At 42.3% G+C, this 72,043-nt stretch overlaps 2 protein-coding genes across 2 annotated transcripts; both read right to left on the reverse strand.

Annotated features, from left to right (window-relative positions):
- Positions 1-11,575: 11,575 nt before the first annotated feature.
- Positions 11,576-42,706, reverse strand: ADHFE1 (alcohol dehydrogenase iron containing 1). Its single transcript, XM_065399605.1, has 14 exons — positions 42,651-42,706; positions 40,616-40,653; positions 36,976-37,019; positions 36,746-36,799; positions 33,939-34,093; positions 33,248-33,444; positions 31,830-31,907; positions 28,921-29,026; positions 27,623-27,775; positions 25,917-26,015; positions 24,623-24,701; positions 24,376-24,472; positions 18,975-19,132; positions 11,576-11,659 (listed from the first exon to the last, which is right to left on the reverse strand). Exons 1-14 carry the CDS (start codon positions 42,704-42,706, stop codon positions 11,576-11,578), a joined length of 1,398 nt encoding a protein of 465 aa, XP_065255677.1.
- A 5,857-nt stretch (positions 42,707-48,563) lies between these two features.
- On the reverse strand, positions 48,564-49,899 carry RRS1 (ribosome biogenesis regulator 1 homolog). The gene has a single exon (XM_065399883.1). The coding sequence runs from the start codon at positions 49,897-49,899 to the stop codon at positions 48,847-48,849; it is 1,053 nt and encodes a 350-aa protein (XP_065255955.1). The 3' UTR covers positions 48,564-48,846.
- Between the last annotated feature and the right edge of the window lie 22,144 nt (positions 49,900-72,043).

Here is a 72,043-nt window from a genome sequence, read left to right on the forward strand (position 1 = left end):
TTGCATCATTGTATATAGCCTTGTTAATTACATCACAAGGGTAGAGCTTATACTTTAAATATAAAAGGAGTGCTTATGAAATGTGCCAGATTGACAGCACCAGAAAGTGACCTTGGGGGGCAAGTCTAAGGTGGTGGAATGAGCTCTCACATGATCTAAGAACTGCCTTAAACGCACCACTTTCCATTCCAAACGCAAGGCCATTTCTTTGACCTTGCCTTCAAAACATCAACACACACACAGCACAGGCCAGAGAAAATAGTTGTTCAAAAAAAATATTTACTAAATTTTCCCTTTGGAGAGAAAAAGGGAGACATGAGAGAAAGAAATGCTAGTCAGCTTACTTCGTGCATTTCTGGAAGGTGCCCAGCTACTAGGATGTTGAGGATGTTAAAAGAACTGAATAGAAATTTCTCTGTTTATCCATAGAACAAACACCGATTTATACTCATGCTTCAATCACACTATGGAAGGACCTGTTGTTTTAATTTAGCTGGAATAAAGTCACACAGAAAGTCAAATGTGTTAATGAGACACTGTCACTGTCCTATATCAAACAGTGACAAACAAGGTTTGGTATACAGAGACATCAGTCTGCATAGTACCATGGCAAACACATTAGAAATTCATGTCAAAGGTTAGAAATGTATTGATTGAAACACACAAAAGGAGAGGAATCAAAATGAGGCAAAGAGCATTGAAGCTGAAATTGAGTGATTATGCAAAACGATTAATCAATACCTAACAAAGTCCCTTTTTGGAGATGGTGAATATTTGTTATAGTCTCTTATTCAGTCAAACAGTCTTTGGTGAGGAAAAAAGGGTTAGTTCTGTTGTTCAATTCCGAGTCATTTTCCTGACTGGAACAAATTGATAAATTAAACAGTAATAAGTCACTAGGACCAGATGGTATTTACCCAAGAGTTCTGAAGAAACTCAGATGTGAAATTGCAAAACTACTAACTGTAGTCTATAACCTATCATTTAAATCAGTTTCTGTACCAGATGACTGGAGGACAGCTAATGTGACGCCAATTTTTTTAAAAGGCTCCAGAGGCGATCCTGGCAATTACAGGCCGGTAAACCTACCTTCAGTACCAGGAAAATTATTTGAAACTATAGTAAAGAACAGAATTATCAGACACCTAGATGACCACGATTTGTTGGGGAAGAGTCAACATGGTTCTTGTAATGGGAAATCATGCCTCACCAATCTACTAGAATTCTTTGAGAGGGTCAACAAGCATGTGGATATAGTGTACTTAGATTTTCAGAAAGCCTTTGACAAGGTCCCTCGCCAAAGGCTCTTAAGCAAAGTAAGCTGTCATGGGATAAGAGGGAAGGTCTTCTCATAGCTCAGTAACTGGTTAAAAGATAGGAAACAAAGGGTAGGAATAAATGGTCGGTTTTCAGAATGGAGAGAGAGGGAGTTAAATAGTGGTGTCCCTCAGGGGTCAGTACAGGGACCAGTACTGTTTAACATAGAATCATAGAAGCATAGGACTGGAAGGGACCTTGAGAGGTCATCTAGTCCAGTCCCTTGCACTCATGGCAGGATTATGTATAATCTAGATCATTCCTGACAGGTGTTTGTCTAACCTGCTCTTAAAAATCTCCAATTATGGAGATTCCACAACTTCCTTAGGCAATTTATTCCAGTGCTTAGCTACCCTGACAGTTAGGAAATTTTTCCTAATGTCCAACTGAAACCTCGCTTGCTGCAATTTAAGCCCATTGCTTTGCATATTCAGAAATGATCTGGAAAATGGGGTAAACAGTGAGGTGGCAAAATATGCAGATGATACAAAATTAGTTAACTCCAAAGCAGACTGCAAAGAGTTACAAAGGGATTTCACAAAACTGGGTGACTGGGCAACAAAATGGCAGATGAAATTCAATGTTGATAAATGCAAAGTAATACACCTTGAAAACATAATCCCAACTATACATATACAATAATGGGGTCTAAATTAGCTGTTACCTTTTCAAGAAAGAGATCTTGAAGTCATTGTGGATAGTTCTCTGAAAACATCCACTCAATGTGCAGTGACAGTCAAAAAAGCTAACAGAATGTTGGGAATCATTAGGAAAGGGATAGACAATAAGACAGAAAATATCATATTGCCTCTATATAAATCCATGGTACACCCACATCTTGAACACTGCATGCAGATCTGGTCACCCCATCTGAAAAAAGATATTGGAATTGGAAAAGGTACAGAAAAGGGCAACAAAAATGATTAGGGGTATGGAACAGCTTTTATATGAGGAGAGATTAAAAATACAGACTTTTCAGCTTGGAAAAGAGATGACTAAGTGGGGATATGATAGAGGTCTATAAATTCATGACTGGAGTGGAGAAAGTAAATAAGGAAGTGTTATTTACTCCTTCTCATAACACAAGAACTAGGAGTTACCAAATAAAATCCCTAGCAGGTTTAAAACAAACAAAAGGAAGTATTTCTTCTCATAACACACAGCCAACCTGTGGAATTCCTTGCCAGAGGATGTTGCGAAGGCCAAGACTATGACAGGGTTCAAAAAGGAACTAGATAAATTCATGGAGGATAGGTCCATCAATGGCTATTAGCCAGAATGGGCAGGAATGGTGTCCCTATTCTATGTTTGCCAGAAGCTGGCAATGGGCGACAGGGGATGGATCAGTTGATAATTACCTGTTCTGTTCATTCCCTCTGAAGCACAGGGCATTGGCCACTGTCGGAAGAGAGGGTACTGGGCTAGATGGACCTCTGGTCTGACCCAATATGGCCGTTCTTATGTTCTGATGTTCCTGCTTTAGATAAAACAGACAGAAAGAAGGGAGATAAGAGATATGATAGTAAAGATGGAGAAAATCCAGCTTTTGCTGGGGTGGCTGGTCAGTCACAGACAGAGGTTTTAGGCTGGCAGAAGAGCCATGAGAGCTGTTTTTCTGGTTGGTTTGGTCAGGTCCCTCTCCTTCAGTCGTCCTGCTCAGGCTGAGCAGAGCTGGACAGCCTGTCTCATCTCACCATGCTGGTGCTGTGCAGCACAAAAGCCAAGAAAGAGAGATTGGACAGGAGGCAGTTAGTGGGGGAATGGAAAAGAGCACACAAGGGAGGGGAAGACAGAGCAGGATCCCTTATGTGTCTGGCTGGGGTTCTTGCTGGTGCAGTGATGATGTCCAAGCATCCCCATGGGAGTAGCAAGGTCTGGTATCATGGTAACAATTCTTCCTGCAGTGATGGTAAAAAGGTTTTTTTGTCTTTTCCAAAGTCTCTTCCATCAGGGTCCCCAAAAAGGCAATGTGTGGAATGGTCCATCCTCTCATTATTTTGCTCACCAATTAGGCCTAATTTCTGAAGCACCAATTTTGGTCCATTAATTTCTGGTCCTCTACTCCTCTGGTTTACCAGTCATAATCTTAAAACAATCCTTGAGTGGTATTAATAAACCCTTTAAACGAGTTCAGTCTTCTTACATCTTTTCTTTACACAATTTTATAATACAGTTCATTGTGACCATTCATAAACCTTTACCCACCTTTCACCGGTTAGGCTAACAATTAAAGTAGGCCTGCTAGGCTCCATTTATTACAACAGACTACCTCAAAGAGAGAGTGACCCTGCTTCCATTGAAGTCAATGGCATAATTCCATTGGTTTTAATGATGTAGAAGGAAGGAAGTTCAGTCTCTGTACCCATTTATTCCTTGGCCTCTCTCCTGAGACTAGCCATAAGGGCACCAAATGTGGCGACCGTGTTTATGATACAGAGACCTGTCTACTGGGAACTGGACTAAGATCACCAACCCACTGCACATAGGCTACTCAGCAGCCATGATGGTCATTGGAGACCTAGATAGGATCTGTGCTAGTGACCTAGGGGTGAAAAACAGCTTTGTTTATCGTTCCCAGTGGCATCCAGTTCCTTTCTAATTTTAGTATATGTGCTGCCGAAGCAATATAAACAACCATTAATCTTTCTTAAGGTGAAAAAGGTCAGAAAAGCAAAATTTGCTATACGTTGTCATTTTGTTTTTATGGAAGAGGAAAGCAGTTTTTTGCCCAATATCTATTTAAAACATACATCCATATTTTCAGTGATGATTTATTCTTTGTCTAACTTTCATTTGAGAAGAGATTAAACTCTACACAAAGAGTAAACCCCCTACAGCTGCGTCCACAGCAACATTAACAATGCCACACAATGGCGTCCTTTAATCGCATAGAAGCAAGTGACACCACCACATAATGAGGCAGCAATGTATTGGCGCCTTTGACAATCAATCTTTAAAATGTGTTATCCATTTGATTACAGATGTAAATCAGCATCTCAATGTTACATAGCTAATTTTAAGCTTTATGGTCAAATATTTACATAAAGCATCCTACTAAAAGCACAAAACTACAACTGATGCATCATGGAGGTGGCTAAATTAAAATTACCAAAGGTCAGAGTGTAAAAGTTAAGGTTCCAATCTGTACTGCATATTCTGTTTATATTCTGATATATATTTTATGACACAAAAATATTGTATTAAGCTAAACCTTTAACCAGAAAACAGGAACAGAACTATGACATAGGCCTGATACACTGGTGTAACTCTGTTGATTTCAATGGAGGTTAATGCAAGGCGTTACTACATTTGCACCAGTGTAGCTGAGAGTAGAATCAGGTGCTATGTCTTTACAATGTACCCACATTAACCTGGCTCTCGGAACTTTAACTTTTGCACTTACCGATTTTTTTTTCAATTTATTTTTAACTGTGCAACCTTAATGTTGCATGAACAGTTTTTGCCTTTAATTTAGAGAAAGGAGGGGAAAAACTTGCAACTATCTAATATTACCTTTAGAGCTGGTCAGAAAATAAGTATATTTTGAGATTCTTAAAAAAAAATTCCAATTTTTTGAGAAAACAAAACCAATTTTTTTCAGCTTCCATTTTTGAAAACAATTTTTTCATTTCCCCCCTCCAAAAATATAGAAAATTTTGATGCTCCCCCCTCAGATTTCTATGAAAATTGAAAAAGGTAATTTTTCTCAAAAAGTTTTGAACAATATTTTTTGACGTGCTCTCCTATTAGCCTGAAAATGGTTCCATTTAGACTTTGAAATTAACACTGCATTGAGATGAATGGGATTATGGAAGATTGGTTCTTAGCTTTTCTAATTTGGCTGTAATTTTTTTTTTTTTAAACCAGTCTATATTGTGATGGCCATTACAACAGGAATTTTTTTTTTAATGGAAGTTTAGAATGTACAGAATACAGAAATTTGTCAGGAAATGTTCATTTCCAGCCAACTGCAGTTTTTCTCCTGTTATTGCGGTTTTTTTTAAAGTTGTTTTGTGTTTCATTGGGACATTTAGGACAAAGTTTTCAAACCGTGGCTTCTGCTTTGTCACATGCACAACTGCGTAAGGGGATCCACTGTGCACCCTAGCACATAAGTGATAGAATATGCACGGGCAAACTTTTATTTGAGCAAAGTGAGTCTAAATGAATTACTGTACAACATATGCATTCTAAGGGAATAGTCTACAAAAATTGCATGTGCAAATTGAGACCAGATTGTCTGGAGCCAAATATTCAGAGTGTCAATCTCATTCCCACTAAGTGTCCCAGCTACAGCAGCCCCTGTTCCTGCCAGTGGAGTTAGTTTATTCGCAAGAGCATGTGCAGTGATATGGCAAAGGGGCAGAGTCTCATCTGCCTTTCCTAAAAATCACAAAAGCTCATAAGTGATTTCATAATGTTTTTCATTTTATTTTTAAATCTTTTTACCAAAACCAAGTGACAGGCTTTGCTCAGGGCTAGTTCAATGTCCTTGCTTAATTACATCTTTCAGAAATTTTGGTTATACCTCTCTTTTTAAAATAGTGTTGTTAATATTACCCATATATTTATTATGGGATAACTGCATTTGTTCTCTGCCCCATGATTCAAAAATTGTAGAATGGACTCTGCTCAATCTTAATTAAAAAAAAAAAAAAAAAAGCACCTCTGCCAGCCACTTCACTTTGAAAGTGTCCAGCCTCAGACAGAGTGATTTTGGAAAATAATGAGCAGGGGAGGGGGAAGGGGAGATGTGATAATGGAAACCATCAAGTGCTCCCTGATTCAGGTTTGATACTTTTAGCTTAATAGAATCTGCTCCTTAAAAATGTATGGTCCTGAGTCAGGAAAGCCTCTAGGCATTTTCTTAAGTACATCCCCATTCAGGACAGCACTTCTTTGCTTAACTGTAAGCACATGCTTAAATGCAGCCCCAAACAGGTCCTGACTATTGGCCAGTGTTACCGCAGACACAATTCATTTGTAAGTCCAACATTAGGATTTTTGACTAGTATTGCTTTGTACTGAATGGGGCTTAGATGCTTTGAGAGAGGTACCATACAAATAGGTTAACTAAATACATCATAAAAATATAAGATGGCTTAGAAAATGTCAGCTTTAATAAAAGCTCTGTTTCACAGAAAAGATAGTAACCTGCAGACCACAGCCAACGTTAGTTATAATCGCATTTTACAAAGTTAAAATGAGTGTTAAGATTGCAAAATCAAGCATTCAAGTGGGTACATAGTGCCTATGAAGTATACAATATCTATTTGCACCTATCTATATTTTATAGGTTGTACTAAGGGATGTTTCAAATGCATCTGTCCTGTACAAGAATCTGGGCATGCAGCAGAAAGGGTAGAGGACACATACTGCTCCCTCCGCACACTGTCAGCGGAGATGTCATGGCAGAAAGGGGCCCATCTCCTCTTGAAATGCTGCCAGAGCCTGTCAGTGCTTGAGGAGATAAGGAGCTTGATTTGATTTTCTTTTATTCATTCAATAGTGTTTGTAAGTTTATGTTTTTGCCATTTGTTTTCTGCCTTGGTTTGCTTTGTTTTGTAGTTGACCTAAGTTTCCTTCCCTCTGTGAGCCAGGAATGGGCTGAGCCCATTGGGAAGACATACCTTTTGGTCCTTCAGTATCCTGCAGCAAGTTCTTCCTGCCCCCTGCCCCACCTAATTAAGTGAGGCCCCAGGGGTTTTATTGCTCCTTGGGCAGGAGATACAAGGGTGGTGGGAATGATATACATGAGTGCGGGAGCACCATAGTAATATACAGAGATTTAGTTGGGGGAGTAGTTACTTAGCCTTGTTATATGTCTTTTAATTAACATCTCCCCTTTCCTTTGTTTTTCAGATCTGCGGAATGTGAGAAATGTTGCTGACTCAGCACCTGGCCAGATGCTCACAGCCCTGGCAGCCCCATTAAAGTAAATATGTTGTGATGACTAAGCGCAGGTCTCCACTACCACTTAAGTCGATTTAACTTACATTGTTTAGGGGTGTGAAAAAAAACCCTCCCCCAAGTGACGCAAGTTTTGCGCCGTCTACACCAGCACTATGTCAATGGGAGATGCTCTCCCGTCGACATAGCTTACGCTTCTCACCGAGGTGGAGTAATTATTCTGACGGGAGAGTGCTCTCCATCGGCATAGCATGTCTTCACCAGACGTGCTACAGCTAGGCAGCTGCGCCAATGAAGCGCTATAGTGTAGACTTGCCCTAAGTGCATGTGGTAACTGACCTTAGATTTTGCCCTGTGTTTTCCAGAGCTACTCACATAAGTTAAGTGTTTTTAAATAAAAGTATTTTTCAATCTATTTTTGTCTCCTTTGCTGCTCTGGGTATTGGACTTGTTTTTAAAATAAAGATCCTCAATATACTCTGCATCTGATGAAGTGGGTTCTAGCCCACGAAAGCTTACGCCCAAATAAATTTGTTAGTCTCTAAGGTGCCACAAGGAGTCCTCATTGTTTTTGTGATTTAAATGTAAACTATCCATAAGAAAGTCCTTGAATCCATGTAAACATCAATCAAGCTCTACTGCTAACAATATGACATTCAAAATATGCTGGTCTTGTAACCATTTATAATAGGACTTAAACACTATATATTGAATATTCAGTGTCCAAGGCCTGGTCTACACTGGGGGGCGGGGGAAATCGATCTAAGTTACTCAACTTCAGCTACGTGAACAACATAGCTGAAGTCGACATACTTAGATCTACTCACTGCGGTAAGTCGACGGCTGACGATCTCCCGTTGACTCCGTCTCTCGCCCTGGTGGAATACTGGAGTCGACGGGAGAGTGCTCGGCGATCGATAAATCAACCCCCGGTGGATCGACCGCTGCCCGTTGATCCAGCGGTTAATGTAGACAAGCCCCAAATAAGTGTTCAGACAGAGAGAGTACAGTAGATAGGATGCTCTTTATTTTTGGAAATTGGACATTCTTTTCAATTATTCACAATGCAATGGTTTGTCAACATACTGTCAGCTCATTAAGCATCTAATCAGGAATAATCATACTGCCCAGCGAAGCTAATGAAAGCTTATTTCCTCTGAATGGTTTGGATTCACAGGTACATTTCAAGATTCAAGTTAACATGACAGTTAAAATACAGTTCTCAAACATTTTCACATGCTTATATTTGTAGGAAATACATCATTACTTATTTGTATTGCAATAGCTCCCAAAGGCACCATTCAAACTATACAAGATACATTATGGAAGGCTTTAGAGTTTGAGGCATTAACATTTTTATAAATCAGATGAAGAACAAGTGGCTCAGATTTTCTACACGTGCCCAACCAATGGGTGTTCACGAGTTGTAACCACACATGCACAAGTCCCATATTCATGAGTGCAAACTGGACCTGCACAAAGATATGTGCACACGTTTGAAAATGTGGACCTTCAGGTACGGAATAGTATATTTTATTACATTAAAAACCTCTAACTCAGTGGCAAATAAAACTGCCAATAAACTGTACTCGTATCCTGGATCCTGTTCTGGATTTAACACCACGAGCACTGTCAAACTGTTATTATTTGAATGGGATGGATTCATCTCTTGATTCTTCTCACACAGTTTTCAGCACTGGCTAATAATTAGTAGTAGAAGGATGGTCTTATGGATATGCGTAAGACTAGGTGTCAGGAGACTTGGGTTCTATTTCTGACTCTGCCACAAGCTTCCTGTGTGACCATAGATAAGTCACTTAATTGCTCCATTCCTCAGTCTCCTCATCTATACAATAGGGGTAATAATACTAGCTTACCTCGCAGGGTGTTGTGAGGCTTAATTCACGAATGTTAGTAAATTGCTTTGAGTTCCTTCAATTAAAGGGGTTATATGTAAGTGTAAAGTACTATTAGTAGTGAAGCCATTCTACTAATTACTCACATACCAATATAAATGGTAAATAAGAACCATGATAGAATGAAAGACCCACTTTCCTTCTTACCCATCAAAACACTCAGGAGAAATAACATACCTAACAAACTCATCCGCTGTTCAATTGGAAGAAGCTACATCCCCTCCAATTCCAAAATGTCTGGCTAGAAGATAGATTCCCACAAAAATTGTCTCCTCAGTGCACTGTACCATTTCTATTGCACAAAGATGAAACTTCACAGAGAGGGAGAACAGAAATTATATATAAAAGATGCAACAAAAAGGTAAAGCGCAGGGTGAGTCTTTGTTGAGATAACAATGTAATATAGAAAATAAAATCCACACATTGTGAAACCAGCTTTCACAATTGAGGCTCTTGTTGGCATTTTCACTAGAATGAGCAAGGAGGTAATGGATATGGAGTGACAGGGAAAATGAATTAGCTTCTCAGAATAGGCTGAGGGATATTGGCAGAGCTGTCTGTATAACCACTGTCCATGCTTTACCCATTCAGTGGATAGACAGAGGACCTTCAGTCTCCATCGCTATCCATCCAACCTTGTACCGAGCACTAAAGGGACCTAAAAACCACACATCTAATATATTTACATCATAAGGTCCTAACATGTGGTTGGAAGGCACCAGTCTTATTGAGCCAAGATTAATAGTCATAAATGTACAAGACATCCTTCCTCTACTTCAGTGGAAGAGCTGCATGTGGGGTGGCTGCAGAACAGAATCATAATGAGGCAAAGAGTAAAAGTAACTGAGTAAAGGAACTAACTAGCATGTTATGCTTTTCCTACACCGAGCTTGTGCTATGGCAACTGCATGAAATTAGTGCCTGAACAGAATTTAAAAGACATCAGAATTTGTTTTACATGAATACAGTCTGAGTATTGTATATACTGCTGCCGGTGTTGCAGTACAATGCCAATGAAATCTGTGCCTAATAGAAATAATTTTCAATTAAAAAAACCCCTTCTCTCTCTTCTGTTCTGTGATATAGACATGTGCCAACTTCCAGAATTTGCTGAAGCAAACTGGGACTATGACTGACATTAAAGCCCTGTCTAGTACAGAGAAAACATCTTATAATGGTTGATATTTTTTGCTTAAGAAATTTTTGAAAACTGATCTTTTTTGGAAAACTTTCTGACAAATTTGTCAACATTATCAAAATTTTCTATTTTGTGTGAAAAAAACTTTCTGCAACATTTTTAATTGCTATTTTTATCAAAATTGTTTTCAAAATTATTGATATTTTTCTTTTACAGAAAACCCAGTTTTCAGTAAGACAACATGGCTTTCAATAAATAAAAAATTGGTAAAAAGTTTGATAAAATATTGATTAAAATAGCAATACTAAAAGTCACAGAGTTTTTGTGAAAACCAGTAAATGGGTTCATTTAAAACTCCACAAAACAGAAATAACTTTAAAAATCTCTTCAAAATAATTTTCCTGTTTTCCAATATTCTCTGTATAAGACTGCTGTGTGAGGCAGCAAATACTATGCTACGCTACGCAGGCAGCAAATCTCACTATCCCAAAGGGGCTCAACAGAGGGTGAAAAATCCAGGAAAGTTTTAAAAGATTTTAATACTTACATTTGAATTTTATCCCCCTTCTGCCAGTTTGCTTTTTCAGTTGACAGGTAATCAGTTAGCCTGTCGGAACAAGCAAACTTATTCCCACGCATAACTTCTGAAGGAAAAGACAAAAATGCCCAGCAAGCCACTTTAAAAATAAATACTGTGAAACAAAAGTTTTGTGAAGCCTTTTCCAGACTTGTTAAAAAGTTATGTATTTTTTTTACCCATGATGTTAACCATCTTTATATCAGGCCCCAAATTGAATGAGACAGTAGAAAAATCATAAGGTGAACCTTCTGAATTGAGCAGGTTCAAATTTTGTGTTTGAGACTATTGCCTGAGGAGGAGTGGCCTGTTTTTCCTACACAGTTTATAGTTTGGGTTTTTTTTTAAAGACAAAAATAGTCATAGAAAATTATAATACAAGATAAAATTCACCCCCTGAACATTTTAAAAAAATTTTCCAGGACAAATTATCTCCATTTTTTGTCCAGCTCTCAAGCAAGAGAAAGTCCTCTGCAAAGCTTAAGATCTGAGCCAACAACCTTTACATGAGTAGTCAATTTGATTACACAATCAGCCCCTAAATCACAAAACCAGTGTTGAACTGAACATGAATTACCTGACCTTTTGGCAGTGGATAGTAAAATACAAGCATCAGAGTTCCATGTTCCTTCATTATCTGAACTGGTTTAGACCATGTCTGTGGAAAATTACCTCCATGTTAGTTTTTATTATTAAAGAACATGCAATATATTTAAACTAATAAAGTTTCATAGATGCCTCAAACAGGGCAGATAGCTCTTCTTCGGTCTGGGGACGAGGTGATAGTTTAGTCACTCTTTCCTGAAAGATTAAAGTAAAATTGGATTACATAAGGCTTTTTGCAAAATAAACAGTGTTGAATATACTGTAGAATGTCACACATTACTCAGCATTAATGACTGAAATCCACACTATATATTGCACAGAATTTTGCAAACCAGCAAAGCATTTAATAAAAGAAACAAGGCTAATGCATCACCAACTGTACTTTAATCAGTTATTTTAACAAAGTGTATTTTAGTTTACTTTACACTCTCTCCCTCTAAAAGAACATTAAGGTTGTAAAGTCAAACACTCAAAAGCTAGGAAATGCCAGAAATAAGGTTGCCTTTCTAACCTTCTTCCACATATGATTAATAGATTCCAAGGCCAGAAGGGACCATTGTGATAATCCAGTCTGACCTTCTGTATAACACAGACCAGAGAACTTCCCCATAATAATTCTTTTTGAACTAGAACATATCTTTTTAAAAATAATCCAATCTTGATTTAAAAATTGCCAGATCCACCAGAAACCTTGGTAATTGTTCCAATGGTTAACTACCCTCACTGTTAAAATTTTACTCCTTATTTCTAGTCTGAATTTGTCTAGCTTCAACTTCCAGACACTGGATTTTGTTAAGCCTTTGTCCGCTACATTGAACAGTCCTTTATTAAATATTTGTTCCTCATGTAGGCTATTTACAAACTAATCAAGTCACTGCTTAACCTTCTCTTTGTTAAGCAAACTAGATGAGCTCCTTGAGTCTATTGCTAAGACATGTTTTCTAATGCTTTAAATCGTTCTTGTGGCTCTTCTTTGAACTCTCTCCAATTTATCAATAACCTTCTTGAATTGTGGACACCAGAACTGGGGATGTCAAAAGGCAAATACAACAAGGAGTCTGGTGGCACCTTAAAGACTAACAGATTTATTTGGGCATAAGCTTTCGTGGGTAAAAACCTCACTTCTTCAGAAGTTTTTACCCACGAAACCTTATGCCCAAATAAATCTGTTAGTCTTTAAGGTGCCACCAGACTCCTTGTTGTTTTTGTAGATACAGACTAACACGGCTACCCCCTGATAAAAGGCAAATATCTGTCATGAAGGCCACCTGCCTGCCAGATTTCAAGCCTCTGCTCCAAAGTACAAAGAAACTAGAGCTTTCCAGAGAAAAGGTTGACAGAATTTACATGGACAAGGCCAACATATTTTCCCCTTGCTTTGTTCTTGGAAATGGCTGGATCATTTTAGGTAATATTTTCCAAAAACCTTCACCTGAAGCATAACCCCAGGAAGAAAAAATTCAGCTCAAAAGTTATCCAAATTATAGGTAGAGCTGTGTGTTCAGTAACAAACCAAAAAACTAAAACCAAAAAAATAATTTAAAAAAATTGCTTCAGGTCAAAAAAGTGTTTCATTTGTGTTTTTTGTTTAAATAAAATTCAAGTAAAATTTGAAATGAAAAGCTTTCAAACCAAAATGCTTCATTTCAAAAACGTTGAAACAAAACATTTCAATTTTTGAAGAATTTTTTTGAGTTTTCTTTTCCCAACTAAAACAATCTGGCAAGTTTGACATGAATTTGCAATATGTTTCAGTCAACCCAAATCTATATTTTTCAGTGAGAGAAAGTTCCATCTGAAACTGAAAAATTTTGCCCAGCACTATTTATAAGCAACCGAGAACATGATCTTACAATGGGAAGTGCTGGGCACCCTTAATAATAGGCGGTGCTACCTGCTGCGTGTATAATATTTAGGTATATTTTAGCATGCTGTACTATAGAGCACAAAAAACTTATTAAGTCCTATAATACAAAACGCCACTAGAGCATCATGCTGTTAAATATTTGCTAAGAAGGGGAGATGAGATTGCTGGTTATGTGTGGGAATTTTTAGAGAATCAGACAGGTTTTACTGTAATTTTCATAAACATTGACAACAACATTTTCAAAGTTGGATGTCTGAAGTTCAACTCCTAAATAGAAGTGACCTAATTTTAAAGTGGCCGAGCACCTGGCCTCTCAGTAACTTCAGTGGGGTTTTTTGGTGTTTGGCACTTTTGAAATTTTTTTTTTAATGCAGGCTGTTAAATACAGAATTAGGAACTTAATTTTAGGCACCCAACTTTGAAAATTGTGGCTTCAATCCACACAACGGACGGATCAAAGTCTATGAGATACTGAGTGCCCCTAACTCCCACTGAAACCAAAGGAAGTGGATTAACTCTTAGCAGAATTAGACTCTGAAAGAACGAGGATTAATTTAAATATGCACAGTGTACAGGTATGGAAGGACCAAGTAGTGAGGTTGTTTAATGAACTAACTTTCTGAAATCACATTACAAAATAGATGTTCAGAAAGAATGTCTTCCTGGATCCAGGATTCAGCAGAGCACTTAAGCATGTGCTTAAGTCCTGCTGACTTAAATGAAATTAAAAAACACATGCTTTGTGCTTTGCTGACTTGGGGCTCTAAGCCCTATAATTGGTCTTGAAAGTTCCTAGGCTATTTGAAACTATTAGCTTGTTAACTTGGGAGTTGTCCAGTACTGGAACAGTGGTGTTGCAAGAGAGGACGTTGCTTTGTCGTCAGAGGCCAATGGGAAAAACAAAGTTTCTGTCATTACGCTAGCTCATTACAATCAATATTTCTACTCTCTCACATTCAACAGCTTCATGAGATTTCCTCCCAGGTTATGCAGAGAAAGGTACAGTATGGCGCAGGGGTCTCAAACACGCGGGTTCCTGTGGCTCGCAACGACACCCAGAATTTGTAAAATAATTAATCATGCAAATAGGGCTCGATACCGTACACGAATGTCATACGTCACTGATCATTCTAAAAATAGAACAGATAAGCTTTCAGACAGCCAGGGACCGATTCTTAGCAAAAAATACTGTGAACAATGGCTTGTAACAACGAATTTATGCACATAACATTAACTGAAAATGATGTTCCAGGTGCAAAACTGACATTCTTTAATGGAAAAGCACTTTAAAATCCAGCTGAAAAAATGGTTACATTGTCGGGAATTGAAGCATATTGGGAATAAGAAGGAACTTGTTGAAAGGTAATGTACATCGGCATCATTGTTGTTTACATAATGTCGAGATTGTTGAATGGGGAAAAAATCAATGAGGATTATTGTTTATGATGGAATTTATTTACTGCTAATATTTGTTATTAAAAATATTCATTGTCGAGTGCGATTCTTGTATAATATTATACAAGTACAGTGAAAAGGCCACTGCACTACAAGAATTGTTGTCCGAAAAACATGGCGGACAGCACGTTGCATCATGGTCACAATTTACCTGTAAATCTATATACCTCTACCCCGATATAACGCGACCCAATATAACATGAATTCGGATATAACGCGATAAAGCAGCGCTCCGGTGGGGGGGGGGGGTGGCGGGGCTGCGCGCTCCGGTGGATCAAAGCAAGTTCGATATAACGCTGTTTCACCTATAATGCGGTAAGATTTTTTTGGCTCCCGAGGACAGCGTTATATAGGGGTAGAGGTGTATTTAGAACAGTCCAGGTACGATATCAAGCCCTATTTTTAAGTGTGTTTACTTACTTACTCTTTGTCTTTCTGATGATACCGCCATCTTGAACGGAAGTAATTCTAAAAGTAAATGCGTGTTTTGTCGTTTGAGTGAGGTGCATTACTGAGTGTTTATATTTTATTAAAACCCCTCTGAAATTACTTCAGTGTCAAAAAAAACACTCATGGAAGAAAAAGTTTTCCAAGACAAATGGGAGAATTCTTATTTTTTCACAGAGATAAAAGATAAAATTCAATGCCTTATTTATCAGCAAACGATTGCTGTTCCCAAGGAGTATAACGTGTGTCGGCACTACGACACGATGCACCGTGAAAAATATGATGCATTCACCGGAAAAATCCGAGAGGAAAAAGTTCGGCAACTTAAAGCAGCATTTGCCAAGCAAAGAAATTTCTTTTCGGAGATTAACAAGTCTAGCGAAGATTCATTAAAAACAAGTTTTGTGATAAGCGAAATAACTAAATCATCGCGACCTTTTACAGAAGGCCTATTCTTAAAAGAATGTCTTGTGAAGGCCAGTGAAATTTTATGTCGTGATAGGAAGAAAGTTTTTCAAGGCATAAGCTTGTCTGCCAATACAGTTGCCTGCAGGATAACGGATTTAGCAGATAATGCGCAGAAACAATGGATTCAAATGGCAAAAGACTTCGAAGCATTTTCAATTGCTCTTGATGAGAGTACAGATGCATCAGATACTGCACTGTGTGCAGTGTTCATTAGAGGTGTAGATTGTAATTTGAATATAACTGAAGAATTGCTAGACTTAACGCCACTGAAGGGTATCACAACGGGACGTGACATATTTCAAGGACTGGAAGAGTGCATTGAAAAAGCTGCGCTGCCATGGAACAAACTCGTATCTTTGGCTATGGATGGTGCACCATCAATGTGCTCTGAAAATGTTAGTGTGGTTGGATTATTGAAGACCAAACTGAACAGTCTCAATATACCAGGAATTAGCTTCACCAGTATACATTGCATTTTGCACCAAGAAGCTCTGTGTAGTAAAAGTCTACAAATGAAGGAAGTTATGGATGTAGTTGTTAAAACCGTTAATTTTATACGTGCATGAGGGCTGAATCACAGACAGTTCACTTCTTTTCTAGCAAGTATGGACAGCGAATATGGGGAACTTCTGTATCACACTGAAGTTAGATGGCTGAATTGTGGAAATGTTTTGAAGGGTTTTTTGCACTTAGAGAGGAGATTGATTCCTTCATGAAAATGAAAAACAAGGAAGTTCCACAGCTTGCTGATTCCACTTTTATCTGCAACCTTGCTTTTCTAACAGATGTAATTGATCACCTGAATGCACTGCACTTGAAGCTTCAGGGTAGAAAACAGGTGATAACACAGATGTATGCAGGGCCGGCTCCAGGCACCAGCCCACCAAGCTTGTGCTTGGGGCGGCACCTGGAGGGGGGCGGCGCAGCGCTCCGGCTCTGGCCGCCGGGGAGAGCGGAGCCCCGGCCGGGCTCTCCGCCCTCCTCCCGGCGCTCTGGCCGCCGGGGAGAGCAGAGCCCCGGCCGGGCTCTCCGCCCTCCTCCCGGCGCTCTGGCCGCCGGGGAGAGCAGAGCCCCGGCCGGGCTCTCCGCCCTCCTCCCGGCGCTCTGGCCGCCGGGGAGAGCGGAGCCCCGGACGGGCTCTCCGCCCTCCCCCCGGCGCTCCGGCTGGTGGGGGAGAGCGGCCCACAGCCGGGCTCGGCGCCCTCCCCTGCCGCGCTGGGGGGGAGGGGGGGCGGCGGGAGGCTTTTTTGCCTGGGGCGGCAAAAAAGCCAGAGCCAGCCCTGGATGTATGACAGTATTAAGTCATTCAAAGTCAAACTTACTTTGTGGGGGGAAAACAGCTGACTGCTGGCAATTTGGTCCATTCCTCAACTCTGAATTCCTTAGAACACCTGTCCAAGCAGATGATGGGAGACATGACAACTGTAAAGGGCCACAATGTTCCCAATGGCTCTGGATGGAGTGCAATGAATAGAAGCTTTTACTATACCTTTAAATAGATGCAGCTTGCATTCCCTTACACAGCCCTGGTGATATCGCCAGTACACAGAGAATGGAACTGTGGCTCTGCCTCTCTGAGCTGGTAAATTCTTGTGCCAGGGCTAGTCATCCACACCCCTGGTGCTCATCAGTGGTTGCAGCCAAATTATAGCTGCCTCTTGTATGTTTACATGGAGGCGAGGTGGGGCTAGCAAATAGGCCCTTCTGACCTCTCCTTTCAAATCCACCCTTCCCGCCCCCCAACCAGAACACCCACACAGGACCAGCTGTTATTTGGCCCATGGAACATAAACTTCTTCTCCAGACTTCCTTGCTGTGTTATAAGCAGGATCATTTTCAACAGGTTTTCTCAAAAATGAGCTATTTCAAGTGTAAACATTATGCTCCAAGGTTTCAAACCTCCAAACTGGCTGACTAAAACCTGTTAATCATTTTATTTCTCTGCAGCATGCATTTTATGGTGGTAGTACACTTGGCAGTGTTTGTTTATTTGTGGTCTCAATCTGGACCAAGGTGTTTTGCGAATATTAATAGGTGGTGTTGGTGTTCCAAAGAAAACTGATGGCTGGATCAAAAGAAAAAATATCAAAGAGTTAACTGTTTGAAATCCCCTTGTAGGTAACGTATTACACAGGCAGTAGCAAATGAATTTGGACCACATTATACTTTGTATACTACATCAGGGTTTGAAAACACATTAGCTCGCCTCGTTATATATGCAATCACTAATTACTGCTGCAGTAAAAGGACAGTAAATTAAGATGGGCTTCTGAATTAATAATCAGTTACAGATGAGAAAAAAAAACCCCAAGCCACAGGTGAACCTCAGCAAAGCAACAACAAAAAAAATATACTTCCTTGGGATGTTGTGTTTATAATTATCTGTAAAAAGTAATATTTTAAAGGACCAACATATTTATCAACACAAACTGTCAAAAAGTCCTGTCACACACATTTAGCAGGGCATCAGATCGGGAGCAAGAGACCTCAGTTTTACTGCAAATTTTGCCACTAATCAGTTTGACACCTTGATCAAGTCACTTCCCCTCCTGTAAAATGGGAATGAGGACATCTTTTGTAACAGGCTTTGAGGTTTATAGATGTTATAAGAAAGTGAAAATTTTTAATTTTTTTCAGCATGACAAATCTTCAGAATATGTCCTCATTTACTTGGGAATTAATGAATTTTCCTCTAATTTCAGTCCATCTTACTTGAAATGTTTTTTGTGAGTATAAAAATGTAAAGGGTATTAAAAGTGTAAACTGTTTCATTCCAGGAGGACATTAGTTCAAATTCAGATGGAGGGCAGTGGAACAAAGCCATCTAGAAGAGTATTGAAACTCCTTGGTAGGGAAAATCTAATGCAAAGCAAGTTTAATCATTCTTAGCACATAGCAGTCTTATAAAAGCATCAGATAGAAACTTACTTGCCTGTATAATTAGAACAGCTAGATAAAAAAAATGGGAACATTTTTCACAAAAAATTCTGCAAAAACATGTTCCTTTTCCCACCTGAAAAAATGTGCATGTTGGATTATTTGACTAGCTCTAATAATTAGCCTTTCCTTTTGAAGATGAATGAATGATAGATGAAGACCAAACAACACACACACACACTATCTCACTGCAAAGAAAACCCAATCTGTACTAGGAGAAGAGAACTGACTTTATCATTCTCTCCATTTAAAATTGCTAAATGGAACATTTATTTTAAAATAAAATATTTTAAAAGTTTGCTTTTTAGGAAAAATCACCTGTGTTTTCTGTCTTACCTGAGGGAGAGTGCCTTTCACTAAAGCAGGGATATCTGCTTTAGAATAACCAATTGCAGCTAAGCCATCATCAACATTCAGATCAAATAAGAATTTTCGGAGCGTGTCTGCCAAAATAAGCCCAGCATCTTTGATTTTGGCAGTGCGGATGTCAGCTCCTAAAATAAGACAAAGCCTTGACTGTAGGGTGGAGAAAGAGGAGGAAGCTGTTCTGGATTTAATTTAATCATAATAGCAGCGGCATATATCCACATATAACAGCCTACTCGCTAAAGGCAACCCCAAATAAAAAAGGGGAATCTCTATCTTCATTTTGCAGTTAGACTAGTTTGTAGAGATGGAATAAAACAAAATCAGGAGAAGCAAGTTCACTGCTGCTAGAAAGACTAACTGCCTTGTCAAGTTAACTTCCTCTCCCACTGTACTTGCCTGGAAAAGCACTTCTCAGTCAGACTAATTGCTGGAAGCAGTGGTGGAAAGGAAGTTAAACCAGATCAGTGTCAGTGGATAGCCATAATATTTATTTTTAGGGACAAAGTGCCATATACTCATTTTTTCAAAGCCTTGAGTTTGCTGACATCTAGAGGATGTGCGAACCAATGACTAATGATTCCCTCCCCCTTCTCAATTTTATGTTGACAAGCATTCAAACGGGGGGGGGGGGGGGCACGGATGGAAGGAAGGGGGCTCTATGGGTGGAGCTACCTCAGGTGTTTGGATAATATATTAGTTAGTATGATATAATATAGATTAGAATAAATAGGTAGATTAGATAGAAGATGAGGAATTACAGTCCTAGAAACAGCTATGAAAAGGAGGTGAAAGTCAACATTTATGGAAAAGCTACAGATGTTTCTTATAAAAAGGCTATTCCCCCTCCCTCCCTCCCTGGGTGTCCATAGCTCCGTTAGAAATGGGAAAGATGTACATGCATAAAGGCAAGAAAAACACCCCAAGTTTTATTTTTAACCATTTGGGCCAAATTCATTCCTAGTGTAAATCCAATTAAGTCAATGGAATTATACCAGAACTGAACTTGTCTCATGCAGTTTACTGAAAAATGAGTAAATGTGAAATATAACTACAGGAAAATGCACTCGGGTTCTCTAAGAACTCAGTGCAACAGTCAAAACAGTTTAAAGCTAATGGGAGGACAACAAACTCATTTCAGGGGGCTTAGATGTTTGGATAATAAAGTAGCAAGATGGCAGTGGCTATAAGGGATTAGGTGATGAAGCATGATGGAGTCTCATATGAAGTTTCATGCTACTGGAATTATTGCCACGCAGTCAATGGCCATTCTCTGTGTTGCAGTATAAAGGGCAGTTAGAATATAAGGGCTTCAGGAATGATCAGATAGTAGCAAAAGAGAAGGAAAGGAAAGAAAAGAATGAGGAAGAGAAGAGGAGGTCTGAAAAGCCAGACTAAAAAGGTAATGAAAAACACCCCAAATGTTATTGTTCCAGGGACCAGTCTTTTGCTAACCTAAAGAATGCATCACTCTTCAGGCTGCACTTATATTTCCTTTACTGCAATAAATCTAGGGCCACACACCCCTATTTCCATCAGGAGAGGCATTAAGCTTTTATTTGGCTGTACTCAAATCTGCAGCTGTACATATACATAAACATGGCTGTTTGTTACTACTTTACCGCTAGGCATGGTGTTTGGCAACCTAACGTATTTGAATCAGCTACTGCAGTCACTTGGACACTGAATTATGGTCCCAAAGTAAATACCCAAGATGAGAATCAACAAGTTCACTTATACACACTTGATTCATTTTATACAGAATCCTTTATATAACAGCAAAGCAGACAGTAACCAGTTGAATTTCCATTGAGGAAGTCAAATGTAACTAAGAATTGCAATGCCAGATACTCTGAGCTGGCCATATAAGATACATATTTTTAGTATTTTCTCAGCCAATGTATAAGACAGAGTATTACCATTTGAATAAAGAACAGGAGTACTTGTGGCACCTTAGAGACTAACAAATTTATTAGAGCATAAGCTTTCGTGGGCTACAGCCCACTTCTTCGGATGCATATAGAGTGAAACATATATTGAGGAGATATATATACACACACATACAGAGAGCATGAACAGGTGGGAGTTGTTTTACCAACTCTGAGAGGCCAATTAAGTAAGAGAAAAAAACTTTTGAAGTGATAATCAAGATAGCTCAGTACAGACAGTTTGATAAGAAGTGTGAGAATACTTACAAGGGGAGATAGATTCAATGTTTGTAATGGCTTTGTTACAAGGATAGGTTCCTGGGTCAGTGTTTTTGTTCAGTGATGTGTGGTTGCTGGTGAGTATTTGCTTTAGGTTGGGGGGTTGTCTGTAAGCGAGGACAGGTCTGTCTCCCAAGATCTGTGAGAGTAAAGGAGACCTCTGATCTTGGGAGACAGACCTGTCCTCGCTTACAGACAACCCCCCAACCTAAAGCAAATACTCACCAGCAACCACACATCACTGAACAAAAACACTGACCCAGGAACCTATCCTTGTAACAAAGCCCGATGCCAACTCTGTCCACATATCTATTCAAGTGACATCATCATAGGGCCTAATCACATCAGCCATACCATCAGGGGCTCGTTCACCTGCACATCTACCAATGTGATATATGCCATCATGTGCCAGCAATGCCCCTCTGCCATGTACACTGGCCAAACCGGACAGTCTCTACGCAAAAGAATTAATGGACACAAATCTGACATCAGGAATCATAATACTCAAAAACCAGTGGGAGAACACTTTAACCTGTCTGGCCATTCAATGACAGACCTGCGGGTGGCTATCTTACAACAGAAAAACTTCAAAAACAGACTCCAACGAGAGACTGCTGAGCTGGAATTGATATGCAAACTAGATACAATCAACTCAGGATTGAATAAGGACTGGGAATGGCTGAGCCATTACAAACATTGAATCTATCTCCCCTTGTAAGTATTCTCACACTTCTTATCAAACTGTCTGTACTGAGCTATCTTGATTATCACTTCAAAAGTTTTTTTCTCTTACTTAATTGGCCTCTCAGAGTTGGTAAGACAACTCCCACCTGTTCATGCTCTCTGTATGTGTGTATATATAACTCCTCAATATATGTTTCACTCTATATGCATCCAAAGAAGTGGGCTGTAGCCCACGAAAGCTTATGCTCTAATAAATTTGTTAGTCTCTAAGGTGCCACAAGTACTCCTGTTCTTTTTGCGGATACAGACTAACACGGCTGCTACTCTGAAACCTGTCATTTGAATAAAGGTTATTATTGAAGGGCTTCTTGTAGGGACGTAGGAATTGCTATATATAATCAGACGATTATAAGAAACCCCATATCCAGCAATTACAGAATCATCTGCCAATAGGGGAAGATTCTTTCTAACTCCATGTTCTGAAGCAGAAGTGTCTAAATCCCTTCTAATGTTGTATATGTCCTTTTTAAAGTAAGTATATACATTCTCACAATCCATCTAAAGGTCTAATATTTTCTTGAAACCTACCAAGCTCTTAGTCTCTGGATATTTTGTAGCAATGAGTTGTACAGAATTAATTATCCACTGTGAAGGAAAATATTTCCTCTTTCAACATGTTTCCTGCTTGAAAGTGTTTAATTGTATTTGTTTTATAATCACTTCCTTTTAGCTAATGCAGATGTAAGTGTACTTAAAGCTCCCTATGCTTTATGCTATCTACTCCTAAGTGTCTTCCCTTCATACACACCAGAGACATCAGTCATAACTACTCTCTGCTAAATGAAATCAAGCTAATCTTCATTTCATACATGAGTTGTTTTCAATTTGAAAGTTTTCCAGTTAGAAAGAAGATTTCTAGGGTCAGCTCCTCTGCTGTCATGTGCCACATTACCAGCAGATCCTGCCTGTGAGCCAGCATACCCAGCTGCAGGATGATCACCCCAGAGCAAAGATGGAACAGGTGGGAGTACAGAGCTAGAGCAGACGTTCTTATATGACCTAACTTTCCAGCATAAGAGGAGTGGCCAGGGGAAAGGGGAGCATGGCTGGGATGTCCTTCTGCTACACCACTTCCTCACTATAGTTTTGGCCCCTTGGAGTGTAAGTTGCAGTCTAAAATGACAGAGGATGAAACCTAAAGGCTCCTTTAACTTCTGCCTGGAGACCCATGGATCCAGGATTGGGGGAAGTGACAAAGGTGAGCTTTACCCCATCTTCACACAAACTATCCCCCCTTGTGCTGTGCCCAGCCAGACTCCAGGATCTAGCCCTAATTTTTAGATTCTGAACGATCACAACCCACTTTTTTATTCTTTATATACCGAGATTTCCCCCCCCCCCAAAAAGCTAGTTTTGAAAGAACTTTGTGACACATGGCTAGAAAGGGTTAAACATCCTGCAAAATAAATAACCCTCAAAAGATATGTGGAAAGATAATGTTTGTGTTTTTCTGTTTTTACATATATATGAGTAGGGTCAAGGATGTAATCAACAGTCCCTGTCTATGCTGTATTCTGATAATTCAGAGATCAGAAGAACATCCTAGCATTTAAATGAATTGTAAACACGGGATATCTCTGTATTCATCTCTCTTTGAGATGTATAGCAAATAATCTGTGAATGGTAGAGGAACAAGCAAATTGCCTTATGTTAATTCTATAGTTAAGTACCGGTGATGGACCGCCTTCAAAGTCATCCTAATTTGCCTTTGAACTCCAACTTCTCAAAAAGGACATGAAATTGGACAAAAGATCCTTGGGTCCTGATTCTATTATCTCAGATCTGCTTAGGCTTCATCAGGGGAAGTTTGAGTCGCAAGACTGAGGTCACAGTTATGCTGGTACGTCCTGAATATGATGTTTGGACATTGGACTATAGCCTATGAACTATATCTAAAATAACTCTTTGCAACTACAAAGCTCATCATCTCTGATATAAATCTGCACCTAAATGAACTGAACTCATGTCTGTATAGATATTGATCTTTTAACCATTCTCTCTCTCTCTCTTGTTTTTTAATAAAGTTTAGTTAATAAGAATTGGCTGTAGTGTGTATTTGGGTAAGATCTGGACTATTCAATAACCTGGGAGGTAATGTGCCTGTTCCTTTTCTTTTATGTGATGAAATAAGATTTTCAGGAATCTTCATCATATTTGACTTAGGTACCTGGATGGAGGCCTGAGGCTGGATCACTTTAAGGGAACTGTGTTGTTTGGACTTCTGAGTAACTAGTAAGGTAATAAAGAAGCTATTTTATGCTGATTTGGTAAATCTAAGTATTGGAATATCCACCAGCTTTTTGGGGTTTGGCTGCTCCATTCTTTGCAGTTCACCCTAATTGAGTGATCGTATTACTCCATTGGGACCCCGGTCACAAACTTGATTTGTACCAGTAGGTTTTATTAAGAGAGATTCATACCTAGTATCTCTGCAGCCTCCAAGTGCCGTTCGGGGCACATCTCTGCTGTGAAAGTAAATACTGCGGGGGAGGTGAGTACCACAGAAAGACCATGTGGCTGAAGAAAAACAAAACACAGTGCACATTAGACAGACTTCTCACTGCTGCCACAATAAATTTGTTAGGCTAACATAATTTAAAGCTTGTTAATGTAAGATAAGTACAAGAGCTAGGAATATGTAAGAAAATGAAAATAATCAGTTCTTACCACCAGAGGATGATCGACGTTATAATCCTTTGCTTTGTAACTCTTCACCAAACCAGAAATAGGGTAAGACATTCCATGGCTGGAGAAGAAAGAAAGTGGTCAGGGAACTAGCCTGGGACTCGGGAGACCTCAGTTCAATTCCTTGCTCTGTAACACTTCCTGTGTGACCTTGGACAAGTCACTGAGGGGCAGAATTTTAAATGTATTTAGGAGCCTAAGTCCCACTGAAGCCAATCGGAACACTTCAAAAATCTTGCCCTTAGTTGGTCTGTCTCTTAGGTCCTGATCTATAAACTGGAGATCACAGCACTTCTCTAGCTCACACATTAAAAGATCGTGAGGTGTTCAGATACTGGGATAATGGGGTCGGCTCAAAGTACCTTAAACATTTTTCACCTTACTATCAAAATCTGGGAGTTTCTTATCATGCTAACAGTGCTTAAGGGAAAGTTCTGGAAGTTTATTTACAAAGGGGATTTTACTTGATCAAACCAAAGGAGTGCAGAGACGAGTTCGGAATAGATTAATATTTATAAGGAGTTGCAATGATTTTTTGTAAAATTTTGGGTTTAGACCTTGATTCAACACATTAAGCCCATACGTAATTATGAGCATGGGAGTGGTGCCACTGACTTCAATGGGAACATTCATATGTACTTTACTGAACTGAAGACGTGACCGTCATTAGTTCATTTGGATGGGCATTAACATTTCTGTGGATATAATTAAAGAGCTTTAAGTAATTATAGCTCATTTTATCCTGCAAAACAATTAACCCAGTAACAAGTTTTATTGCATGTGGCCTTGATTCAGGAAAGGCAGAAGATTTTTCCTCTGGGTATGTTCACTAGCTTGTTATTATAGGGGTGTTATTGGTGTTTATTACAGGGCTGCACAACTGAGAGAGTTAAACGTGTTATTTATTTTTAGAAGAGTGAACAGTGACATTTGATTTTTGTTTTTATAAAAAAGAAAAACATTATGCAACCTGTGCCTACAAGCAAGGTAAAGTAGGTCAAATTTTGGTCCTAGAAACTTTCATAAGACTGGACTGCATTATCCTTATGAATAGCAAGAAGTACCTTACTCCACAAAAGGGTCCTATCAACTTCAGTAGGAATACTCATGACATAAAGTACTCTTTCACGTGAAGAAGGGTATGACAATCTGGCCCAAAGCATCTTATCACATCACTAGTTCAGGGACTGCTTGTCTGAAACCTTCCTACACAATTTGAAACAAACACTAAAGAAACAGGGTTTTAGAAAGGAGCTGACACACGTCCTCTACTCACCAAAGATGAACACCAGCATTGCCAAAGCCGATGCCAGCAAAAGCACTTGCTAGGTGCATGTTAGCCCTTGCTTCATGATCATCTGGCATTCTGACAGCTCTGTGCACAAACATTGAACACTAAGAAATCCACACCTGCATTGACACACTCAGGAGAGGGGAAAACACTCATTTGGGGTAATACAATCGGAACTAAAATAAAAATGGAAAAAGAGCTGGGCAAAGGATCAGATAGAAAGATAACCAAAGAGAAAGAGTCTGTTGACACGAAACTGCTTCAGTAAAGGCAAAACTCACCCTTCACTGTACAGCAGTTGTGTAAATGGGATTGTAGTAGGGTGGCTGCCCCACTCCAGGAGAGCAGGGGTTAAAAGCAGCCCTTGGAGAGGGATGTGGCTGCGACCCAATTAGAAAAGGGGTGAAGAGCTGCCACAGCTGTGGCCACACCCAATCAGGCCACAGCTGGCCCTGATATAAGGGCCCAGGTAGGAGCTGGGTCAGTTTAGAAACTGGAATTACGGCCACTGTTCCTTCCCTTCCCCTGTGTAGGGGTTCCTGCCTACTAGCATAAGTGCAGATCCCAGACCTCCCCCAGCTCTTCCCTCAACATCATCTGATTTGGTGCTGGCATGGAGCCCGCCTTCAGAGCTTCAGAGGTTTTGGCCACTCTCCCGCCTCACACCCAGGTCTGCTTCAGGACTTTGATGATACAGAAAGACTCTCATGGGCAAATTCCACCCTAAAGGTATAATAAATAGGAAGTCAGCATAACTATGTGCTATAAAAGCCTTTTAGATGGAAAAGTGTTGATCCTCAGATTATAAAAAACAGAACAGCTGAAAGTTACTCACAGGCTAGATCATCTCCCACTGAAGTCAACAAAAGCCTCTCCATTTGGGCTGTACCCTAAATGAGCTACTTTCAAACAAACATATAATTTTAACACCTCACAGGTGAATGTTTACTTGATGTACTTGCATAGTATTTTATATAAATGTCCTTTCACTATACTGAAAGCCATATAGACAGATGATAGCAGTACTTATGTGTCATCTTATAATGTGTTCTGCCTAAGGTTGTTATGGAAAGGTGAATATTAAGAGGTACATTGCTCTAGGATTTAGCTGTGCAACTCATGACTATACATCGGGGATTCTCAACTAAATCCTCATGCATTGCTTTAAAAAGTCACCCCTGAAAATCAACTTTGTTCAGCCTAACCTAGTTCCAATTTTATTGGGCATTTTCTGCCTTGCTAAGAACAAAGCCAGGGCCTAGGATAGAAAATGATGTCCTAAAATAGCGATTCACCTCATCTCCAGGTATGTCTACACAGCAAAGAAAAACCCGTGGCTGGCCCATGCCAGCTGACTTGTATTTGCAGGGCTTAGGCTGCAGGGCTATTTCATTGTGTAGACTTCCAGGCTTGGGCTGCAACCCGAGCTCTGGGACTAGAAGGTTAAATTTAAATTAAATTAAATTTAAGGTTCTAGAGCTCGGGCTCCAGCTGAGCCCAGATGTCCACACAACAGTGAAATAGCCCAGTACCCCGACATTCCAAGTCAGCTGGCACAAGCCAGCCGTGGGTTTTTCTTTGCTGTGTAGATGTACCCTCAGAGTCTAGCACTCAGGTCCTCACCAGCATTCTTCCTGCCAGGTGTTCAGGATCAAACCTATCAAGGTGAAAGGTTGCTAGGCATACATTACCTTTTCAAATACTTTGCCACAAGGTGCAGTGCGTGGACAGCCCAGACATCACTGATAGGGTTGCTGCCTTGGTAAGCAGGCCGGTTGATTGGATTTGAAGGGCAGGGACTGCGCATCTTGTAAGGAAGAGCAGTGTACGCTTCTAGTGCGTGGCTAAAAGGAAGAAATACTTGAAAACGGAAAGGTTCCATTTTTCTCCTATACACAGTCTGTCCTGCAAGGAATTTGGCATTTTACAAGCTCAGTTCCATTGAACAACATTGAGCTCCTGCAAAAGGGGCATTCCCTTCTTACAGGACAGGAGAGATTTAAAGACTCCAGGACTATCAACATAATAATCTACCTTCTTTTAAAGGTTGACCTTAAAAAACTGGGAGTTTGATATTCAAGAATACTGGATGGACAAGTCTCCTAGGTATGGCAGTCATGAAACATAAGCATTATTTACATTTTTAACCAATAGAAAAGCATTTAAAGCCAAACCATTTAGAGCTTAAAAATAAATAACTAAACTCCATTAAAAATAATGAATTTTTCCAGACACTATAGTCAGCTAATAGTTTGAGAAATACCACAACTATAACTTTCAATACATTTGTCATCCTATTTTAACATCTATTTCCTTAAGGTGTCTCTGCATAAACAAGCAGCTGTATCAATGAATCCAATCTTCTGCATATCTTATGCAGTTAAAATCCTTAATCTATGATTGTTCCAATGTGTCTTTCAAAACTTTGAAGGACTTTTGTGCTAAGCAACGTACTAAAAGCACTGGTTTGGAGCAGCTATAATGCAAACTGGGCCAGTCTTGTGAGTTGAGGGTGATTGAGACCTTGTCTGCAGCGCTCAGCACCTCACAGACTTCCACAGAAAGCTTTGTCAATGCGCTTCAGTCCTGACCTCTAAAGTCCCTGCTATTCTAGTCTCTGCTCATGAGAAGCAGATGACTGTCAGACAGCCTAAATTAGGTTTGCCATGTGTTGCTTGTGCTCCAGCAAAGCATTTAAACCTTCAAAGCTGGCCTCAAGGATTCACACTTCCGATAGTTGGTATTTTGGTCCATGCATCCAATGTACATTTCATCTTATACAACTGAGTGAGGCACTTGGATTTGTTTCAAAGGGTGAGAAGGACCGAGGGGAATGGTGCATTGAAGAAACAGGAAGGTGGGACTGAGACAGACTGAAAATGGACGTTAGGGAAAATGGTCCTTTTTCTCCCTCTAAAGTATCGTATTTGTTTTTTTAAGTTAAAATGACTCCTCCCCGCAAATCCAGCACCCCACATAGACTACTTACCAAAGCACATCAAAGCCACTGTTGGCCACTACTCGCTCTGGCATATGGATTGTATGCAAAGGATCAATCATACCCAATGTGGGCTTAATGGCTCTAGAAGCAATGCCTAAAACATATGAATTATAAAAGTGTGTTAATAAAAAGGATTGTTGTCAATAAACAACACAGAAGAGAGAAAGTCTTAATCCTCAAATTGTAAAAGAAAAGTTAAAGTCTCAGGACAAGTGATTGCCATTAATAATAAGAGAAGGAAAGGGAGAGCCTGAAATGCATATGCATCTAAATTCTATTGAGAAAACTGATCAAGATTCTGCAAAAATATTCACTTTGTCAGTCTTAAAGACAATCTTTCTGGGGGTCTGAATTACACAGGTAATGGGACAGGTTTTTCACCTCTAAATCAACTATTCAAATCCATCTTAGGAAGGTCGATTGCCGAAGGGCGTTACTAAATGCTGGCTGATGAAGACCTTAAAGTGAAATGAGCTTATGCTCTTCATCTTGTCCCAGGTTTCTACATCCCCAAAAGTGCACTCTCACTGGCAGACTCAGCAGAAAGAGTGAAGATACAAAGACTGAATGGACACAGAAATTGAATTATCCACTCAGCCCTACAGTGATCCATATTTTCCATCCCAGCATAGGAGGAGAAGGAGACTGTCAACCAGCAGAAACAGAAATTGATTCCTTCCAAACTAAGAAGTCAGACTTGGTGGAAAATAATTCAGATGCTGATTTACCAATCGTTTCTGCACACCTGTACAGGGATTGTGTCCAGTTTTGGGCCCCACACTACAAGGAGGATGTGGAAAAATTGGAAAGAGTCCAGCAGAGGGCAACAAAAATGATTAGGGGGCTGGAGCACATGATTTATGAGGAGAGGCTGAGGGAACTGGGATTGTTTAGTCTGCCGAAGAGAAGAACGAGGGGGGATTTGATAGCTGCTTTCAACTACCTGAAAGGGGGTTCCAAAGAGGATGGATCTAGACCAGGGGTCGGCAACCTTTCAGAAGTGGTGTGCCGAGTCTTCATTTATTCACTCTAATTTAAGGTTTTGCGTGCCGGTAATACATTTTAACATTTTTAGAAGGTCTCTTTCTATAAATCTATAATATATAACTAAACTATTGTTGTATGGAAAGTAAATAAGGTTTTTAAAATGTTTAAGAAGCTTCATTTAAAATTAAATTAAAATGCAGAGCCCCCTGGACTGGTGTCCAGGACCCAGGCAGTGTGAGTGCCACTGAAAATCAGCTCGCGTGCCGCCTTCGGCATGCATGCCATAGGTTGCCTACCCCTGATCTAGACTGTTCTCAGTGGTACCAGATGACAGAACAAGGAGTAATGGTCTCAAGTTGCAGTGGGGGAGGTTTAGGTTGGATATTAGGAAAAACTTTTTCATTAGGAGGGTGGTGAAGCACTGGAATGGGTTACCTAGGGAGGTGGTGGAATCTCCTTCCTTAGAGGTTTTTAAGGTCAGGCTTGACAAAGCCCTGGCTGGGATGATTTAGTTGGGAATTGGTCCTGCTTTGAGCAGGGGGGTTGGACTAGATGACCTCCTGAGGTCCCTTCCAACCCTGATATTCTATGATTCTATGATTGCAGGTCTCGAACCCCTTCAACCCCTGGCTCCCAACTCAGGCTCCAACCACTAGTCTTGACCACCACCACTCCTCTAACCACTAGAGCTGACCGCCTACATCCCAGTCTTTGACAATCTGCTTATTAGAACCCGTTTACCGTCCCCAGCTAATGTGGGAACTTTGCCTTTATTTCTGATTTGTCTTATGGCTTTGGTCAGGGTTACTAGCCCCTGCAATCCAGCTGACTTTTCAAGCACAAATAAAAATCCGAGGGCACGGGATGGTTATCAACTGGAAACGTAGTTTTTCTATGAGCTTAAGGGGTCTGCTACACTGAAGACTAGAATGTTTCCTGCAGCATGGAGCCTGCATGAGTGGTGACTCTTGCCTGGAGTGAATTCCCCAGGGCAACCCTCTGCCTCTCAGCAGGAAACCCTCCATAATGCCCCAGCAGCTACATTGTCAAAGTGATTGTGGAATGGCCCAAGCCACACTGATCTTTAACCTAACTGCTCACAAATAAGCAGCCATCAGACAAGCAGAAGGAAAATTTGGTTCATTTTCTAGAACAAATTGATGTTTTGCTGCATTTGGTATCTGTGTCTTGATACTTTGGTGATGGCTCTTTAGACATGCTAATAATAATACTTACATGCTTTAGACTGACTGAAATCACAACTAATCCGAGTTAAAACTCCTTAATCTGCCCTGTTGGGCCCCATATATTGCAACATACATGGTACATAAAAGCCACCCAATGTTAAAAGACCACAGCAAAATCTCAGACTAGCTATGAAGTTTAAAGATGACATTTTAGCCTTAATCCTATTTTCCAGGGATGAAAAGGTCAAAGGAAGACAGTGTCCCTTTCTTTTGCTGCATTGCAGGCATGAGGTCCCGAGAAGTCAGGAAAACAAACATTTGGACCAGATTATACAACAAAGAACTAGGGGTCTTAAAAACCAGGGGGGGGGGGGGGGGGGGAGAGAGAGGGGAAAAAAAAAAAAAAGAGGAAATAAGGAACAGTTGGCTGAACCCAAACATAAGCAGAACTTTCCTGAGCACTTAACATATTCCACCAAAGATTTTACTTTCCCATTATGCCTTCAAATCATGAGCTGCTGTATTATATATGCATTTCATTGCTAACATGCTTTAAAATTTCATTCAAGAGAGAAAGCTTTAATCTGCTGAGATTTGTCTGTAGCTTTTGAATACAGTGACATAAGACAGCTGACATTACAGAAGGTGTTTCTTTATCTTATAGCAGAGGAAAATGATGCAAGTTTGGAAAAGAGTCTAGGTAAGTAATAGACAAAGTCTTACCAGTTTTTACTTTTAGTTCTTTGTAATCAAAAATGGCAATGCCAGTGGTTTCACTTCCAGTTCCAGCTGTCGTGGGAACTTAAAAAGAAGAACAGACAAAAAAACGTTACTCACCTGTCACCAGAGTTTTTGGAAATGGACTCTGCACGGTCATGCTCTTTGGATATGCTGGCAGTGCAACTGATAGCACAATGGGCGCATCCCAGGAGTAGGCACGTGCACTCAAAGAAGATAGTATTTTAAGTTTAAACTTAGCATAAAACAAAGCACAATGTTATATAAAGAGTAGCACAGCATTTTTATCAACTTTAGAAATGGCTTTTCTAGCATAGGCGCAGTCCAGGATTATTACATATTTGTATCGTGATAGCACCCAAAAGCCATAAAGAGTTTTGTGGCCCCATAGTGCTATGCGCTGTACAAAGGCATAGCAAGACAAGGGATGGTATGGACCCTTTAAATTACCATTAACATCTACTGCTGCGCATCCAACCTTAAACCAGGTTGTATTCATCACTGGTGGAAGCAAATGAACATTTTGTTAATAAAAGCAGCTCTCTTCGCATTTGGAAGCTGGAACAATGATGATTTGGGCTTAATGTGCCTCGGTTTGTATATCTAAGCAGCTTTTAAACTTTACTAATCACCATTCTTTGTTAATCATCCACCTCATGGGATTAATTGCACATGGTTTTATAAGTATGAAAGAAAGGGAGGGCTGTTTTAAATGGAAGATAATAAAGGTGGTATGAACAAAGAAATGTGTCAATTACTAAGAGATGATTCAAGGCCATTAAAGTCAACAAGAGTTTTTCCATCACTTCAATGGGTTTTGGATCAAGCCCTAAAACCAGAATGTAATAGATAATTAACTGGTTAGATAAATGTATCACCAATTATCGTATTTGGGACTAGGTAGGTCAATGCTAATAAAATGCTGATATACTGAACCCTTAAAACACACCGTGATCAAAAAAGGAAAGAAAACACTGTCCAATTACATAAGCAATAAAATGCATTCCTTATAGCATAAGGTTTATATAGTTAATAGTGGGCTGTACAGATCAGAGTATTTTATATTCCTCCCATCACGATGTACTTTGGTTTGGTATTGTATATCAGAACCAGTTAATAGATCTAGGGCCAATGGATCAGACAGAAGCAGTCATTTTATCCTCTGACCCCCCGAAAGGAGTAAAATAACTAACTCAAAGAAGAGCAGCTGGTGATGAAGAACAAGATCCCATTCCCATTTAAATCATTGGCAAAACTTCAATTAAATTCAACTGGAGCAGAAGCAGGTCCAAGGGGAGGGTTAAACGGTCAAAGGTAAACTTAATTCAAGAGGAAGACCTTACACAGAGCCTTGAAGGAAGAAAAAAACAAAACAAAAACACACCACACTTCTGCTTCTTTACCTGCAATGAATGGCTTGAGAGGCACAGTAACAGACTTTCCTTTTCCAATGGGAGCATTGACGTAATCTAAGAAATCTGATTCAGGACTGGATGAATACAGGTTGGCAGCTTTACAAGTGTCTATTACAGAACCACCGCCCACAGCAACATAGGCATCAAACTCCCCCTTTTTAGCAAATGTGATGGCATCCATGAAACTTAGAAGGAAGAGAAGATTTTGTCATTAATTATGCAATTTACAAACTTCTGCAAACACTGTTAAGCTCAATGTACATGTCATTGACACATCAGAGGCACTATGGGTACGTCTACACTGCAAAAAAAAAACACGCTGCAGCAGCAAGTTTCAGAGCCCAGGTGAACTGACTCATGCTCATGCTATGGGGCTAAAAATAGCAGTGTAAGTAGACATTCGAGTTCAGGCTGGAGCCCAGGCTCCGAGACCCTCCCTTCTCCCCAGGTTTCAGAGCCCGGGCTCCAGCCTGAGTGTCTACACTGCTATTTTTAGCCCTGCAGCATGAGCCCCCTGAGCTTCTGTCAGTGGACCTGGGCTCTGAGACTCTCTGCTGGGGATTCTTTTTTGCAATACTGATGCACCAAAAGATACTATAGTGATGGGTATAAGAACCTAAATAGATACTTTGAGAATATAAGTTTTCGGAATCATATATAAAAAACAAACAAACAGTACCTCTGATCCGTTGGCTCCACCCGGACATCATCATACATTTGAAAAATGATTCTATTTTTTGTCAAGGAATTCAATACTGCTTTTACTGGAGGGAGCTGGCAGAGGTTCTTATCTGTCATCACACAAACTTTTCTAGCACCCAGATTCTGCAGGTCCTACAATATCAATTAAAAAACAAAGTCTGAAATCTAGAACTACATTATTTAAACCCCAATCCAATTAAACTGAATTATTTGATACAAAATACAAATAATTTGCAATAAGGTCTTTCATCACAAATGTATATAACAACTATACAGTAAAATAAAATGTTTCACACATGCATATAGGGTTATAGAAAAAGGTGTAGTTTAAAACATAACTCAAGCAATAGAATTGAAGACACATGCAAGATACTGGAAGTACACTAGTAGCTGCCCCCATGAATGAATAGCCAGCAAGCCAAAGCCACATAGGTGCTAGTCACGTTTATAGAAAAACAATCATCTTAGATTTCAATCAGTATTTTACAATTATATTTATTTACACAGCCCAGGAGGTCTAAGAGGGCAACACCAGAGAATTGATCTAGCCTAGATTTTCAAAGAATGCCTAAAAACCAAGTACCTAAAGCCCAGATGAAGCAGAGTATGTGCCTAACTGTAAAAGCTAATTTTTCTGACATAATGTGAACAAAGTGGACCAGAGCATCTGGGTCTATGAATTGAAGTTAGGTCTCCTATATGGCAGTAACTTTGCATTGCAGCATTAGTGAAGAAGTGTGTCACATTGCTCAGCATTGTGTGATCATGTATTTGAAGATCCTATTACAACACATACTTGCAAGGGGGCCAAGTTAAGGTTGCTATGAAGACTAACGCTTGACTTTCCTTAATTCTACAAAATTAAAATCTGAAAAATTTAACACTCATTGATAAAATATAGCTCACTGTGTGCAATTTAATTTTTTTTTAAATAAGTGATTGGAAAGAATGTGAAGATAGAATACCAGCTCAGCCTTCACTACAATTACTGATATAGAATTCTATCATCTACATAAATTCTGACGTTTTTACTGATTATGGTACAGTATTCAGTCCTCAATACTATTGTCCAATGACAGCAGCGATATTTAACTGTTATTCTTGCTACGTACAAAACAATTTCATTTACAGTGTTTACACTGAAATTAAAACCGGCAATGCATAAGTGCCAAGAAGGGGTAATAACTGCAGAACCTGATAACAAAGACGGTGCAAAACACAAGAAGTTAATCATGACACTTGAGTCATCCTACACCATTGATAGCAAGATGGGGGGAAAGCCCTGACTTCAGTGGCACAGGATCAGAGCTCAAGGTGAACAAAAATTAAGGGCCTCAATCAATGCCCAATAAAGTTAATGGAAACTCTCCCATCACTTCCATGAGCAGTGGCTTAGGTCTTAAGTGACTGAGGTCTTGACGTTAAGGCTGAGCTGGGATTCAGGAGATCTGAGTTAATTCTCCATCTCTCGCAGAGACTTCCTGTGTGACACTGGGCAAGTCAATTCAATTGCCTGACAACCAGTGCGAAGTTGATGTAAAATGCTACTATTCTGATTTGATGATATTTTACAACCATTTTACAATAGTGCAAATGACTATGTGGTGCAGGGCAACAAAGAATCAGGCCCATTATATCTAAGCCTCGGTTTTTCATCTATAAAACAGCTTGATAACACTTCCTTTTTCCTCCACTGTGTCTGTCTTCTCTATTAGACTGTAAACTTTTTGGATCAGGGAACGTCTCTCACTACAAGTATATACTACATCTAGCACAACACAGCCCTAATCTTTATTAAATAATTCTTAATGTTAAGGAATCTAATCTAGGGGCAAATGGAAATTTTGCTCTGAATCTAAAAGGAAAGGCAGGGCTACGTACTGTGCTAACAGGTGAATCTGGCTTTTTCTGTCACTGGCAGTACTCTTGTTGTCCTGTTTCCAACATCTATCCCCTACCCCTGCAAGTGCAACTGATACCAATTCCCGTAATTTATCCCATCCAGAATGTGTTCATACATCTCTTATTATTTGAGTTTGACGCACCATTAACTTTAAGATTATGTAAAATCTTCTGCAGGTGACAAACTGAAAAATTCAAGAGAATTGTTGTTGTAGGGAAAGTGTATTCAGCAGGCTTACCCTGAGCAGGAACTCCACACACTAGAGGGTATACACACTTAGTATGCAATGTTTAGTATGATCTCACGGTCTTTCCTTTTAGGTTCCTTTTTCACATGCGCATTGTATAGTCAAATAGCTTCATAAACACCTAATCGGAGAAATGCATGTGCTACATTTTTTATATTAAAAATGTATTTTTCTCTTGGTCTGGAAAGCTGAGAAATATTTTAAAATCTCCTATTTATTGTTTTTAAAAGGTTTCCAAAATTTCACTTATAGGCTGAAGACTGGGAATTTTCAGCCCAGAAAAGTTTTTTCTCTTTTTAATCATTAAGAACAACAGAGTATATGGATTAAGAATGAAAGTTTCAATACTATTATCTAGGCGCTATGGCAAGACAAATAATAATTAATGATACCACCACACTTCTATTTACTACTATATATTTGCATATGTGTAATTCACATTATAACTATTTGTTACAAAAAAGTATATTTTCAGTTCCATATACAGGATATTTAGCCTTAAGTCCTTTAAACTTGATGTATAATACAAACATTTCTGTAATCAGCTAAAATTAATGTCAGTTGCTGGCAAGTATCATTATTTCATTGGAAAGTAACATTTCATAGGTGAAAGATGTACCAGATAAGAGCTTACCATGCCTACTTCTCTAGTAACACCTTCTCCATATCTGATATTTGACATAGCCATCTACAAAAATAATTAAAGAATAGTTGTTTTAGAAAATATAACTACACGGAACTCAATCCAAATGCTTCAATTGTGAATATACCATTTTAATAATTGAAATATCTTTTTTAAAACGCCACACTTAAACATACTAAATCTTCACTCTAAATGGAAATATACTTATTTATTAAATATACCTCAAAAGCATAGTCTGTTCTCCTCAAAGCAGCATGTTCAGGAGCTGGAATGGAAATTAAATAATAGAATTAGCAGGAAATTTGATATGTAAAACAAATCTTCATTACAATTTTCAACAGTTTCAGCTAAGGAACTCCCTGGCTTTAAAATGTGATTTTTAAAAAATGTGTTTACATATTGCTCCTTGTTTGATTTTTATATCTCCATTTTTGTTGGGATTTGCTTGTTTTGAGTCTGATTTTCCAACCCTTACTCGGACCACTACTGATCCTGCAAACCTACCTACTCAAACCTAGTCCCATTGACGGGCTAGTTTGATATATGTTGACATAATTGAATAAGAGTGGAATTTTTTTAAAAAAGAGTTAGTTCTTTGTTCTTACATGCTCTGAATAAGTTATCAGCAATTTTGCATGTATTTATAGCTAAAATATTTGTTAAGAATCTAAAAAGATGAAAGATTCATTTCAAATGATAATACAGACTCAGATTCCATGACATGTATTATATCCAGATCTAGGAGATAGGTATACATGGACCCCCAGGGCAATATTCATTACATATCACACAACACATATTTGGGTAAAAGGCACTATTTGTACACAAGAAGCTGAAGAAAGATTGGTGTCAGGATTTACAATGGCCCCTTGCTCTGAACTAGTATGGAAATCCTACACTTTCAGTCATCTCATCTCCCCACTGCCAAATCTCTCGCGTACAAGCTATGGAAAGCTCTGCATACTCACAAGTTTGCCACAAAATTGAATAGAGTATCAGAGAGACAAAAAACAAAACAAGATAAAATATTCTGCCCTCCCAGCAAAAGATCAAGTCACTCCATACCTGTCCATATGTATGGTATATGAAGTGGAAACTTACTATTTGGATTCAGATCCAATGAATGAAGCCATGATAATGAGCCTACAAGTGCTTTGCGTTGCATTAGAGTGCTGATCCACAAGAATAACACAAACATTAAGATCCCTTTATGTGCGCTCTATTCAAGCTCAGGCCTGCTACAATCAGTTCATCCATTACTGCCCCTCGCCAGGCTGTACACGTTTGACCTTTTTCTAGTGTTGGAGTTTGTTGCTGTTTCAATAATTAATTTGTCAGTCTGAGGACAAGTCCAAGCCCCTTACATCCATTTCCTTTTGATGGTAAAATAGAAGTTCTGCTCTTGTATTCTTTGGTACAGCTTAACTTTTGTTAAGGACTTTATCGTGCCATAAAAACTGTATTGCTTCTGCAGAACACTGGCATGAAACAGACATTTTTCAGACAGAAGTTGCTATTAAGTCATTCCCCACTTTTTAGAGGTCTATAGAACTGATAATAGCCTTGCTACTCTGTATCATCAATTTTTGCTGTAGACTGTAGAGTATACAGGTGGGATTCCTACATCATGTAAACTTCACCTTCACTAAGACCTATCTTGAATTAACTCAACAGGGCACCAAACAGTTAGTCAGGAAACCTCAGATCTACTTCCAGCTCTCCCATTTTCTTGCTGTGTGATGTTGGGCAAATAAACTTACCCTCTTGGTGCTTCAGTTTCCCCATCTGCAAAATGGTGATGGTAATGCCTATGCATCTTTGTAAAGCAATATGAGATCTGACTGAAGTGAATTGTATAAGTGTTAAATATAATCAGATTCCACCATTTTCAGTTAGTGTATGACCCATAAGTTTGTTTAGTTTCCAGAGCCCCAATCCTGCAACTAGGTGTACCTGAGAAAGCACTTTCCAGGTACAACTCCCTGGCATGAGGGTCTGCTCTATTGAATCTGATTGCAAGATCAACAAGGCCTAACACTGGAGATGAAGAGTTAAAGACTTGCAGGTTCAAATTGTCGTAAGTGACTAATGACTTTGAATGGCTTGATTTTTGAGAACCCAGCTTGAGTTACCTAACCCTTGACCCTAGCCCTAAATTGACCCATTCAAAATCACTAATCACTTATGAAAATTTAGGCTATAGTTTTAATTTCTATTTATAAGACAAGTCTATTCCAGTCTCTTGGCATATTTCCAGCATTTTAAAAACGAACTTACAGGATGTATTCAATGATTATGAAAGGACACTTCATATATAAAAATGATGAAAGCAGATTTAATACTTATAGAATTAAAAGTGAAATATATTTTATCTGTAATAATGTTTATAATGTTCCTTTATACATGATTGGGGGAAAATATCCAATTTCATATTAAAATTAGGGCTGTAAATTAATCGCAGTTAATACATGCGATTAACACAAAACAAAATAACTAGATTAAAAAGGTCATAATTAATTGCAGTTTTTATCGCACTGTTAAACAATAATAGAATGCCAATTTAAATTTATTATAAATATTTTGGGATGTTTTTCTACATTTTCAAATATATTGATTTCAATTACAACACAGAATACAAATATTTTTCAATTCACCTCATACAAGTCCACTCAGTCCTACTTCTTGTTCAGCCAATCAGTCAAACAAGTTTGTTTACATTTACAGGAGATAATGCTGCCCTCTTCTTATTTACAATGTCACCTGAAAGTGAGAACAGGTACTGTTGTAGCCAGTGTTCCCTCTAATTTTTTACATCCATGTGTGGAATGAGTTTTGTTATGTGCACCAATATGGAGGTGATGTATGGCGAGGGTGGGGCCAAGGGGTTCAGTGTGTGGGAGGGGGCTCAGGGCTGGGGCAGATGGTTGAGGTGCGGGGTGGTGAGGGCTCTGGCTGGGAGTGCGGGCTCTGGGGTGCAGGAGGGGGCTCAGGGTTAGAGTGTGGGGGGTGATGGCTCTAGCTGGGGGTGCAGGCTTTGGGTGCAGGCTGCCCTGGGGCTGTGGCAAGAAGAGAGGACTCCCCCCAGCCTTCTCTCGCTGCAGCAGCTCGGGGCCTGGGTGCCTCTCCCCGATCATGGCAGCTCCGGTGGGGCTGGGCTGGGCCAGGCGGGGGAAGGGGCTCGTCATCCCGCTTGCGTGGCTCTTGATAGCCTGCTGTGTGGCCGTGCAGCTTAAAAGGAACTCAGGTTGTAGCCAATGTTACAAGGTATTTAAATGCCAGATATGCTAAGTATTCATATGCCCCTTCATGCTTTGACTTGTAGGGTCTAAAGTTTTATATTGTTTTGTTTTTGAGTGGAGTTATGTAAAAAAAAAAATTCTACATTTGTAAATTGCACTTTCACAATAAAGAGATTGCACTACCGTACTTGTATGAGGTGAATTGAAAAATACTATTTCTTTTGTTTACCTTTTTACAGTGCAAATATTTGTAATAAAAAATAAAGTGAGCACTGTACACTTTGTATTGTGTTGTAATTGAAATCAATATATTTGAAAATGTAGAAAAACATCCAAAATATTTATAATAAATTTAAATTGGCATTCATTATTGTTTAACAGTGAGATTAATTGCAACTATTTTTAATCTCATGATTAATTGCATTTAAAAAAAATTGTTTGACAGCCCTAATTAAAATGGTTTTTACTTCTCTTTGGTATCAATTACATACTCTTTCTAAGTATGCTATATTTATTATCACTTTGCCCTACCTTTGTTGTAACTTTTATTGAATGCAAGCCTGAATTTGAAAAAGTGAAAATGCAGAATCATTTGGGGGACACACATTAAGGATAATCTTACCTTGAGAGTAAGTGTGGGAATGAGCGGGACACTGGCATCTAATTAAACGAAAAAGAAATGTCTGTTTAAAAAAGAAATAGGAAAGCAAAGACTTTAACAAGTCTACATCTAAGAGCAATTGTCGTGTCTTGTAAGTAATTTTTCTTGCCACCATATCTCACAAGATTTGTCACAAACAGGGACTGCCATCTAGTGTTCCACATAGGTAACGATGTTTCTTTATTACTCAAATGCTGAATTGTTAGACCCTAATTTAAATGTGTCTGAGTGCAGTTTAGGTCTGATTTTGGTGCAGTTTAAATTAGTTCCTCAAACCATCTGTTGCTTAAATTGCACTAAGAGAATAGGTGCCTATGGAAACACCAGAGAACATCCCTAAAGTGGAGATAACACTTCCCTACCTCACAGGGGTGTTGTGAAGATGAATTAATATAGTCAAAGTGTTCAGAGTACATAGTGATGGAGGCCACAGAAGAGGCTAAATAGGCAGATTACTAGAGGGGCAAGGATCCCAGGGAAGAAGAATCACTCCACTGGAGGGTGAGGAAGATGTGAGGGTAGTAGCATGAAAGTTGCATTAAGCAAAAGCTTCTTGTGTTGTGCTGATGGAGCCCTAAGGAGATGGGTGTGGAGCAAGCCCAGCACTTCTGTTGGGCAGCTGTGCAGCAGCCACAAGGCATAGTTAGGTCCGAGTACTGTGAAAGAAGATGAGGAAGTTACTGCTGCTAGTTCTGGGGACAAGTAGAGTATCCCCTATCTGAAGATTTAAAAAGATACCTTTCCAAAGCTCTAGGTGCTCTAACGATTAATTAGACAATACACTGATGACCCCTCAGTTTTAAGAGTGGCCAACTATACTGAGACCATCAATGCCCGTGTCCATTAGAGATGATGGTTTTTGTGATGCACACAACTGGGAAATATATGGTTTCAGCTATCACTTACCATTTCACTGCTACTGCATTTAAAAAAAAAATCATAGTATGTCCAATATTGGGTTGCTTGCCCTTCTCCAGATCAAATACATGGTCTTAAGAAAAATGCAGACGGTGGTACATAGAGGTTGGATAATCTGCACTGAGGAGGCTGGCTATTAGCCAGAATGGGCAGGGATGGTGTGTCCCTATCCTATGCTTGCCAGAAGTTGGGAATGGGCGACAAGGGATGGATCACTTGATGATTACCTGTTCTGTTCATTCCCTCTGAAGCAGCTGCACTGGCCCCTGTCAGAAGACAGGATACTGGGCTGGATGGACCTAGTATGGCCATTCTTATGTGCTTTGGCCCAAACCCACACTTATGTTTAGACTACTGAGAGGCGGTCAAAATGGACAGAAGTATGATTAGATTCGGTCGCCCTGGCTTTTTTGAGAGAGTATTTCTTCAGGTGATTTTGTATTAGTAGTTTGTAACAGCATGTTTGAAAGCCTTCATATGACACCCCTACATTTTGCTACTTTGACACATGCAGTGCATGTCAGCAGCAGGGCCTGAGCACAAGGTTTTGAGGTGGATGAGAGATATGATGCAGATTTGGATTAAACAGCAAGACTAGTTCCGTCCATTGAGAGCACCATGACACACAGTGAAAGAGACTTTCTTCCTTTCATTGCAGCAGGTGTACCTGCTCCTGCCCCTGCCCCTTCACAGCAATACCCATAAAGAGAAAGGGCAGCCAAGGGGTTAGTCATTTCCCAATGCAGGACAGGGGAGGCAGACACGATTTGCTGGATGTGGGGGTGGGAATCTTCTCCTCTGCATTCACGCTACTCCCAGAAACTACACTACAAAAGGAACAAGTTTCTAAGCTGCACACATAGTCCTGCCTATGTGGAGCTTGCAGATCTATGAAATTTGTTGCTTGCTACAACGTTCTCTGGCTCTTACTAAAGAGGCCTCCAAAGTTGATTTATCAGCCATAGATCATGTCACGTGCCCTTCCCTCCCTCCCCCCAAGCCCGGCAGGCCCAGGGGATCAGGGAGGGGGACGGTGGCACGGCACCCTAGGAGCTGGTGCCCGGAGGCAAACACTCACGCTGCGCGCTGCAGCTGCCTCAGCAAGTGAGCGACTCTCTCCCGTCCTCCTGCCATCGCGGCGACTGCTGGGGGATGGCAGGGCACCAGCAGGGCCTGCCGGAAAAGCGAGCGGCAGCAGCTCAGCCGCACACAGCATGCATGGAAGGGAGCGAGGGGGCGGACGGGACTGCAAGTTATTTGCTGAACTCTCTCCCCTCCCCTGCTGGATCTGGCCGCCACATGACAAAGTCGGCTGCAGGGACACAGGGGCTAGCTGGACCGCTTTGAACGCCCGCCTTTGGCTACTTGGTCCATTTGAGCTAAGGCAGAGATCCGAATCACTGTTCTATGTATTTGGGTATAGCAGGGGTTTTCAGCCTTTTTTCATTTGTGGACACCCTAAAATGTGTCCACAGACCAGAGGTTGAAAACCACTGGTGTTTACTGCTGGCTTGCTCACCCCTAGCAGAATTGGGTACTTACATAATTTCAATACGTTTACAGTGTTATAGGACTGTCCATAAAACACTTTCAGTGGTGGATAGGTCCTTAAGTTTTGTTTCAGTGTCATAAAAGGATGGGAGGAGTCCTGAAGCTACCAAAAATGTTTTAAGTAATGTATGGACAGCCACTATCTGAGAAAATCTCTCCCCCAAACAGAACTCTAGTTTTTCCTGCACACCTCTGCCTCACTTATTGTTCATTTCATAATGAATCAAGCACCTGGTGATGCTGTAATTAAAGTTTTGGTTTTTTCCCCTCTAAAACCTGCCTATACAAACTCAAATTACCAAAAATGAGCCTCAATCCAGCAGACACTGAAAGTATATCCATAACTCTAACTGCATTAGTTCTACTGACTTTTAGCACATACACATACATATGCAGGCTTGAGGCCTTAGACTGCTAAGAGGCAGAAAGCAGTTTTTAAAAAATAGGTAAGTATCTCTTCCTTCCATATGAGATTAGTCAGAGTCAAAATTTAAAAGCCAATGTAAAAGACAAATAGCTATCTCCCAGTTTGGGAGACTGACCTGAACAGTGAAAGAGTGCCAATTACTTAGTTCAAAATGTGGACTAACTATTTTAAATACTACCCTGGTTTTAGAATGCAGACAGTAAGTGGAGAGAGATCCCTAGACAAAATGTGAGATGTACTTTCGAAATAAAGGCATCACAGAAATGCAATATATTAATATTAAAATCAGCACACAGTTTGCTTAGTCCAGGTGACAGGGCCTACAATTAATTTTTAAAAAATAGATATGTTGTATCTTTCAGAATCCAGCTGGTACTCTGCATTCTAGGAAGCAAAGGGGTGTCATACTGGGAGGTACTCATAAAAGTGGCATGGGGAGAGGGCAAATGGAGATGTTACATTAGACCTGATTAGGGTTTGGATATCCCCGCCATTCCCTTTGAGGAGCAAAACATGGTATCCTAAAATAATGTACGTATGGTTGCATTGTTGGTTACAGAAATATAACTTTTTAAAAAAAAAAGTCATTATCTGCTAAAGACTGATATAAAAAAAAGCCAGGGTGTAAATTCATGGAGGCGGTGTACTTTTTATAATAGCATTTGCTCAAAAAGGTGTCTCCATTTTATTACGATCTCATAATTATAACAGTAATCAGACAGGTCTTTTAATTATGAGTATTAAAGGCTTTCAGCCAAAAAAGTCTACCCTAGGGTTAAAAAAAACCCAAAAGCTCTTTTTATTTCTGAAGTCTTTTAAACACTCCAGTTTTCACAACTAGCAACAGCCCTGGGGGTCCCCACTCCCTATCTTTTCCCAGTATAGCCTCTCAGAGATCCATATCCTGAACATTTAAGCTCTACAATGCTAATAATTAATGGCTATATCATCCCTCCAAAATTCTTGTGACTCTCAAAAAGAAGATCTGTTGCATTCTGGCTGTTGTGCAATCCTGATAGCATATCCTGTAAAATTAAGAGACTAGAACAGTGGTTCTCAACCTTTCCAGACGACTGTACCCCCTTCAGGAGTCTGATTTGTCTTGCGTACCCCCAAGTTTCACCTCATTTAAGAACTATTTGGTTACAAAATCAGATATAAAAAACACAAAAGTGTCACAGCACACTATGACCAAAAAATTGCTTACTTTCTCATTTTTACCATATGTCATAACTATAAAGGGAAGGGTAACAGCTCTCCTGTGTACAGTACTATAAAATCCCTCCTGGCCAGAGACTCCAAATCCTTTTACCTGTAAAGGGTTAAGAAGCTCGGGTAACCTGACTGACACCTGACCCAAAGGACCAATAAGAGGACAAGATACTTTCAAATCTTGGGGGGGGGGGGAAAAGACTTTTGTTTGTACTCTTTGTTTGGGGGTTGTTCGCTCTTGGGACTGAGAGGGACCAGACATCAATCCAGGTTCTCCCCATCTTTCTAAACAAGTCTCTCATATTTCAAACTTGTAAGTAAAAAGCCAGGCAAGGCGTCTTAGTTTTACTTTGTTTTCTCAACTTGTAAATGTACCTTTTACTAGAGTGTTTATCTTTGTTTGCTGTACTTTGAACCTAAGACTAGAGGGGAGTCCTCTGAGCTCTTTAAGTTAGTTATTTTCCATACTGATTTTACAGAGATGATTTTTACCTTTTTCTTTAATTAAAAGCCTTCTTTTTAAGAACCTGATTGATCTTTCCTTGTTTTAGATCCAAGGGGGTTGGATCTGTATTCACCAGGAGTTGGTGAAAGGTTTCTCAAGGCTTCCCAGGGAAGGGAATTAGTCTTTGGGAATGGTGGCAGCGGACCAGATCTAAGCTGGTAATTAAGCTTAGAAGTCTTTATGCAGGCCCCCACAGTTGTACCCTAAAGTTCAAAGTGGGGATACAGCCTTGACACCATATTATAAAATAAATCAATTGGAATACAAATATTGTACTTACATTTCAGTGTGTAGTCTATAGAGCAGTTTGAACAAGTCATTGTCTGTATGAAATTTTAGTTTGTACGGACTTCACTAGTGCTTCTTATGTAGCTTGTTGTAAAACTAAGCAAATATTTAATGAGTTGTACCCCTTGGAAGACCTCTGCACATGTCCCTGGTTGAGAACCACTGGACTAGAGTTTAAACCTGGGTTTGAAACAGTTGTCCCTTTTACATGGGGCTACGAGTGCCGACTCACCTGTTGTCCCGCCAATGGCATAACTTCAATGACTACGTCCAAATGAACTCTACAACAGGTGGCAAGTTGGAAAGTAGGGGGACACTCAGTTTCAACCACTTGACACCAGAATGATGGTACTTAGAGCAAAACCATTGAGTATATGTTTACATAAGTTACATGCAGTAGATACTCCATTACTCAAGCCTTCAAGTCTCAGTGTCATCCAACCCCCATCCCAGCCGTCAGCTCTCTCCAACCCCACTCTCTCTTTTCCTCACCCACAGTACTTTTGCTAAGAAAAGCTGGGCCTATGTAACATCTGACTGGCTTGTGTCCAAAGCATGTGAACTGAGAATCTGTAATCTTAGGAGTAACAACTTTTTCAGATAGTGTTAATATTTTGAAGTATGTAAACCCTTCCAGTATGAGCTTTCACTTGATTTTTCAATTAAAGAGCAAATTCATAAAAAAGCAAGTAACATTCCTTGTGGAAACAAGGAAGTTGTGGGAACTAGAGTTCCTATTACCTCATTTAAACATTAAAATATATCACTTAATTCCAGTCTCTCCCCACACATCAGAAAACACTTCCCTACAAGTAGCTGAACCTGTTAATAAGGCCATAACTTTTTCAGTTTTAGTAGCAAACCAGGGCTACAGAGTTCAAACAGCAAACACTGATCTGAAGATTTTGGTTCAGGCCTATCTCTACTTTCAAAAGGAAAAGACAGTGGGCTTGTAAGTTTTTCATCTCTATGATAACTGAGACACATGCAGTTTTCAAAAGATTTTTTTCTGCCTTAAAAAAAAAAAAAAACAACCCTCTAAAATGCCTCTACTATCAGAATTCAAAGACTAATGGTAATAAGTCAAGAGTGAAAGTTGAGGGGAAAGTATTTGTAGTCACTGTTTGGTAAAAAAACAATGGAACTTAATGGCTAGTGAACATTCAGGATAAAACGAGGAGTATTTGTGGTACCTTAGAACAGGGGCGGGCAAACTTTTTGGCCGGAGGGCTGCATCAGGTTTTGTAAATTGTATGGAGGGCCTATTAGGGGAGGGGATCAGGCCCCCCCAGGACTCCTACCCCATCCAACCCCCCGTTCCCTGATGGCCCTCCTGCCCCAGCCAACCACCCCTTCTCCCTGTCCCCTGGAACCCCTGCCCCTGACTGCCCCCTGCCAACCAATCCAACTCCCCCTCCTTCCTAAACTGCCTCCCCAGGACCCCTGCCCCCATTCAACCCCCTGACTGCCCCGACCCCTATCCACACCCCCGCCCCATGACCACCACCCCAAACTCCCCTGCCTTCTATCCAACTCCCACCCGCCCCCCCACCCCCGCTCCCTGCCCCCTTACCGCACTGCCTGGAGCACCGGTGGCTGGCGTAGGGTGACCAGACAGCAAATGTGAAAAATTGGGACGGGGGTGAGGGGTAATAGGAGCCTATATAAGAAAAAGACCCAAAAATTGGGACATCTGGTCACCCTAGGCTGGCGGCGCTGGAGCCAGGCCATGCCACCGCCACCATGCAGCTCAGAGCACCGGGTCAGGCTGGGCTCTGTAGCTGCACTGCCCCAGGAGCTCACAGCCCAGCCGCCCAGAGCATTGTGCCAGCGGCGGAGCAAGCAAGCTAGCTGAGGCTGCGGGGGGAGGGGGGACAGCAGGGGAGGGGCCGGGGGCTAGCCTCCGGGGCCAGGAGCTCAGGGGCCGGGCAGGACGGTCCCACGGGCGGGATGTGGCCTGCAGGCCGTAGTTTGCCCACCTCTGCCTTAGAGACTAACAAATTTATTTGGGTATAAGCTTTCATGGGCTAAAATCCACTTCATCAGATGCAGGGAGTGGAAAATACAGTAGACAGGTGTGTATATACACACAGTACATGAAAAGATGGGAGTTGCCTTACCAAGTGTGTGTGTGGGGGGTCATCTTTTCATATACTGTGTATATATACACACCTGTCTACTGTATTTTCCACTCCCTGCATCTGATGAAGTGGGTTTTAGACCACCAAAGCTTATGCCCAAATAAATTTTAGTCTCTAAGGTGCCACAAATACTCCTCGTTGTTTTTGCTGATACAGACTAACACGGCTACCACTCTGAAACCTGTCACCATTCAGGATAAAGAGTTGCTTTTGTTCAGAGATTCACCCTTTCAACTTATACAGGTGTTAAATGTCACAACTATCCAAGATCTTCTACCGCCCTCCCACAGAAATCAGATGAATATTTCTGCTGTTTCTAAAAAGGCTAAAACAGTAGAAACCCCATACACATTAAGATAAGGAGTGCTAGAGAACGTTTTACACAGTTAAATTTTTTTTTGGCAGATCACCTTTGAAATATTGCCCACGTTTCTCCAGAGAGAGCGCGAGTGAGCACGCTTTACAGCTAGGTGAAGATGTATAACTTCTACACAGTCCAAATCAGTCAAGACCACAGTATGGTAGCAGTAAGGTTGAGTGCACATGTTATTTTAAATATACATTAGAGCCCTTCTTATCCAAATCCTATCAATTGGGGAAGGGGAGTGGAGATGAACCTTTATCTCTTGTCTTACTGGAATTCCACTTCCATCTAGCTGAGTGAGATACCAGTTTACTCTCTGGAGAGCAGAGCCCAATCCTTTTGGTGTAGGCAGCATTACCTGTTATGCCACTAACACACAATACAGCCACATGTTTTATACTTGTAAAGGACCCCAGCTCAACTGCTGCAGGTCATTAGGGGCTCCTGTCCCATCTCTCCCTCATGCCATTAAGGTACACACCCCCTCAATGACGAGCAGACAGCTTGACAAAGGCAGGTTTTATTGATAAATAGGTGGGCAGGAAGGGGCGCCCCAGCATGGAACATCCCTAGGCCAGGGGAGCAAGCCCCTGGGGTCCTTAGCAGCTACAGACTGCACAACTCAGTCCCATGCAGCCCCTGGGAACGGATGGAGGCGGCGGCTGCAGCTCAGTGTCCCGCGAGCTCCCCAGAGACCTCCCTCCAAGCTCAGTGTCCCGCACAGGCCGCCGCAGCCCCCGTGTCCTTCCGGTCTCAGTGTCCGGCAGGAGGAGTCCTGCGCCGAGCTCAGCTCCTCTTTCTGCCCGCCGGGCGCTGCTGCTGCCGCCGGGCCCCGCCTTTCTTGCCCTTGCCGCCCGCAGGCCCCTTTCCGCCCCCCGGGCGCTGCCGGCCCCGCTTGCCCCGCTGCCCGCGCTTCCTGCCCTTGCCCGCGGCTGCCTGGGCGTCCTCCTCGCGCAGCTGCTTGTTGACGGCGCGGGTCAGGTCGAGCGGCGGCTTCTTGCTGCCCAGGCCCCGCAGCAGCTCCAGCTGCCGGCTCCTCTCGGCCGCCAGGTCACCGAGCAGCGGCTCGAAGTGCCGCTTCTTGCCGCCCCTGGGCGGGGGCGCGGCCGGCTCCTTGGGGAGCCGGGGCTGGAAGCGGCCCAGGGAGGCGGTGGAAACGCGGGCCACTTGCGTGGCGCGGCCCAGCTCGGCGCGGCTCTGGTGGCCGGTGGGGTGGAGGCCGCGGCCGGGCAGGGCGCCCCGGGCGATGTTGCGGAGGCGATTGAACTCGTTGCGCGCCACTTTCTCGCGCTTGTCGCGGAGCCGCTTGGCGAACTGGTCCTCGTTGGGGTCGGCGCCGGCCGGCACCTCGATGAGCCAGTCCCGGGCGGGGTCCCCGCCGGCCCGCTCGTAGCCCCAGCGCCGCCGCCACTGCTTGGCCGCCTCGTCCCACACCAGCGACGTGCGCTTCCGCCGCCGGATACCCTTCAGCCGGGCGAACTGCTCCCAGCGGGTGGGCGGCCGGGGCCGCGGCAGTGGCTTCTCCCGGGGCAGGCGGTAGGAGGGCTCGGGCAGCTGCGCCACCAGCGGCCCCGTCGCCCCCTCGGCGCGCCCCGCCGGCAGCCCCCACAGCTGGGCCACCAGCAGCTGCGTGTTGTCCCGGGCCAGCGAGCGCAGCCGGCTCTCGCGCTGGGCCCCCGCGGCGCGCGGCATCGAGGGCGGCGGGTTCCGGTCCAGCGCGAGCAGGTTCCCCAGGTCGAACTCCAGCTCCAGCTCCTTCTCCACCGCGACACTCCGGTGCGGCTCCGCCGCGCGCTGCTCCGCGCGAGCCAGCAACTCCTCCACGCACAGCGCCGCCATGGCCGCGAGACACCGGCCAACCGCACCCCACGTGCGGGAGGCTTCCCCCGGCTTGAAGAAAGGTCAAAGGGTTCTGTTCCGGCTGGCTGGGGGTACCGGATGTGCGTATGGACCAATGAGCGCGCTCGTAACCGCTCAGGCCCCTCTAGCCCGAACAACAACTCCCAGAACGCACTGTCTCCTGCTGTGCTTAACCGCGTGGGTAACAGTGCCGCGCTGCCCCCTGGGAGCTGTAGTGCTCTACGGCCAGCTACTCAGGACAATCGTGTGTATTGCTGCTGGGATTTGTAGTCCGGCTTCCTATTCTGGATGCGCGTTGGGACCTGTAGTCTAGTCTCCAAGGCTTCGGGCTAGTAAAGCAGTGCATTACGGGATGCACAATCTGCGCAGCTTTTCTTGCTGGCTCCTGTAGTTTCCCTGAGCTTTAGTGGCTCCTGCTGGGTGAAGGGGAGACCAAGCCCTAACCCCCCTTTGTGGTGGCTGCTAAGAGTGCTGAGAAACGTGGGGTGGCTGTAGACTGCCTGTGAGGGCTGCTTGGAAATGTAATTTTGGAGGCCTGGGGATAGGGGGGCCAGAGCCCCAGACACTCAGTAGGGTTTATTCCTGGAGGTTTCAGAATCATCACATGACAATCTTTAATTAAAGATTAATCTTTAATTCCTGGCTGCAACTGTGTCTGTCACATGCTTCCCTGAGGACTGTATCTGCTCTGCTAGTACTGACCTAGCACCACCTACACATTCTCTCCTTTCTGCTCTGCCTCTCTAAAAGGGTTTATCAAACTTTGTCAAAATATTTCTGCCTAAAGATACATACATTTTCCAAGTCTTCACTTATTTCATTTTTAACACATGTTCATTCCATGTATCACAACAAAAACATTATATATCTATCCAGGCTCGTGGGCCCATATTTACTTAGGGCCAAATTCTTCTGAGTGACACAAGATTCCACTGCAATCGTGTAACTGAGAACAGACTTTGGATCTAAAATCTATGTCAGGATCCAAAATGAGGATGGGGAGGGTGAGGGAAGGAATGTGTAAAGTAAATCAGGGTATACATGAAGTACAAACACATGAAACACCACACACACTTCTTTTTGTAGATTAGAGGAAACTGCTCTGCTCATATTAAAAGGCAGTGTCTGATCATTCACCTTAATCTTTTAAAACAACCACTACTGGCATGCAGTTGTTCAGACTGGTGACAGGTAGTTCAGATTTGTCTTTCTTGTCCACCTTTCTGTCTTGCTGCTGTGAAAGTGAGTAGAGGATACTGGAAGTGCCTACACGCTGCTACTGAAGAACAGAGTTTTTATCCTATGTTCTCAGAAAATATATAGAAGAAACAGAAGATAGGCAATGCAAATTATTAGAGGCATGGTATAATTATGATGGAGTTTTCTTTCTTTTTAAATCAACCCACATACCACCTGACTGCTGCTCACATATCAAGTATGAGTAAGGCTACGATTTAGTCACGGAGGTCATGGCAGTCATGGATTCCATGACTTTACCGGGCCTCCATGACTTCTTTGGCTTCAGCTGTTAGGGGCTGAAGCTGGGGCTTGAGGCGGGACTATGTGCCCCTGCCCTGCAACTGGGTCTGGAACCAGAAACCTGCAGCCCCTACCCCGTGGCTTGCGGCAGGGGCTGCAGCTGGGGCTGCGCATCCCTGCCCCATGGCTGGGCTGCAGTGGGAGTCGTGCAGCCCCCTCGCAGCTTCCTAGGGCCATGCGCTTCCCTTCTGACTGCAGCCGGGGCCGCACACCCCAGTTGCCAACTTTCATGCGGTAAATAAGCACCCCGACTTTCACAATAAGCCCGAAATCAAGCTAGTCCCATTTCAAAACAAGGCCAAGACAAGACAATCCCTAAGAACCCCAACACTCTATGTGACTGCATTTTTTCCGTGGGTTTGGCATGTCGGCTGCACATCCCTGGCCCGCAGCTGCAGCCAGCTCCAGAGCAGGGAACTGTGCTCTGCCCTCCGCTATGGTCACTGGAGCCAGGGCTCGGCCTGTTAGTCCCCCCATGGGACTCCATTCACTCCCCCCTCACCTAGCCCTGCCCCCGGTTATTTTTAGTAAAGTCACGGACAGGTCACAGGCTCAGTGAATTTTTGTTTATTGCCCATGACCTGTCCGTGACTTTTACTAAAAATAACCATGACAAAATCTTAGCCTTAAGTAGGAGAACCACTGACATAGGAAATGCCCTGGGTGTTTAAAAACAGTTCAGTGCCTCTCTGGACAATTTTCTTGGTTACCACAAGAAGGCACTATATTGCATATTACATTGTGTTCACTTCCCCGGACAACTGATGTTTTCAGCCAGAATTACAGATTCAAGTGACTTTAAGGAGAGTTGTTCTCATCTTTTTGAAGGCTTATGGGCACTATTTCAGAAATGTGGGAAATATTTACACCTGTGTCCTGCATAAGAAAGTTCCATTGCCATGTTTTATTTTCATCTGTTTTACTAATGCTGTAAAGTATTAAACATTGGAGCAGATTCAGTGGCACACTTTGTTTTGTGCTGCTCCAATGACACAAAGCAGCCATAAACCTGACCTAATCGAGTTTATGGTTGTTTTGTATTGCTGGAACAGCACAGAGCACCGAAAGCATGCCAATGCATTTGGCTTACTTTTTGGAATGGTAGTAAGAATCAGTTTGGAAAAAAAAATAAAATGAAATCCTGAAGGCAAAAACTCCAGTTTTGGTAATTCCTATTTAGGATTTAATTCCAGCACTCCTATCTACTCTGAGTAGTATCTAGTGAAGTCAATAGGCTTGCTTATCCACTTCATTACACCAGTTTTACTCTGGTATGATTCCATTGCTGGAGCAACAAGGCTATTGCTTGAGCTTCCCTATGTCTCACACACCTCTGACAATCATTTCAGCCTAGGGTTGCCAACTCTGACTGAAGATATCCCAGGAGATTTCCTCCCCCCCCCCCCCGCCCAACATGACATGTCATTTTCTTAAAATATTCTATTAAAATCTCCTGGATTGCTTTCAATAGTCACCAGGAGATCAATGCCGATTCCAGGAGACTCCAGGCCAATCCTGGAGGGTTGGCAACCCTATTTCAGCCCCTTGTGATTGTTGGTAGCCAATGTAACTTATGCCGGGGAGCAGACCTGGCACACAGCTCAGCGGTGCAAAGGTGACCTTTACACCCTCTTTTTCATCCTCCCTCTGGTTTGTGCCGTGTTTCTTTGACAAAGCCAAAGAACTGGTTCAGTTTGTAAATCTCTGAATACATGATTATACAGAAACCATCATAAGCACTTGTGGTAACTTGTAGACAAGGCCCTTTTCTATTGAAAAAGAAATTACATGCCCAGCACATTATATGGAGCTTTGAAGTTGTGGCAGAAATAGTTTTAAAAGTGTTGTAACAATCTTTTGTGGAAATAATGCACCCCATGGTTTGGTAATAATACAAATTTTTACAATGATCTAAATATGTATGTACACAAAGGCTCTGAAGGAACTGTTTGAATCTTTTATATAATCAACATTTGTTAAATCACAGCAAAACTTCCTCTGACTTCAGTGGGGCCATAGACTTCAATGGTGTCAGATTTCACCCCCTGTATACATTTTTATATAGTGATTCCTTAGTACTGCACATACCTGTTCTCTGTGTATGGGATATATATCTGCTTAATTTACTGACGAAACCAAACTTTTAATGCTGCAAGCACTGAAGAACCTGTATAATGTAACTGAAGAGCAAGCTGTATTCTACTCTGCCTCAAGTATCATCAACTAAATTGCTAGCTATTAAATCTCTGACTCCAGAATCTTTATTGGTTTTGATAGTGATGATGCAGACAGGAAAAAAGTTTGATTTTGTGATAGCAGGATGTGAGTGTAATCGTGGCTGTTGGAAAGATGCTTGACTGGATTTGTAAACCAAATAAAATTGGAGAGTGGAAGTCATTGATGACGGCCTGGGAAAATATGAAACAATGAGATGTGACTTTTAGAGATGGTCCTTTTTTAACCACAACCACACTTTAATGTTAAGGTCATAACATAAAAACAAACACATAACTCCCCTTAAAATGTGTAGGAGCCCATCCATATCCAAGGGAAGAATCTGGCTTTTTATAAAAGAGGGACAGATAATCTTGTGGTTGAAGCATGGAAATGGCAGCTAGGAGATGTGAATTCTAATCTCACTTTGCCCCACATTTCATGACAACTATATAGGCTTCTTGGGCAAGTTATTTAGGCAGAAATTTTCAAAGGTGCCCACTATTTTTAGGTGTCTCAGGTTTTAGGAGCCCAGCTTTAGAAACCTAGGTCTAATGTTCAGAGCCGCCGAGCACCGATAGCGCCTACTGATTACAACTGGAGTTGTAAGTACTCAGCACTTATGAAAATCAGGCCTTGGTGTCTCAAGTTGGGCACCCCAAACTTGGAGGCCCTCAAATTAATGGACACTACAAAATTTGGCATCTCTCTGCTTGAGTTTCCCCATCTATTCCATGTGCATAATAATTGTTACTTCACAGAGTGTTGTGAAGCTTACTTCGCTATTGTTTGCTAAGGGGATTTTCAGGTTGTATTTAGGTGATTCTGGTTTATAGGTTTTTACTCACTTATCACCGTGATATATATCTGGACACCTGTACAAAACCCTAAGATAGACATAGACATACAAAATTAGACAGATGAGATAGGTGGAAAATGCTATAGATATGAAAAGTGTAATCATAGTTTTTAAACACACTTTGTTATATGGATGTATTGCAGTGGTTTCCTAGTCACTGAGGCTGGGATTTTCAGCAGACCTAATGGGGTTAGGCACCCAATTCTCATTGAAAGTAATTTGGAGTTGGGCAACTGACTCCTTTAGGTCCCTTTGAAAATCCCAGGCTGATTTCACATATCAAGTCCAGTTTTTAGATTTGGGCACCCTTTTGGCAATTAGGCATCTACACTAGATTGAGAATCTAGATCAGTGGTTCTCAAACTTTTGTACTGGGGACCCCTTTCACATAGCAAGCCTCTGAGTGCGACCCCCCCCTTATAAATTAAAAACACTTTTAAATATATTTAACACCACTATAAATGCTGGATGCAAAGCAGGGTTTGGGGTGGAGGCTGACAGCTTGCGACCCCCCGTGTAATAACCTCGTGACCCCCTGAGGGGTCCCGACCCCCAGTTTGAGAACCCCGATCTAGATGTTGAAATGAAAATGCACATGCAAAATTGGCTACCCTGCCTTAGACACCCATATTTGAAAGTTTGGTCCACCACGGCCCCGATCATGGGAAGTACTGAATGCCCCCAGCTCCCATTGTTTTTAATGGGAATTGAGGATGCTCAGCTTTGTAGGAAGCATTCAGGAGTATACTGGACTGAACTCCAGATAAGCTACAACATCTAGGTTGTAGCTGGGGATTAATCTAGGGAGCAAAGTGCACCAGTCACGGGTAACAGATTCTTTACTCTTCCAGCTATGTATGATATTAATTACGAGACCAGTGAAAACACACATAGAGACATGAAGTTTTTATTTAAATCTTAGATACAAGACATTATAGAAAAGCAAGAGAAGTACAGGAACATGTAGGTATTGTAAAGCACCCTTTAGCCCAAAGCATTGCATTGTGCATGCTTACAGCTTAGGCTGGTACAAGATAAAGCAATTCCCCAATGTTGACATGCTTACAAGCTGAGGGAAGCCAGTGGAGATGAAGATGAAACAAAGTAAGTGGAGAGTGCATCATAGGAGGAGGTGACAGTTCAGACTTCTGCCTTCTTATCACCCAGTGGCCTACTTTTGGTGTATGCCAGGCATGAATGGCATGCCCCAGTTCTGGCTGTGCCTGCGGGACTATACCATCTGCCCCCCAAACAAAATGGCGTAGTGTGAGATCACGCCGCATAGGATATACCACTGCCTGACTAAAAATGCCACAGCATGCCACTGTTATCACCCCAATGTTCCAACTGGGGATGGGCTTGACAACCTTTTATACACCTTTTCCCATTCCACCCACATACATCCAGGACCATATCTGATCAAGTGTCAGTCTCTATTTATATTTGGAATTCCGGGAGACCAATTTTAGGGTTCTGGTTGTCCATATGTGTTATTCCAGTTGACTATAATTCCATTTCCAACTGTTAATCCAATCATTCGCCTCAGTCCCTTTCCCAGTAGTTTTGATATGTCAATGTGGTTAGCTCTTACTGCAAAAAGCCCTTAAGATGCTACCATCTGTTTATGGTTTACCTATTTATCACAAAGTGCATTGCTAAACTATCACAAAATACATATTACTAACTTCTAGGCCTCACTGTAAGCCCTTAATACTTAAGAGCTATACCTGAGCCTATTTTTTAATAAATATATGTTGGTTCTTCTACCTGCTGTTACAGATTCAATAACTTTCATCATTATTTTACCCAAAACTATAGATCCTCCAAGATCAGGTCAAGGGTCGATGGTCAAGAAAGGATAAGATGATAAAATGTCAGCATCTGTTTTCCTGTGTTTTAAAATGTTTATCCTCAAAGAGGAAGAGAAGAAAGGGATTATAGAGCTTAATCTTGAATGTCTTTCCTTCTGTTGGATTGTGTTACAACTTGAAGGTTGCTATACAATAGGGCTTTTCTTGGTATAAATCATTATATTCATGTTCATTCTTTTCCCCCCTCTGGTGACACTCCACTACTTAGATTTACTCTCCAAACTTTTGTCAGTTACCTCTGGATGGCAGTAGATATAGTTACAAGATGATTCAACCAATTCTTAAGCCTGCTCTGAGAATAGTACTAAGAGTATTTTTTTCAGGAAAGCTCAGTGTACTAGTAATTTAGTAAAATAGCAGAAAAGGAGCCCTTAAAATACTTACACTCTCTCCAAATCATTCCTCTTTATTAATTTATAATTTTAATTCAATATTGCTTGAAGTAAAAGTTTACTTTTAAGGATTCTTTTATATGACAGACTTTATAAAAATTATTTGCTCATCTGGATCTAGATTAAATGCTGAAGTCTGTGGGCCAAATTGTGCCCTGCATAACAACAATATCCTAATTTACTACATTGTACAGCTCCTAACACCAGGGGCCTGTAGATGCTACTGCAATCCAAATAAATAATAATAATAATAATGAATTTGGCTTTAGATAATACCTTTCCTGTTCACCATAACCTCTAAGTACAAATATATTGACAGGCAAAAAAATGTGGGCTATTGCAATTTGGATGATGATTTTGCCTGAGAAAGGACTGTAGGACTAGGTCCTAAATCAGCACAAACAACAAAATATATTTGGGGCCAAATTTTGCAGTGATTTATACTCTCTTCGGTCTCCTTTATTAATGGAGTTGCAGAGGATATAAGTCAGTTCAGAATTTGGTCCTCAATATGGTCTGTAAAAATGAGGATAATAATACTTCTCACAGGGAGTGTTGTGAGGATAAATACGTTAAAAGATTGTGAAGCATTTTGCAATCTATGATGAAAAGGGCTATCTAAGAGATAGGCTATTATTATTATTTTATGTTTAAATTATCCCTGCAAACAGAATTACTGAATACACTTTCAAGGCAGTGTGATCATGGGGGGAAATACATGCACAAATCCTGCTCACAAATAGCAAAATGTTCGTATGTGTGAGTGTACCTCCCACACGCTACTTTGATAACGTACCCTGTAGGTGTCCATGTAAAAGATACTAAGTGCTATGTTACCAATGTGATGTTTCAATTACATCAGTTACAGTCACTCACTAACCAGTTTTCTGTTGACAATTATCAACGAAAGGAAAAAAACCTTTTGGCTTAAACCTTTTTACACACAGTATTGCAGCACTTTATGTGTTTAATCCAGGTTATTAGGCAGCAGACAAGCAGGGTTTCCATTCACAGACAACTGCAAGTGACTCATGGAAGATGAGAGTCATTTACGAACAGTTGTACACTCTGGTACCAAGTACATAGGTTGTTCTCCACATTAACACAAGAAGAGTTGTGTTAACACATAAATTATTTGATTTTAAATTGCACAACCACCTAACAGCACTCAAACCAGCAGGGAGCTCTCTGTTCTGATCAGCAGTCAGTGCTCTGCTTTCCTGTTTAAAGGGTGACACTTTGATCTAACAGCCAGCCCCCCCCCCCACTCTGCCATAACAACATCAGCTATTCTGCACAGTAGTATTTATTCCATGTTTCCCCTGTAGCATGCCTTTGTGTCTTGCATTGCGCTCATCTACTGCTCCATTCTGAGTGTGCTGGCAGTACAGTAAAATGGACTAAAATCTCAGTCTCTGAAGTGCTCTACATTGGTGCTTCAGAAATTGGGGTTCTAGCCATTTCACTCCATTACCGGCTAATTCAGTCCAGGGACAGGAAGCACAAGCAGTGAGTAGTGGTGAAAGGAGCAATACAAGTAGGGGACTGTGGGAGACAGAAGGTACGTCCATAGTGCATGCTTCTTTTGGCAGCATGTAGAGTACATACTCGGATAGTCCCCCACAATACAGGTATAAATAGCAACGTAGATGGTGAGGCACAGCTTAGGCAAGTAAGACCCACCTGAAGCCTGTGAATATGTATCCAAGTACATACCCTATAGGGCTCTCTACTTGCCCAAGCCCCGCCTCTCTGTCTAGAAGGCCACTTTTAGCAATGTAGTGTCCTGCTACCTCCTCCTTGCTGGAGCTTTCTCCTGCCCCGGGGAAAGACTCCAACAGTTGGGAAAGGAGAGGGAGAAAGACCTCAGGCAGGGGAGAAAGACCCAGCCACAGTAAAAGGCTCTAGCAGTGGGAAGCTGTCATGTACTTCTGTACCAGATATGGACTGGCTACAAAGCTTGCTTTTACACACCACGTGTGTTCATTATAAAATCCTTTAATGCTCTGCCCTGGCTAAGGTTAGCTATAAATAATGTATTTTACACACAGTACCATCTAGTGGCTGAACAGTATAATGCAGTTTAGCATTTTATGCCAGAGCCTTTCACTGATACAGGCAGGTTTGCACTACTGTGTGGATGCAATAGGCTTTTCACCATGGCATGTGGCTACACATACCCTACATGCCACCACCTTTTTGTTCTGTGTTTGTACAGCAGCTAGCACATTAGCACCAGGGGGTCCATGACTAAAGTTCCTGGTTCCTACAGCAATACAAATAATACATAAATAAATATGTAATATACAATCTCTTTGTAGCTTGCAACAGCATTGAATACAAATACAACAGCTCCTGAGGATACAGTTGGAGTAGATTTCTCAGCATTACAATGACTCCATTCATTCTTCTCAGACAGGACACAGCGATTGGTGATGGGACCTCCCCCCCCGTCCAGGGCCCTCACCTGTAATTTATGCAGAGACCTATTCTTTTCAATTTCCATCTGAGCCCACTGGGAGAGGTTGCGAGATGCCATGGGCAACACACCCAGCTGTATATTTCCTTCTTAACAAACACAACCAACTCCATCATCAAGGTGCGACAAAGCCACAGCACCCCCTTTCTGTCACCATCTTCCAGTCACTCAGATTTATAACCTGAATGTCAACTTTGCCTCTGCCTTCTATCAGACCTTGAATCCATCCCCATTCAGCAAAGCACTTCCTCATGTGCTTAATGTTAAGCACGTATTTAACTTCTTTGCTGAAGAGAGATGGATTTAGAACATGCCTAAATACTCTGCTCAAGCTGTGCCTCTGAACTCCCTCAGCTAGGCTATGTCCAAATCGCCTGCTCCTACCTCCATAACATTTGCAGAATCTGGCCTTTTCTCTCTATCCATACAGCTAAACTTCTCTTCCAGGGCCTTGCCATTTCCTCTTAACTACTGCAGCTTTCTTCTCTCTGACCCTCCCAACAGCCACCTTGTCCCCATCAGGGCCATCCAAAATACGGCTTCTAAGATACTCGTCTTAGCCCGTCATTCTGATCCTGTTACTCCTTCCTGCCTTTTAATCCCTCCTTCATTGCATTCAGTTCAATTTTCATGTCCTCATGTGTAACCCTTCTGCCAGTCAGAGTTGGCAGAAACAAGGGCCGGGTTCAGTATCTAGGGGTTCCTTTTCAACAATATAACACAAACCTGGCTCGAGCCCCCACCCAGTGACCTAAGACAATTATGCACCACCCGTGGGAATCTCTAAGAGGCAATACTTCCCCTCTCGCAAGCACAGAGTCTGAGTGTAGTAAAAGCTTTTAATAAAAGGAGGGGAGTAACTCAGCATTAATTTGGGAAAACACTGCAACTAGGGTTCATAAACATAAACCACGAGCAAAAGACCCACCCCCAAGTAAATTGGGCAGTGTCCTTTTCCCAGTGGTGAAAGTAGGCCGGGAAGGGCCGGTACGGCCCATATGCAGCCGACATTAAAGTGCTGCCGTGGCAGTGCTTTAACATCGCTGCCCTTTTTGCACCCCACTGTTGGCGGCTCTTCCATGCCCTGGAGCTCTCGGCTGCCGCCTATATGGTTGGTTGTGTACCGGCTCTTACCGGTACGCTGGACTGTACCATACCGGCTTACTTTCACCTCTGTCCAACACCAGCCACAAGTGATCATTTGGGCAAGCAATCCCATCATGCTGAGCACCTAGGCAGGGTGGGTGTGCCCTGCAAACAAGATCAGCTCCTGAATTCCTTTTCCACAGCTCACCACTAGATGTCAGGGGAGAGCTCATTCAGACTCTGCTTACACATGTATAAGGCCCTTCACAACTCAGCCCCTCCCTACTTATCCACTCCTGTATCTTATGCCCCTCCATCTCCCACTGAGCACTGGGCTGTTCATGTCACCTAATTAACTCAATAGGGCACTGACCCAGGTGTTAGGGAACCTGGGTTCTATTATCACCACGTGCACTGACTTGCTGGGAAATCTTGGGCAAGTTGCTTAGCCTCTCCATGCATTGGTTTACCAAGCTATAGAATAGCTATAATTCAGATACATACTGCACAGAAGCTTAATGAACTAGTTCATGTTTGTAAAACACTTTAAGATTCTTGAATAAAAGGCAGTACAGGAATAAAAAGCAGGGGCGGCTCTAGCGTTTTTACCACCCCAAGCACGGCAGGCAGGCTGCCTTCGGCGGCATGCCTGCGGGAGGTCCCTGGTCCCGCGGATTCGGTGGCATGCCGAAGGCAGCCTGACTGCCACCCTCGCAGGGACTGGCAGGGCGCCCGCCGTGGCTTGCCGCCCCAGGCACATGCTTGGAGCGCTGGTGCCTGGAGCCGCCGCTGATAAAAAGTGCCATTACTAAATGCACTGGGTGAGCTGGTTCTCCTGCTTCCCTGTTCTCTGTGTGGAAGAGCATCCCAGAGTGTGTTGCCCAACATACAGGTGGCCCTGCACTTCTGCAGGGATTTCTCTGCTAAGGCTACAATAGCTGCCCAGATTTTTCCAGAAAGCACTGATACGAACATGGTTAGTCATGTGGTAAGTGTGGATGCACCAATACATCTGAAATATGATTGAATTAAGCTTACAACTCAACCACGTTTGTTGCTGTGATGCGACATGGCACTCTGCTACTATCTTCTTGTATAAATTGCTCTGACCCCTCCGGTCTGTAACCACCACTGTGTACTTTATTTGTGTTTTATCAACCACCACCCTCTTACAGTCCTGTGAAGAAATTCTTATTTCCAGTGTTATGCAATCATAAGAGAGGGAAGAGCTCTCCCTTTACTGTGGCCCTGCTGGCCTTTCTCTCTCTTCTTCTCCCCTCACACTTCCTTCCCATGCTCCTTTTCTACTAGTGCAATTAATGGCCTAATTAGCTCCTTAGCTGTCCCCAAGCTGTCCCCCAGGCTGATCTAATAATTAGCCACTCTTTCCCTCAGCCAGGCTTTCTCTGGGGGAATAATTGGATTTACAGTGACCAGAGTGCTGGTTCAAAGGCTTGGTCTCAGCACTCAGACACAGTTGCAATCAGATCAGATGAGAGGGTCACAAACTAGTTACAAAGCCCTGGTTGTACACAGAGTGCAGATAGAGCTATAGATTGGAAAGCAGTTGTTTTTACTTACCTGGTAAGTCTTTGCTTTTCTGTATTTCTCATGCTAGATCAATGACATCACAAATGTGTCCAGGCATAGAGAATATAGGAAGGGAGAAGGGAAGCCAAATGGAAAAATACTTTATAAAAGAGTTGAAAAGGATCAGTAGGGGAGGAGGAAGAGAACAACATCTCCTAAAAATGAATGGTTTGAATGATTGCGGCGTTTCCTTCATTCCAATTTACTCAAGCTGTGCAAAACAGCCCTAACTAGAGAACATTCTCATTACATTTTCGCTGATTAGTGCAGGGGGGGAAAAAGCTGTAGTTGGTATGGGAGCGGTTGTGGCTATTCAGAAAGCTTAGTATGCAGTTTTATTCACACTACAGGTTATTATGATGGGGAAATTACCTGATACTAACCCAGTCTTCTAAATTAATCCTCTAAACTCAAGCAACTGAGTAAAGAGAAAAATAAATGGATACTGTCAATCTCTTATTTGCTAAAAACCTTAGTTTCAGACTGGAAATTTACTGATTCGTGTTGTAATCTTAATGGATTCAACAACTGTCCTCAGTGCTTCATAAGAAAGAACTGCTGTATGTATGTATGCATAGACACAGGCATCATATGAAATTTATATCGACACTACAAACTTAAACACTGCAATTTGAGATTCTTTGGAAACAATTTATAGTATTGTTTTATACATTCGCATGTGATGTTCACCTATCGTATTAAACATAGCACTGTAGATTGTAAATTTTTAAGGAAATGTGTTTGTAAGCCTGAGCTTTCCCATTAAGGCCCACATTCAGCAAGGTACTTATGCATGTGCTTAACTTTAAGCACGTGTGTAGTCCCTTTGATTTAAAGAGATTATTTACATGTTTATAGTTAAGCACATTCTTACATACCTTAGTGAATCAGGGCCTTGATCCCTCTCTTTTGGAAACCCTGATTATGTGTTTCATGACATAGAAATATGTAGATGTAATTGAGCAGAACATAGCCCAAGATCTTTATTTGATTTTCTTTATTATCATTCTGTAAAATTCAACTAAATTATTACAAACCTGCCCCTCCATGCAAATGTCTGAGATATTCAGGTCCCAGAATAAGCTGCCCTAAATCTTCCATTCTGCCCTCTTTCCAGGGCTGTATTATAACACCGATTTTTAAGTAGAAGTTCACATCAGCATAGTAGTTCTGCCTAAAAATTAATGGCATGATATAGCCTTTGCCCCATGGGATCCAGGAGTCAAATATTGCTTTTAGGTGCACCAGTACCTAGGGTAGCCCCAATTAAATGAGTGTAGTTAAGCCGGGTTTCACTTCAGTGTAAATGAGAGCATTCTCATTTGGTACCCTTGTCCATATGGTCTGCCATGAGAGAATTTGGGGCTTTTGATGCAAAGATAAAAGATGACTAAAGCTAGGCTGTTGCTAACTAAAGGAACCAGTAGTAACTTGTCTTCAGCCCTGTTATATCTCCAGCTCCCACTGAACTGACTGGAAAAATAACTGTTGTCTTCAACCTGGATTGTAAGGATGCCAAGCACAGACCTACCTTTAAGCACATGAGCAATCTCATTGATTTCAAAGCTTAAAGCTAGGTATGTGCTTAAAAACAGGTTGCTAGGTGTCCGGTTTTCAACCGGAACACCCAGTTGAAAAGGGACCTTCCCCAGCCTGATGAAAATGAGTGAGTGAGTGAGGGTGGGAGAGAGCAAGTGATGGAGGGAGGGGGGCGGGGCCTCGGAGAAGGGGCAGAGCAAAGGTGTTTTGTTTTGTGTGATTAGAAAGTTGGCAACCCTAGATCAAGCCCCCCTTGCCTGATTTTCAAAGGTGCTGAGTACCTGCAGCCATTAGGCCTTGATTCAGGCAAACTCACACAGAAGTCAACAGATTTAAACACATGCTTATAATTAAACACATACCTCTGTGCCCTCCTGAATTGGGTCCCTGTTGACTGTAGTGTGAACTGGGTCGGGGTGCTGGAACAGGGGGCCATGGCTCCATCTCCCACTTTTTACTGGCCGTCAGGACAAGTGATGGGGGGAGGGGGCAGAGAGGAGTGAGCAGGGGGCAGGGTCTTGGGGGGTAGAGGCAGCGTGGGGGCAGGGCCTCGGGAGAAGGGGCAGTGTGAGGGCGAGGGTGAGAGGAGAAGGGGCAGTGCGGGAGTCTCAGGGGAAGGGGTGGTGTGGGGGCGGGGCATGGTTTAGGCACCGGTGGCCCTCCCACTTTTAGGGAGCTTCCACCTCTCCTGAACTGGGGTTGCATTTTCTTTGAACAGCTCTAGTGCCCTGATGTTTGGGACCAGGGACTTGAAAGGTGGCAGAGGATGTCAGGGATGTGCCTTTTTTTTTTTTTTTTTTTTGCCATCTCCATGAAAATCTGCCCAAATCCAGTCTCTGAAAAAAAATCACCATTTGCACATGCTCAGTAGAGACTTCTTTGGCTTTAACAGTTAAAATCTCCAAAGATTCTGTCCACACTGGGCAGGCTCCAGGCTGGGTCTGAGCAGGACATTTCCTGCAGTAGCATCTGTGGGCTATGTCAGGGCCAAGGCACCTGAAGGGAAAGCTAGGAGCCTGTCTTTCCTGTGTTCTCAATGACTCCTCTGCTGGGCCCAGGCAGCACAGAGGAGGAAGCTGCCTCATTCAAAGATGAGGGGACAAGAACAGAACCTTTGTGTGTGGGGAGGGGTAGATTAGTACAAGGACAAGAGGGAAGGAGACTGAGATTGGAGGCTGGTGGGAGAGAAGGAATATGGGACTGGGAGTTGGGGTGTGTGGAGACTGGGGCAGGCTGGGGAGACAGGGAGTACTGTGAAACAGCACTTGGGGGGTGACACAGAGATAGGACGACTAGCCAAAAGGGCAACTGAGACAGAGAACCAATGGGCTGCGGGGTATTGGTGAGAGGAGGCAGATTTGATGAGGAGCTAGGGTGCAGGGGGACACTGGGATTTGTTGGGCTAAGACACTGGGACAAAGCTCCGGAAGGGAGGAAGGAGGACTCTGAGATTGGATGAGGAACCAGGGGAGGGTGATTGGGACTGGAAAGGAGTGGGTATGGGGAACATGTGTGGGAGGAGGTAAATGGAGACCAGGGTGGGGAAGAGAGACTGATTGGAGGAGCCAGGAGAGGATGGGGACTGGAAATGGCTGGACAAGGAGATTGGGTTTGGGAGGTGGAAGTCTGAAGAGGTCAGACTATTCTTGCTCAGCAAGAAGACTGGGATTGGGCTGAGAAGCCAGAAAAGTGGAGACTTGAATTGGCTGGTTGAGGAGAATGGGAATGGGATGAAAGACGAAAGGGGAAAAGACAGGACTGGGAGAGAGATAGATTGGAGAGAAAGGGGCACATTTAAGAGGGGAAAAGGGCAGAAGAGTCTCTGCCCATTACAGCACAATTCCCTGCAGAGACTAGAATGGACTCAAAATTCCTCTGAGGTCAGCTAATATCCGTGAAACCCATTGGCAAAGTGGTAGAATTCATGCCCCTCTCTGCTTAATGAGCAACTGTCAGATGATTACTGGAGTGCTAACTATGGAATGAAAAGTTTGGATTGGTGACATTATAAGTAAGTCATCCTCCCCTATTCGTATTCTCTCCTTCCCCATAAGGAATGTGACATCACATGTCAGCCAGACAGCCAACGATCACTTATGAACCATACATGACCTCATCAGCTATGAAGAACCTGATAGAATCTGCATCATTGAGACCTGTCTGGTAGACACTGCAAATCCTGTGCTAGCCAACCTTGTCCCCACAGGATGCATGCTACATCACCGACCCAGACAGGCCAAGAAGGCAGGTGGCATTGCATTCATCCTCTCTGCACACATCAAATCCAAAAGAGGTGCCTCAGGTTCAAGTTCATTCAAATTAATTCAGTTGACAAAAGAAACCAAAGTCAATGCTAACATAGATTTTACACTCACTCACAGACCACCACAGACTAAATTATTCTTAAAGGCGCTCACTCCCACCTTCTTGGCTTGTTGTCCTGGGAGATTTCAACATGTACGTAGGCAAGGCCACAGATGCAAAAGCCCAAAAACTCATCTCTTCTTTTCCCCCCTAGGATTTTCACAGGTCATCTTTAGTCCAATCCCCAGGTCAGACCAATGGCCCATATAAGCCAGTATCCTGTCTTCTGACAGTTACCAATGTCAGGTGTTTCAGAGGGAATTAACACAACAAGCCAATTATTGAGTGATCCATCCATTCCCAGCTTCTGGCAGTCAGAGGCTAGGGACACCCAGACCATGGAGTTGCATCCCTGACCATCTTGGCTAATAGCTGTTGGTGGACCTATCCTCCATGAACGTATCTAATTCTTTTTGGAACCCAATTATAGTTTTGGCCTTCACAACTTGCCCTAGCAACAAGTTCCACAGGTTGGCTGTGCATTGTGTGAAGAAGTACTTCCTTTTGTTTAACAGATGTATTGGAGCATAAGCTTTCGTGGGTGAATGCCCACTTCGTCGGATGCATGTACCCAGTGGGCATTCACCCACGAAAGCTTATGCTTCAATACATCTGTTAATCTTAAAGGTGCCACAGGACTCTCTGTTGCTTTTTACAGATCCAGACTAACACGGCTACCCCTCTGATACTTTCCTTTTGTTTGTTTTAAATCGACTGCCTATTAATTTCATTGGGTAACCGCTGGTTCTTGCATTATGTGAAGGAATAAATAACACTTCCTTATTCATCTTCTCCACACCATTCATGATTCATAGACCTCTATCATATCCTCCCTTAGTCATCTCTTTTCTAAGCTGAAAAGTCCCAGTCCTTTTGATTTCTCCTCATATGGAAGCTATTCCATACCCTTAACCATTTTTGTTGCCCTTCTCTGTACCTTTTCCATTTATATATATATATATATATATTTTGAGATGAGGCGACCAAAACTGCTTGCAGTATTCAAAGTGTGGGTGTTCCATGGATTTATATGGTGGCATTATGATATTTTCTGTCTTCTTATCTATCCCTTTCCTAATGGTTCCTAACATTGTGTTCGGTTTTTTGACTGCTGCTGCACACTTAGTGGATGTTTTCAGAGAACTATCCACAATGACTCCAAGATCTTTTTCTTGAGTGGTAACAGCTAATTTAGACCCCATCATTTTATCTGCATATTTGGGATTATGTTTTCCAATGTGCATTACTTTGCATTTATCAACACTGCATTTCATCTACCATTTTGTTGCCCAGTCTCCCAATTTTATGGGATCTCTTTGTAATTCTTTGCAGTCAGCTTTGGACTAACTATCTTGAGTAATTTTGTATCATCTGCAAACTTTGCTACCTCTCCCCTTTTTCCAGATTATTCATGAATATGTTGAACAGTACTGGTCGCAGTACAGACCTGTGGGGGACACCATTATTTACCTCTCCCTAGGGTGACCATATTTCCCAAAGAGAAAACAAGACACCCCCAGCCACTCGCCTAAGGTCCCCACTCCTGAGATTGTTGTCTGTGGCTACAGCCCATGGCTAGAACCCCTCAGAACGCTGTCAGCCTGTTGCTGGAACCCTGTGGGGGCGCTTTCAGGAGGCTGTCAGCCTGTCGCTGGAACCTTGCTGCCCCCACCATGTTCCTCCACACCACACCCAACTTTTTTTGACAAAAGTGGCATTTGTCCCGTTTGCTCTTGCCAACTGATCAAGTGAGCAAGAGCAAACGGGACAAATGCCTCCCTTTGAAAAAAATAATTGGGACTGGGCTTAAAAAAGGGACTTTTCCAGCCAAAACAGGACGTTTGGTCACCTTATCTCTCTCCATTCTGAAAACTCACCATTTATTCCTACCCTTTGTTTTCTGTCTTTTAACCAGTTACTGATCCATGAGAGGACCTTCCCTCTTATTCCAGGACTGCTTTAAATTTAGAATTTAATATAATTTTAAAGTATCAAGCTGATAACAGATGCATATACATTTCTGGAACTGTAAAAAAATCAAGTTTTGACATATTGGGATACAATACTGCTTAGCCATAGCAAAAATACACTGTAAAACAATACATTAAAATGTAAACAATACAAATGTTCGTTTGTTTAAACTAATATGCTTTATTATTTTCCCATTTCCCATTGAACTTCTATTACTTTGTTTGCAAGGCCAGTGATTTTACTGATAAAACCTGGTCTACACTAGAGAATTTTAGTGTTTGCAGAACCAGTTCAAGCCCTGGAGTGCTTTTAAAACACATTATGGCTGATTCTGTCATCACTTAAATTGGCATAAGCCAAAAGGAACTCAATTTATGTCAATGACAGTGTCCCAAGGGTCTTTGCAAAATCTGCAACATCCTTTTTGAACAATTCCAGGCTTTTGATAGTTTTAATAATTTTCATTCCTCTTTTACTGCTCATCTGCACAGTTGTTGGCTATCAATCTGCTCTTGATGGTTCTGGGGCCTTGGACAGCTGGCTGTTGTTCACGTTCTGCCACCTGCTTCTTGTTCTTGAGCTTCTTATTCCTCTTTCTCGTCCCCTTGACTATCAGAGTTCATTATGTTATTAATGTCAGCCCCTCGGGTAAGTGCATTCCACATCTCATGGTAATGCTGTGGAACATACAACATGCCAGGAATAGTTTGTTAATCTTTCAGGAACGTATTGTAATTTGCCACCAGTCCAGTGCAAACACTTGGATCTTATTTTAAGAGGGCAAAATGCCCTCGTTATGACCACTCTGGTAGGCCCAGGATCGCTGTAGTGTTTGTACTGTACCCTTACTGGAGCACTGTCATAGCTCCCAAGCCCCGTAGCTATTATTTACTTTGTCTGCCTTTGTGCCCGACAGTCTCTGAATCTTAGGCCTGGTCTACACTAGGAGTTTATGTCGAATTTAGCACTGTTACATCGAATTAACTCTGCACCCGTCCACACCACGAAGCTATTTAGTTCGACATAGAGGTCTCTTAAATTCAACTTCTGTACTCCTCCCCAACGAGGGGAGTAGCGCTAAATTCGACGTGGCCATGTCAAATTAGGCTAGGTGTGGATGGAAATCGACAGTAATAGCTCCGGGAGCTATCCCACAGTGCACCACTCTGTTGACGCTCTGGACAGCAGTCCGAGCTCGGATGCTCTGACCAGCCACACAGGAAAAGCCCTGGGAAAAATTGAATTCCTTTTCCTGTCTGGGCAGTTTGAATCTCATTTCCTGTTTGGACATCGTGGCGAGCTCAGCAGCATTGGCAACGATGCAGAGCTCTCCAGCAGAGATGGCCATGCAATCTCAGAATAGAAAGAGGGCCCCAGCATGGACTGATTGGGAAGTCTTGGATCTGATCACTGTGTGGGGCGATGAGTCCGTGCTTTCCGAGCTGCGATCGAAAAGACGGAATGCAAAGATCTACGAGAAGATCTCTAAAGCCATGGCAGAGAGAGGATACAGCCGGGATGCAACGCAGTGCCGCGTGAAAATCAAGGAGCTGAGACAAGGCTACCAGAAGACCAAAGAGGCAAACGGACGCTCCGGATCCCAGCCCCAGACATCCCGTTTCTACGAGGCACTGCATTCCATCCTAGGTGCGGCCGCCACCACTACCCCACCACTGACCGTGGACTCTGAGGATGGGATATTGTCGACGGCCGGTTCCTCGGAGATGTTAGCGGACGGGGAAGATGAGGAAGGAGATGAGGAGGACGAGGCAGTCGACAGCGCTTACAACGCTGATTTCCCCGACAGCCAGGATCTCTTCATCACCCTTACAGAGATCCCCTACCAACCGTCCCCAGGCGTTAACCCGGACACAGAATCAGGGGAAGGATCAGTCAGTAAGTGTTTTAAACATGTACACATTTATTTTTAACAGAACAGGAATATTAACAATATTAACAATGGGTTTTTCATGATTAGTTTGCCCTAGGCGCTTAACGTTTCAGTCCTTGGCAGTGCAACTACTGAAAAAAAATCTAACAATGTCCGGTTTAGCATGATTGTTTTGCCCTAGGCGCTCTACTGTTTAGTCCCTGCCAGTGCAGCTACAGTAAAATCCGGTCTATATGTCCGGGGATAGAGCAGAAATCCTCCATGGACATCTCCACGAAGCTCTCCTGGAGGTAATTGGAAAGCCTTTGCATCAGGTTCCTGGGGAGAGCGGCCTTATTGGGTCCTCCGTGGTAGGAAAGGTTTCTGCGCCAGGAGACAATCAAGTACTCGGGTATCATTGCCTTGCAGAGCATGGCGGCATACGGCCCTGGTCTTTGCAGGCTTTCCCGAAGCATCCGTTCTTTCTCCGTCTCTGAAATCCTCATCAGAGTGATGTCGCTCATGGTGACCTGCTTTGAATTAGGTAGGGGAATGTTAGTATTGGGACTGCTTGCCTGTTCCTTTACAGAACTGTAACCGGCGGTTTACAGCCACGCGGTGGAGGCGGGAGAGGAGCAGCATACAGGGATCTTTCCCTGGGACAGCCGCGAGGGGGTGGGACAGGGGCAGAGTTCATGCTTGCCGGATTGCTGGCAGCAGGGACTGGCATTGCTTTGAATGTGAAAGGAGGCCAGTGCTATTATTAAAGTTTTAAGCAGCCACAAGTCTACGGCTTACCATGTCAGCCTGTTACCCAAATTCCGCTGTCCTGTCCCGCTTGTCTGATCTGCACTGCAAGACCCCAGGCACTGAATGCGAAGGCCAAAAATTCGACCTTGTCCTGAGTGCGCATGTGATAGGTGCTGTGCATGGTCTTGTTCACAGAGAAAGACTATATTCTTTGTTCACCAAAAAATTTATCTTTCTGAGGAATTCACTCCCTTTTTCCCATCCCACAGCTGCGACTGTCTCCCGACCTACCCTGGCATCACACTCCCAGAGGCTAGCGCAGATTAGGCGTAGGAAGAAGAGGACACGGGAGGACATGTTCTCGGAACTTATGGGCTGCTCCCGAGCCCAGGCAGCCCAGCAGACCCAGTGGAGGGAGAACTTGTCCCAAATGCACCGATCACACATGGAACGGGAGGAGAGGTGGCAGCAGGAAGACCAGCAGGCGACTCAAACGCTGCTTGGACTAATGAGGGAGCAAACGGACACGCTCCGGCACCTTGTGGATGTTCTGCAGGACCGGAGGCAGGAGGACAGAGCCCCGCTGCAGTCTATCTCTAACTGCCCTCCCCCGCCACAAAGTCCCATACCCCCCTCACCCAAAGTCCCAAGAAGGAGGGGCGGCAGAGTCCGTGAAAACTCTCACTCCACCCCTGCAGACTGCTCAAGTACCAGAAGGCTGTCATTCCCCAAAATTTGACAAGTCCTTTCCTTCCCGCCTCACCCAAGCCCCCGTCCCAGTTTCATGTGTGGTTGCTAATAAAAAATACGTTTCTGTTAATTACTGTTTCCATCATGTTCTTTTAGAGGAGAGTCTGTTTGAAGGCGGGGAAGGGGATTGGTAATTGGACAGGACAGTCACCTTTACCAGGGTACAGACGCGGGGGCAGGTTCAGCAGCAGGGCACACACACATTGCTGTCACTAGTTACCCTGGTCAGTCTGGGAGGTGGTTTTCATGTTCTGTGTGTGTGTGTGGGGGGCTATGTGACTTTGTGGCGGGGGAGGGCGGTTAGAGATCTTATGCAGCGGTCCTTATCCTGGATCATAGAGCCACGCAGCAGGGGATCTGTAACCGTCCTCCCCCTGCCACAAAGTCACATAGCCCCCACACACAGAGTCTCGAACAGGAGGGGTGGCAGGCTCCGTTGAAACAACCAGTCCACCAGTGCGGAGCCTGTCATTCCTGGAGTTTAGAAGCATCCTTTGCATCACTACACTACACCCGCTCCCCACCACAGTCTGCGTCCCAGGTTCAACACTTTACCGCGAAAACAGTAATAAAGAAAACGGTGTTCATTAACAAATTTCAAGTGATTTTATTTTTAAACATGTGTTGGAAGGGGGGGAACGGGGTATGTAACTGGAGAGGATAGTGAACATTTACTGGGTAAAGAAACGGGGGCAGGTTCAGCTTCTCTGTAAACAAACTTAATAGTCACAGGTTACCCTGCTCACTCAGGAACCTAGCTTTCAAAGCCTCCCGGATGCACAGCGCATCCCGCTGGGCTCTTCTAATCGCACGGCTGTCTGGCTGGGCGTAATCAGCAGCCAGGCTATT

Source organism: Emys orbicularis, chromosome 2, assembly GCF_028017835.1.
Source record: "Emys orbicularis isolate rEmyOrb1 chromosome 2, rEmyOrb1.hap1, whole genome shotgun sequence".
In the NCBI taxonomy this organism is placed as follows: Eukaryota; Metazoa; Chordata; order Testudines; family Emydidae; genus Emys; species Emys orbicularis.

Coding starts and splice junctions, on each gene's coding strand:
- ADHFE1 (XM_065399605.1), bottom strand. CDS start 42,706: ATGGCAGGAGGACGGGAGAGAGTCGCTCACTTGCTGAGGCAGCTGCAG. Junction 36,800..36,975: donor GAACAGACTATGCTTTTGAG/GTATATTTAATA, acceptor TTATTTTTGTAG/ATGGCTATGTCAAATATCAG. Junction 24,702..25,916: donor AATGCTGGTGTTCATCTTTG/GTGAGTAGAGGA, acceptor TTTCTTCTCCAG/CCATGGAATGTCTTACCCTA.
- RRS1 (XM_065399883.1), bottom strand. CDS start 49,899: ATGGCGGCGCTGTGCGTGGAGGAGTTGCTGGCTCGCGCGGAGCAGCGC.